The following is a 72,089-nucleotide window of genomic DNA, read 5'->3' as shown; positions in this document are numbered from 1 at the left end:
CCTACTACTGGAGGTGTCAGAAGTGAACATGGGAAACAAGTGTACAATAGCCTCCCCTTTGATATCCACAAATATGCCATACCCTGGACTAAACCATCCAGCATTAACAAACAAGGCTCCTCATTAGTAGATGTCCGACATACCCCTGATGAATGTTATGGAGATAGGTAATATGCCATGTGAGTCACCTCTGTGTAACTGACAGGAGCAAGTACAATCACATTGCATGTGTCCCAAGGGGCAGGGTAGCATAAGGCTATGCTGCCATAGGCCCAGGGCCAATAGCATAGTACCTACCTATGACACAATGCACACACACATGTACTCAGTGCAATACCAACTATGTGAGGTGGAATGAGTGTGACACTGACTGTGTACAAGGTCTGTAATGGTGTGATTGCTCAGCATGACTTTGTGTCTGTCATGGAAGTTTGTGTCCTTGGTGTGAGGCCAGAGAAAGCTGTGTCAGTTATTGGGATACTAACATACTAGATTGCCATATGTTGGGCAGTAGTTCCCTGTGTACGACTGCGGTGTAGGTAGGGGTATGGCAGTAAAGACTAGGGTGGATTACCAGTGAAACTGTAGATGTGAATTGCATGCATTGCATGGGATGACAGTATTCTCCATCCAGTAGCTTGATACATACCCCCAGTGTGAGGTTGTGCAGTGTACCTCAAACAGTGTGCCGAGTGCTGGTGTATACTAGTTTGTTGTATGAAGTGTGGCAGGCACTGTCACACAGTTGTAGGCTGAGCACTGATATGTGGTAATGTACATGTGTATCCCCTGATAGACAGACAGATGCTATATATGGCAGTTCAGTGATATTAGTACAGTAAAGTATTACGTGTGCCATATGACTTGCTCACATATTTATCTTTTCCTTCCAGGGCGATGGTGCATCACCGCAACCCATGTTATTCAGCTGCAGAGGATGAGGAGATACACCAGAGCCTGGTGCCAGATTTCAATACACTGTTTTCCAGGACCAGCCAGAACTAGCAGGAGAGGGCTGCACTGTGGAAAGCCCTTGTCCGTTGGGTAAATGACATAGGCATGTATAGCTGGACATATGAGCAGGTACGCCATCACTGCAGTGATTTAATTAGAAATGTCTGTCTTCGTGCATCTGATATCCACAGACAACAGCTTGCCACAGGTGGTGGGGTACCTATCCACCCCCCTCACCAGAGTGGAGGAGCTACTCCTAAGTGTTGTGGCTCCAGGCCAACAACAACAACATCCACAGACGTGTGTAATGATGGAGGCTGGAGCCACCCAGCATGTGGACATGGAGTGTGCAGGTAACATGCCATATCTGTAGTTGACTGTTCTCTGCACTGGTAGCTTATGCATGTGTGAGATGTGTACTGTGTGTGTAGCTGTTATCCTGCCTATTCTTGTGCAAGATTGATATTCTGAATATCATCACTACACCTGTGAAAGCCAACTGTTGTACTACTGTACTGTAGCATACTGACAGTATCAATGGCACAGTTGTAGCCACTGACAATAACTCTCTTATTTGTGCAGGTCCCTCTGGAGTAACAGAAATGCAGCCAATCCATGCTGGTGAGTGTGTAATAACAATACTATTAATAGTAATAATAATATTAATACTAATAATACCCTCAAACAGTATTGTGTATGTGTTGGATTGCAGGTGTGTGTGTGTTTGTATCCGCTGTACTGAGGAGTGTGCATGTGTGCATGTGTGCCTTTGTGCATGTGTGCATGTGTGCCCGTGTGTATGTGTGCCTGTGTGCATGTGTGCCCATGTGCATGTGTGCCCGTGTGCCCGTGTGCATGTGTGCATGTGCGCATGTTTGCACGTGTGCATGTGTGCACGTGTGCATGTGTGCATGTGTGCCCGTGTGCATGTGTGCCTTTGTGCATGTGTGCATGTGTGCATGTGTGCACGTGTGCATCTGTGCCCGTGTGCATGTGTGCCCATGTGCATGTGTGGTAACATTGTGTACACATTGTAAACTGTGTTTTTTGTCTTCCTCTCACAGGTTCTGGTGTTGCTCTGTTGGCGTGCAGCAGGGAACCTGAAGCCACTGCTGGTGATAGTGATAATGATGATGCATCTGTAATGGCACAGGAAGGTGTGACAGGGTCTGTTGTTGGTCAGCCAATCGACAGTACACAGTAGTCAACCCCATCAATGTGCACAGTCATCCTGCCGATACATCCATTGTCACCAATGTCCTTAGCTGAGGGACAGCATACAGTGGGCATTGACCAGGGTAATGTGGTATCAGTGGCACATGCATCCCCTCACAGTAGCCATGACCAGAGTCCTGACATGATACCACACAGGCAGATGTCCAGGGGTTCTCGTGGGAGCATCCATGGTCGTACTGCCCCTGTCAGACGTGCCCACAGAGGTCTTTCAACCTTAGCTATGTTCTGGGCTGTAATGCAGGCACAGGCACGTATGGAACGGTACACCAGACAGGGTCTGCGGGAGCTTAGAGCACATCGCACTGCTATGAATGACACTATGCGTGACATTGCGGCTGCCATCCATACTGTCAGCGAGGTCATTGATAGACGTTGGAGGACACATTAGATCTGTTCCACAACTACATGTCCATGAGCCAGGGCAATGCAGGATGGTTGAGGCGTCGACGTGGACTTATGCCAGCAACATCAGCAGCTGGCAGTCGTCGCGGACAACAACAAACCCACGGCCACTCCCATAGTGCCAGTACCAGCCCCAGCAATGCTGGGTCTGTGCTGTCATCAGACCATCCTAGAAGACCACGTGCACGTGGCTCTGGACAGTCCCAGCGGGGTATGTGTCCAGTCAGCAACCCACTGCTTCTGATGACAGTACCCAGTCTGGCTTAGTACCTGATACTGTCTGTAGCACCCCTGCCAGGCACAGGTACCGTGTCCGTGGCCAGAGACAGTGATCTGTATGACCTGGCTGGTACAGTCTGTGGCTGTCCACAAACACCCGTATATGGCAGCCATGTGGTGGAACTGTGTGCATGCATGCACACATGCATAATGCTAACACCTAGGGCTAACACATATACACACACACACACACCGCATCAACATTGCCCCATGTTGTACTGTTGTCCCTCACTAACACACACACACACACACACACACACACACACACACACACACACACACACACACACACATACATGTCGATTGGATGTGTCAGTGGCAGACTCTGGCAAACCAAGTACACACCCTGTGCATATGATGAAACTGTGCCACCTCCTGCAATCTGTAACATTGATGCAGGAACAGGATAGCATGGTGCTGATGCACAGGGTGACTACATAGCACTGCAGTAATATTATCATGTTGTTAACAGTACAGTGTAATGATATCATTGTGGGTATATCCCAGCATGCCTGATGCATTAACACTATGATTGTCATTGTAGTTTTATACACCAGTGTTAATTCCAAAAGTGTAATGTCTGCACATGTGCCACATGGCAGTTGTGTGTACCTGTGCCTGCATGTGTTGTGGACTGGACAGTACATGAGTGATGTTTGCAGCACACAGTTGCAGGTGTACATTTGTGAACAAGGTGGAGTTGCATTCTCTGCATGTAGATGCATAGTGCACACATGGCAAGGGTGACATGCACCATGTGACACAGTAGTCATACATTGTAGTTCATATTGGTGGCCACATTGTGTTGTACTACACATATGTCTCACCTGGGGTCACATGTATGTATGACATGGTTTGACAGTATGCTGTGGGTCATACGGTTTACCAATGTCAGTGGTTTGCATTCTGGTGGTAAGGCTCAAAACGCAAACCCACCTATATAGGTATCACAAGGGATAAGAAACTAGAAGTAATGATACTCAATGCCAGACATCTAAACCGCAAGATGCATGCAGTCCAAACTCTACGCAGCATGGAGAATGTTGATATCTGTGCAGTAACAGAAACCTGGTTCAAGGCTCCCAAGAGCACCCTAGCACTACCAGGTTACACCTTATACCATGCTTTACAGCCCCAAAACATGGAACTAACTATGAAAGGGGGTGAGTATCAATAATTGTCAAGGATACCCACACCCCCAGGTTGGTGCCACAGCATGAAGCATCACAGACTATCCACGTGCAGCTAACAGTGGGTAAAACTGCCTTCCAGTTCATAGCCTGCTACAGACCACCCTCCTAAACCCAGGAACCCCACTCGGCCTACTTAAGAACTTAAGAACACATGAATATTTGAAGGTCTCTCCAAACAACATTATATTGGGCAACTTCATCTACCCACACATAGACTGGGAGCATTACTGTAGCTCCAACACCCTAGGCTAAAGGTTCCTAGAATTCATAAACTCAAATGCTATGGAACAACTTGTTACCACTCCCACAAGAGGGGAAAACATACTGCACCTGATCATCACCAACATGGGGACTCTATGCTCCAGACCAGAAGTGTATCCCTCACTGGCAAGATCAGACCATAGAGTAATCTCACTGTGTATTCACATACCAACCCCAGCCCCTGCCCAGAAAACCACAGTGAAAAAGTTGTCTAAAGCAAATTCCACACACCTCAAAACCGAGACAGAGATGGAATCCTTCAAAGCCCCCGGGCCTGTGGAAAATACAGCCCACACTGCTGAATCCTTTATAAACGCATTCTATGAACACCTTCAGGAATGCACAGATCATGCAATTCCAAATATAACCAAGACCCAATCCTCCAAAGACAGGCATCCTTTCTGGTGGACCCCAGCCACATAACAGAAAACAATAGAAGGAGGTAGCTACTACATGATCGAGCAATATCCCACAAAGGGAAGGCATCTCTGATCAGTATTTGGAACAAAATATGGGCACTCATAAAATTGTCTAAGGCCAGCTTCAAGAGAATAATTGCACAAGACACTAAGGATAATCACAAGGCTTTCTTTATCTATGTTAGGAATCTGGGTGGGAATTCCCAGATATGCTCAGAAGTAGTCCTAAATGACAAAGAATACATGTAAGCCACATACATTGCCAACATCATTGCTGACAGGTTCAGCACAAACGTCTCACTTCTGTGTCACTGTTACACAAAGGCAGAGTATACTAACCTGGAAAAAGGCCATAGCAAAATTCATTTAAAATGGGTGGTGAAAGCCAAACACAGTCTGGCTAGGCTTATAACTGCCCTAGGGCAGATAACATAGTATGAACCTATTACATGATGTACCCTCAACTGATACACAGATGTAGGAAACCCAGTGTCAGTGATATCCCTGCAATACTACACTATACCATGTAGCCATTCTTAATGAGCCCCACACATCCCTGGGAAGAATACTGTTTGCCATATAGCAGTCTCACGTACATCCCAACACACTAGGGATATGTTCATCCATGACTGGAAATGCATACAGTGGCCTACAATGCATTCTGCACATGACACACATGACAACCACAAGGGTATCATACAGACAGATACCTGTTGTCCAAGCCATGCTCTATTACTGTAACACAACTGTAACTTTGTCATCAGCATGTACTTAACATAGTATTCCAATAGTACCATGTAGGTGGCAGCACCCATCATGTAGAACGGGTAATGGTGTGTACATATGGACAAGTGTTTTCTTGTCTATCCTGTGATATTCACATTTCCAAAGGTATTGTGCAGTCCCTTGGTGTATTGCCTAAGCAAGAAGGTGTTTTTATGTGTATCAGCAACAGTTGCCATACACCTACACTGGATGTCCATTACTCACAGATTTTGCTGTGTTATAACATGTGCGACATATATTCCAGACATGAACCCTTACCCACATTAATATATCACAGCTTTCGTGACTGTGTGTCACCCAGTTGGCCTAGGACACAGATCACTGCAGTAGCCTGCATTGTCATCAACATACATGTATGGCGTACGGTCTGGGAATCTGCAGCACATGCTGGCAATGGTAACAACTGTATTCATATGAGGCAGGCTTCACACATAGGAACTATTGCAGGTCACAGGTACATATCTGTATGTGGCACACACATACCTGATGTGTGCATTGCAATTACTGTTATAATTATATGTCATACAATGATAAAAGCAAAACCCACCACACATTGACAAACTGTGTGGCAAACACACACATGGCTTTTGTAAGATTCAAACCCCTACCTAACTATGTTATGACACTTGAGAGAGACGCATTAGCGCAGCGCATTATTTGCATCACTGAGTGGCTTCTCTTCTCCTGCTGTACTTATAGGGTGCTGACATCATCAGTCTTTACAAAGAGGAATGTACAACATGTAGTGTGTTATTCCAGTTGTCAAAAGGGACATTCCTTTCAAAGGGAATTGCACAACCCTGTCCCACCCAACACACACACACCTGAGCGTTTGCAAGATTCAAATCCCTACCTAGCCATGTTATGACATGAGATAGATGCATTAGCGCAGCGCTATTCACATTACTGGGTGGTTTTGCTTCTCCTGCTGTATTTATAGGGTGCTGACATCATCAGTCTTTACAAAGAGGAATGTACATCATGTAGTGTGTTATTCCAGTTGTCAAAAGGGACATTTCTTTCAAAGAGAATTGCACACGTGCATGCACCCTGCCCTCCCCAACACACACAAACTGAACATTTGCAGGATTCAAACCCCTACCTAGCTATGGTTACAATACTTGCGAAAGACAAATTAGCGCAGCGTGCTATTCGCATTACTGGGTGGCTTCTCTTCTCCTGCTGTACTTATAGGGTGCTGACATCATCAGTCTTTACAAAGAGGAATGTACATCATGTAGTGTGTTATTCCAGTTGTCAAAAGGGACGTTTCTTTCAAAGAGAATTGCACACATGCATAACACCCTGCCCCCCCAACACACACTGAGCATTTGCAGGATTCAAACCCCTACTATACTATGTTATGATACTTGAGATAGACACATTAGCGCAGCATGCTATTCACATTAAGGGGTGGTTCATCTTCTCCTGCTGTACTTATAGGGTGCTGACATCAGTTTTTACAAAGAGGTATGTACATCTATTACTATCCCTCAGTATGGGGGCTCACAATATATATGCATTAATAGATGCCTAGTTCAGGGTCACATATGCACATCAACACTGCCTGGTTATGTTTTATACCATGCTTCGTGAACACAGGACTTGTAACACACAACACAACCAGGGGTTGTATCCATATACATCATAGATACACACACCTCTGGGTTGTTACCACTGCAATAAGCATGACAGGCCATACATATACAACTACCATTGTGAAAAACTGCCTTTTGGTTTGGTGTGTAGTTCAGACCTCCCCCCCCCCATATCCAGGAACCACACTTGGCTTCCCTGGGAACAGTGTAGGATATGAAGGTGTTCACATACTCCATTACAGTGGTTAACTTCAGGTACAGGAATATTGACTGGGGGAACTACTCAGGCCTCAACAACATCACCCTACAGCCACTACAATTTGTGAATCCATGTGCTATGGCAGAACCAGTCACCACAGCCACAAGGGGGAATACATATTGGATCTGTTCATCACCAACATGGGGACTCTATGTTCCACACCAGAGGTAGACCACCATTGTTAAGATCTGACCATAACCAACTTTCCCTGGATGTCCATATCCCATCCCCACCCCCAGGCAAGGAAATCACTGCTAACAAGGTATTTCTCAAAAGCAGACTTTGCACTTGTGAAGACTGGGGTGGAATACTTCAAAGGACCTGTGCTGGAGGATTATACAGCCCAGTCTGCAGAATCCTTTACAAATGCATTCTATGAGCACCTGCAGGTTTTCATTGATCATGCTATCCCAAATAAAACCAAGACTCCTCCACAACAGGAGACCTGTCTGGTTGACACCAGCCATATATAAGCTGTACAACAGAAGGAGGGAGCTAATACATAACAGAGCAATATCCCACAGAGGGAGGACATCTCTGAACAGTATTGGCAAGACACTTCAATCCCTCAAAATCATCACTTGCAAGTTTTGACAGTGAAATTGCCCAGACACTACAGATAAGGCTCCCCTCAGTCTGGAATTTAATCCCAGTTAATGTTAGACATAGCCCCTCACCAACCCTCTTCCAGCAAACTCCAGCCACATGGATGTGACATTGCAAATTCAACCCCTGGGATCTCCACTGTGTCCCTGCTTGATGGAGGCACAGCAAACTAGCCTTAAACGATGCCTTCTGTGACCTACTTTACAGAGGCACAGTAGGCTACTGTACTGGGGAGGCAGAAGCCAAATACATTCTGCCTAGGCTTATGTATTCCCTAGGGCAAACAGCCTAGTATCGACCTCTGCACCCATATGTTTATGTTTGGGATGCACAATATTTGTTGCTGATAAACTGTTTGCAGGTCTTTATTGCCATAGATTTCCCTGTTTCTATGAACAACTTGTGTATCTGTGGAAGATGTTTGATCATGACAGGGTTCCAGTATATTACATATGTCTCTGTTGTCATTTAACTGTATGCACTGGGCAGATTGCTGCATTGTGGGAGGTTCCTGGCTTAACACATAAACATTTTCTCTGAGGAAGCTGTAGCTTTGACTACAGCAAAAACGCTACTTTTTACTGCCAATAAATTTTGCGTTAAGACTTTCTTGGCTTCACTCTTTATGGGGGTGTATAGTACAACTTTACTAAGGAAAGCGAATGTTTAAGAAAAGAACTGTTTGACCTGATGGGCGTTTTGGGCTTGCTACTTTTTTCTGTTTATTTCACCTGTTTCTTGTTGTTTTAACACATACAAATGCCAGATATGTGTGGCCGACTGCTATACTGAGACATGGCCTAAGTGTGTGAGCATGCCCAGTTCAGGCTTTCCATGGTTTGTTGCCTGGCATGTGTCTCATTTATCAAAGTGTGTGAGCATGCCCGGTGTGACCTTTCTATATGTTGAGATCTGAGGTCCACTACATTTGTGGTCGTGTGTGAACTTGAACAATATTTGACATTTATAGTGTGTGTGTTGGAAGTCATGTTGTGTTCTTACTGCCCAACTGCTTTGTGTCTGAACCCAACAGGGATTATGCTGTGCCTGCAGGGTTACCAGGGGACAGTTTGCATACACTTGTCAACATTCTTTCACCCTGACCAGACGCTGTCATAGTGTAGTGGTTCAGTTCTTTCACTCTGGTGCACAGTGTCCTGGGTTTGAGTCCCATCACTGCTTTAAATATTCATAATGAGCACACCAGACTAAGGTATGACCATGTTGCATTTTGTTCAGCTATGGCCTACTTAAACCAGGCTTGTCCAACATTAATAGTGTATTCCGCAACTTGGGTGGACATTGACAAACACTAGGCTATGTGCCCTAGGGCATTTCTAATCCTAGTCAGAGTGTGTTTGTCCTTCAACACACATTTTAACTGGAGTTTGCCATGCCATTTTTCAAGGTTAGTATACTGTGCCTCTGTCTAACTGTGGCATAAAAGTGATACCCAGGGTAAACCTACAATCTCCCATCCACTCATCAAGATTCCTCTTGAAGAGAGTCAATGAGGGACTCTCTGGCTAACCTGAATTGTGAATTTACTCAAGAGTGGAGGGAGCTTCTGGGTTATGGATCAATCACTACAGCATGTCCTATTTATTTCAGTGCTGAGGTTCAGGTCTCTCATGTGCATAGCTCAATGTGATTCAGATTTTACAAGGTGCAGCATGTGCATTGATTCCAGATTGGACATGGCTTTATACATCAGGCACAGATCGCCTCTGGGCAGGCAGTATGCCACTCTGTGGAGCTGCAGTTTGTTTAATCAGGCAGCACATGGCATCTGTTAGAACCCTATGATCCTCCTGGTGAGGTACTTTTGGGGTCTTTCCAGTTGCTGGAGGTGTCTGCTAAGGTACATCCCACAAGGTGCATTGTACTCAATTGTGAGCCTGATGAAAGATGACTGAAGAGGCACGATGACCTCCCCTGATCTAGATGTGAATACCTTCATGATTAGGTGGGTATATGAAATGTTTTTATAACCACTACGGCCACATGGTTGTCAAATGCGAGATTTCGATCAACTTGTGTCTCCAGGTCTCTTATTACTTCTTCTGTACTTAATGGGTTACCACCTATGTGGTAATTGGTGGGCACTTACTGTTTTTCCAAAGGGGATGACTATACACTTTTTTGCATTTAGCTTGATGGCATAGCTGTGGCACCAGTTGTCTGTTTCTATGAGGCCCTTTTGTAGAATGCTTGTGTCAGCTGGAGGGTCAGATATGGTGCCCAGTTTGTAGTCATCTGCAAACTTGTTCAGACACAGTCCTTCCATGCTGGCCTGTACCTCCGAGAAATATATACCAAACAAGGGGGGTCCCAGGACCGAGCCTTGTGGGATGCCAGTTGTAGCTGGTTTGGACTCTGACATGGCTCCTGCATTTCTGACCATGTCAGTTCTGTCCTTGAGCCGGTTTGCAACCCATCTAGTGACATAGGGGTTTATATTTAAGCTGGTGAGCTTATCTATAATGACCAAGTGGGGTATTGTATGGAAGGCTTTTGCAAGGTCCAGGTAGGCTGTGTGGACCACCTTCCCCTCGTCAATGGCCTTGGTGACAGTTTCAAATGACTCAACCAGGTTTAAGGGGCAGGATCTGCCCTGAAAAAAGCCACACTGGGTAGGGTCCAGTGTCTATAGGTCCCCAATATATTTATTTCTGAGGTCCATGATGATCCTTTCCATAGCTTTGCAGACCAAGCTAGTCAGGATTCTGGGGTGATAGTTTGCAGTATCCATTCAGGCACCACCTTTGTGGAGAGGGACCACTGTTGCTGTACACTGCTCTTTGGGTACATATCCTGTGGTAAGGCTGAGATTGAGCAGTAGTTTTATTTGGTGTTCAATTCTTCTTGGACTTCATGTTGGATGCAGCCCGGGACACCATGTGGTCCCATTGATGCTGTGTGTTTTGCTTTGGAGACGCTGGCTGTTACCTGAGCATCTGCAATGTCAGGGGGCCAGCACTCTGCTGGGATAGATATTTGGCCTTTTGGTGTGGGGGGGAGTTTGCACTGAACCTGTCAGGTCGGATGTTGGCAATGTCTGTGGGTTTGGTGTATTGTTTGTCATTTTGGACTAATTCTGAGCATATCTGGGAATTCCCACCCAGGTTCCTACCATCAGTAAAGAAAGACTTGTGATTATCCTTAGTGTCCTGTACAATTTTTATCTCGTAGCTGGCCTTAGAGGATTTTATGTGTGGCCATAGTTTTTTGTCATAATACTGATCAGTGATGCCTTCCCTTTTTGGGTTTTGCTCTATCATGTAGTAGCTTCCTCCTTCTCTTGCATGGTTTGTTAATGGCTGGGGTCCACCAGACAGGATGCCTGCCTTTGGAGGATTGGGTCTTGGTTTTATTTGGGATTGCATAATCCATGCATTCCTGAAGGTGTTCATAAAATACATTTATAAAGGGTTCTGAGGTCTGGGCCATATTTTCCACAGGCACAAGGGCTTTAATGGATTCCACCTCAGTTTGGAGGAGTGCATAATTTTTTTTACACATGTTTTTCACTGTGGTTTTCTGGCCAGGGACTGGGATCAGGATGTGAATATCCAATGAGATTACTCTATGGTCTAATCTTACCAGTGAGGGATACACTTCTCGTCTTGGCCATAGAGTCCCCATGTTGGTGATTATCAGGTCCGGTATGTTTACCCCTCTTGTGGGAGTGGTGACAAGTTGTTCCATAGCATTTCGGTTTATGAAATCTAGGAACCTTTGGCCTAGGGTGTTGGAGCTAGAATAATGCTCCCAGTCTATGTTTGGGTAGTTGCATTCACCCAATATAATGTTGTTTGGAGAGACCTTCATATGTTCATGTGTTCTCAAGTAGGCCAAGTGGGGTTCCTGATTTTAAGAGGGTGGTCTGTAGCAGCCTATGAACTGGGCGGCAGTTTTAGCCACTGTTACTTGCACATGGATAGTATGTGCTGCTTCATGCTGTGGCACCAACCTGGGGGTGTGGGCATCCTTGACAATTATTGATACTCACCCTCCTTTTGTAGTTTGTTCCATGTTTTGGGGCTGTAAAGCATGGTATGAGGTGTAACCTGGTAGTGCTAGGGTGCTCTTGGGAGCCTTGAACCAGGTTTCTGTTACTGCACAGATATCAACATTCTCCATGCTGAGGAGAGTTTGGACTGCATGCATCATCTTGCAGTTTAGACTTCTGGCATTGGGTAGCATTACTTCTAGTTTCGTATCCCTTGTGATACCTATGGAGGTGGGTTTGTGTTTTGAGCCTTACCTATTTAAGGCACTATGGGGGTGACAACAGCCTTTGCCAGTATCCAAAAGGCCAGGGGCGATAGGTGCAAGCCATCTCTAGCGGAGCATCGTGTCTTGCTCAGCATGCCATCTCAGGCTGACAGGCATTGGATCCCCTCTGACTAACAACAATACTTAAGCCAATTGTTGTAATTGATCATCTTGTCTTCATATTGTGGCATCATGCTTGGTGAGGGTAGGATGTTATTCAGGGTCATCACTTAGGCAATCATGCCTCAGGTGGTGCTGCAGGGTTGCCTATGTTGGATGCACATACTACACTCCCTGTACATGTTTGAAAGCAGGTTGTGTCAACTTAGTCATCCCTTTTACTATATTTGTGAGTCAGAGAGAGGTATAATTTCCAGGGTTCCTACTGAGCCAGTGTATGTGCTATGCGTTGCCTCTTTGCCAAAGCCAAGGCATACTAGGCATGCCTCCTTCTGCCTACTGGGGCAGGCTCAGGTTGTTCCTCCTCTGAGTCATGCTCTGCCTGTGATGGCCTTGGCAATGGTGGGGGGCTGTTTGGGCCGGGCCTATGCTGGTCCTGCTGCAGCTGTTTTCACAGAATCATATTATGTAGCATAGCACTTACCATGACACTTTGGGTACATGTAGTTGGTGAATACTGCAAGGCTCCACCAGATGTGTCCAGGCACCGGAACCGTGACTTGAGCAACCCAAACACACGCTCTATTACATTAGGTGTTTGTGCGTGTGCCTCATTATGGTTTTCCTGTTCAGGTGTGTGTGTCTTTCTGATGGGTGTCATCAGCCATGGCTCGAGTGCATAGCCAGCATCCCCCAGTAGGTGACCATGTGGGATGTCCCCATTGGCAAATGTCTGGTACAGCTGCGTCAGATGCCAGATATGGGAATCATGGTAGCTTCCAGGGCAGCCAGCACACACATTCATTATTATGCCCTGGGCATCACACACAACCTGGCAGTTGATGGAGGGGAAGCCCTTGTGGTTAATGTAGGCCCTTCCCCGCTCACCGGCTGGTGCTTTGATGCGTATATGCGTGCAGTCTATTGCACTCACTACCTCAGGGTATTCTGCTATTTGCTGGAAGAGACGCATATTGCTGGCCAATACCTCACGGGAATTGAGGAAATATTAATGATCACCGACATGTGCTGACATGGCATCCAGGAACTGGTGCAGTACCCTGGATGCTGATTCCCATGATATCCCCATCATATCACCAGTTGGTCTCTGGAAGGTACCTGTTGCTAGTATTCTTAGGCCAACACATACCTTGGTTTCCACTGGGATGGGTTCCCCTCTGTTGGTTCTGTGTGTGAGGCGTGGCCTGCACAGCTCAACAATTTGCTGCAGGAGGTCTCTGTCCACTCTAAAGCGCTCCACTATCTCCAGCTCATGTAACCCCTGGTAGATGACCCTGGGCCTGTACACTCTTCTCCGTTTCCTCACTGTGGGTTGTCCGGCAGCATTTGCATTGTCACCACCCTCAGCATGTTGCATATGTCACCTTATAACAGCTATGGCAGCCCCTAGCATTTTTTGTCTGAGTGAAGCTTTTTCAGTTTTCACTTCTAGTAGCTTACTCCAGTGTTGCAGTGTCTCTTGAGAGACACATACTGCACTGTTGTTTGCAAAGTTTTCAGTGCTGGGCTGGGCTACTGTTCTGCCTGTGTAATTGCCTGATTCTGATTGTTTTCACCTGTTATCTCTGCTAGTATTCCCTGGTAGCTTCCTACAATTTGTTGTGCTTCCTTTTTCCTGTCTGTTTCCTCAGGGGAGGAGTGACGCGCATACAAGGGCAAACACGTGCACAGCAGCTAACACGCGTGCACACATGCTTAGATGGACTACAACTCGCTTATTCGGGTTAAAAATGCGCGCACACCAGTGCAAACGTGCTTACAAGTCTTTAAACAGGCTTCTACATGCTTACTCTGGCTTAAACGCGCGCACTCACATTTACACGCGCGCACTCCATCTTACTCGGGCTTCCCAGCATGCACACATGCGCATGCACGCTCAGCACGAAACTCTGGTGTTATCCACAGCGTACACCTTCCATTTCTTGGCTTTCCCTTGTCTACCTGTTGACACACCTCTTTCCATGATGTCTAACTGACAGCTTTCACATGCCACTCTGCTCCAATGAGCTTCACTTCTTTCATACATACCCCCCCTGTGATGTCACCTATCTCCTACTCTGTTACTCCCCTTATCCTAATCCTACACTCCAGGGAATGTGCTCATTTGCTATGTAAAAGTGCGATTCAGTATCCTAACACTTATTTACATAGGATTGCATACTAATGCTTAGTTACATGTCTTACACTGAGCTTCCCCCCTTAGCAACCCCTATTCGGTGGCCATGTTGTTTTCAGCCTGCTATTCCCTTACATTGTAAATTGATGGTTTTCATAAAACCCACTTAAATTTTTATTTTTCTGTTTTTTTGCAGCGCAGCCCGTTTGCGCGGTGTTGCGCTAAATTTAAACATTGGCAATCGCCGAAAAAAAATAAACGGTTTTATTTTAATTTTGCATGTGGGTAAGTTGCCAGTGGCCACATATTTGGCCATTGGCATGCTTCCTGGAACATATGCAACCTTTATTTGGAGCTGACAAGGCTCCATTGTGCTATTTGCAGAACGGTACTCAGTTGTCAACTGAGTACATTTCTGCAGCTAACACGGCTCCTACACGGACAGGTTTGTGCTTCCTGGATCGCAAATTTACCTCATTTGCATGCCTTTCGGCTGCAAGTGAGGTAATTTAAATATCCAAACTCTGTCCGTGTAAGAGCCATTTTAGGAGCTCTCTTACACGCCCCTACAGGCTGTTCATGGATCGCTCGTCGGACACGATGGCTGCATGGAGTCTTACTCTACTCTTAGACTCAGTGCAAGCCATCATGAATCCGGCCCATTGTCCTTTTCGATTCTTAGCTAAAGCGTCTTCTGTGTGGAGACATGCGTGAATGGGCGTACCTTTGTTGAAGGTTGTGCCTCAGGGCTGACAACTCAGTATGTAAAAATCTACTGCCAATCATTAGCGGACTGGAGTTCCGCTGTGGCAACCCCTAACTGGGAAAAGCCAAAAGATACAACAACTTATAATAATTACAAATGAAATTGTTGGTACCATGTGTACATAACTAGAGGGAGACACACTCCCATTCAGGAAGTCACAAGCAGTTGTCATAAGAATTAATCTGAAGTATGCATAAGACTCCAAGTAATTGCCCACAAGTTGGAATCGATTAATGGCAACACCCCCATAAGGTTTTCGTGGCCTCTTTTGGAAGCAGATTGCCAAGCTCTTCTCCTGCACAGATACTCCTGCTGCCCAGTTGTTACTCAGTCAGGTTTCAAACTTAGTCCTACCAGTTTGTAATGTTGCACTTTAACATCTGTGTTATCAGGTCAGGACAAAGTATGTACAAGCACTTCCCAAATGACTCATTATACACATAAGCGCTTCTTATATACAAGTTTTACTTCAATAAAAACTTTACTGCAATATTTTAATAGTGTATGAAATGGCATGTAAACATGATATGTGGATTTATTGTGCTTTTTCTCTTTTGTCTCTCTCTACCCCTTTTTTCTGTTTTTCTTATTTTGATTATGCATTCCTTCTCCTTTATTGTTTTGTTTATCTGCCATTTCTTTACCTTTTTTTTACAGGTTCAATTCCTAAGGACCACGCTGTACAAGATTACCCACTGCCTGTCTGGGGATGTCCTTGCAGGTTTGGTGTAGAGACATCAGTCCAGCAGGTACCCCAGCACATGGCAGCCTGGCAAACCTTATCAAAAGAGGTCTTTAGAACTTGGTAGAGGACATACTGCTGGAGGTAGTGGACAGAAATATTCATCCAGTTGAATCCTCTCTTCAGCATATGAAAGGCACACTCTCCCATTCAGTGTCAACTGGAGCAACAACACAGGCCCCTACCCCTTTAACATCAGGATCCTCCGCTGCAACATCATCTGACAGTAGATGCGTTTGAGGCTGTGTGGACTGGTACTCCTGCTGGCACTTACTCAGTCCTCTTTCCTTTATCCTTTTTCCTACACCCTCTTACCTATTTCCCCACCCAGACTACCCTCTCATATTAAAAAAAAAATTGAAAAAGTAAGGGGTGTATCCCCCAGCAAAAACATGGTGCCTATCCTCTTCCACCACCCCAGCACAAACCTTCTTGATGTTTCATTGTGTGTTCCTCTCTATGTTTGTTTTCTCTTTTTCATTCTTTCCTATCTTCCCCTTTCTATTCTTTAATGAAACTATGAGTGTCCACAAAAGGACATCCCTATACAAAACATTAGAAACCCCATTAAAAAAAAATAAGTTTTAAGCAATATGCGATCAACAGCTTTCCTTAAATATTTTAAGCGTGACTATACTTAGCCACACTCTCCTGTGATATTCGGAAAAAAAATAATACGAATCCTCAGCTTTGGCAAAGTAATTCATGACTTCATAATGCTGAAAATTACACAAGTTATTATTTTGCAAGAAGTGTGTATGTTTTCAAAAATGCATTGCAAATTACTTTTGATGACCTTATTTGCCTATCCATGTAGCATTGCTATTTGCATATAACCATAAGACATTTGTGAGGCCCCGGAATATGAATACAAGTGTTTATATATACAATATAAGCATTCCAGAGAATGCAAGCTATGTGAGCAACTATATATATATATATATATATATATATATATATATATATATATATATATATAGATATATATATATAAAAAATGTGTGCCCCCAGCTCAAATTACTTCTTCATCACTGGCCTTAAGACTCCATAAGTAATACATTGGTACAGTATGTTAAAACATATTTATTAAATGGGAAGCCTTTAAAGCAGTTCACAAATAAAGAAGAACATTTTTGAAGATGACAGAAAAGACATGTTGGCAAGTAGTATAGTTAGTCGTTACATGAAAGGCTTTCCTCAGAAATGTCTCACAGTTTTGTCATGACTCTTTGCGTTTCTTCCTTTCCTGTTCCTTCGAGAACCCATTATTCATTATCTATTAACTACTTGTTTGGACTTAAAAATCATACGCTATAACTTATTTATTTTAATATGAGATCTGTTATTCTAAGTCATGTTTACCAAGTAACTGATAATTCTGCCAAGGTGAATGTCAAAAGATTTACTTCTAGCAAATTCTACTCAGAATCTCATTAAAAGCATGGTCATCAGTAATGATCTTCTGTGACCTTTCCATATATTTCCTTGCCAACAAAAGGACTTCTGTAAAGGAAATTTGAAGATGGCTACACACTGATGAACAGGTTAACTAGAGCTCTCACTACAGCATGAAAAAGCCAATCAAAGCTTATCAAACACTATCAGTTTGGAAAAAATAGTTACTGGCTAGTAAATGCACTACCTGGATGCCAGCAAAGAAGAAATTTGTAGAAAGCAAGAAAACCTACGAGAAAAAAAAAAAAAGAAAAAAAAAAAACACTGGTTGAGAAGATTCTTGTAGCTGTTAAATGAAAGTGTCAGATTTTGTGTAGAAAATTGTTCCTAGTAATTCAGATGAAAAAAGTAAATCACACGCACTCAGGCATGTTTAAAATAAATGAACCTCTGATATTTTAAGTTAAATAACAAAAGGCTGAAAAGATATAAGAAGCTTTAGCTATTCATATGAACTGATAAAACTGCAAAGAAACAGAGGTTGAAATGAAGAAATGGCTGTCTAAGCATGAAGCGTTTCAAGAAGAGCAGTTTCAAAAAATAAAGTTAGAAAACTGAGTGTACACAGAAAAAACCTGAGATTTTTTTGGTGTATCATAGAAACTAGAAAAGACCGAAGTAGTTTTATGAAAATACAAAATAAAAATGGTACTGATGTTCCACAACAGGGGACACATTGAGTGTGGGCTCAAATATGTCAATAAGAAAGCAGCAAATACCTGTATTAGGAACAATTATATCATACCAGAAGAAATATCAGTTCTTGACAAAACTGTGGCTGAGGGATAAAGTATTCAAACCTGGGGATAGCAGAGTGGTTGTGGAAAAAGATTATTCACTGTACACCAGGCAAAGGAGAAACACGCTTATACCAGTTATTAGGGAATGTCATGACACGTTTATCCCAATAATTAGGGAATGTCATGACACGTTTATCCCAGTAATTAGGGAATGTCATGACACGTTTATCCCAATAATTAGGGAATGTCATGAGGCAAGAATGAGATTCAAACTCCTGTATCCAGCTGTCTTTAGAATATTTTACCTAGAAGGTGAAATAAAATTTGGATGCAGAAGAAGCTGAAGATGTAAAAAAATGTCACAGAGAGTATGGAGCAAGCTTTCCATTTGTCTGACAAAGCTGACAGGGAGACTCTTCAAGTGAAACATTTTTCAATTATTCCAGAGGTAAATGCTTGACTGAAAAAAAAATTCACAGAAGCTCAATAGAAGAATTAGGAGTACCTCAGACCTGAACCAGAGACCGGAGTTGGGAGGAGGAGGAGATCAGGAAGCTGACCATCCATCTATCAATCTATCTATCTATCTATCTATCTATCTATCTATCTATCTATCTATCTATCTATCTATCTATCTATCTACGTGTGTGTGTGTGTGTGTGTGTGTGTGTGTGTGTGTGTGTGTCTGTGTGATTGTGTTTGCGTGTATACAGCTATATCGATACATATTAATATCTATATGTATATATAGCTACATATTTATATATCTATATATGTACATTTAAAGTGGAAGAGTAAAAACAGGTGTACTCACCCTTTACATGGAAAGGAATCCCAGCATCTGATGGCATTGCTCTCCATTTTCCAAAATGTTCTTATAACCTATGGAAGAATAAAAAGACAGATATTAGTGCAATCCCGTCCAAACTGCCAGGGTTCCAATATTGGTAAAAAATATACTTACAATTCATCTATAGATGGTGTGGAGGGTGTGTCACTTTTGTGGTGCAGGCACTGGTCTCCAGTCCTTGGAACACCAATGACCACCATCACTACCCTGGCAAAATGGTATCAGGCATCCACCTTCTAATGGAGGAACTAATTGAAATACTCCAGCAACTGTTGATGCCTACATAGCAGGTAGGTTCAGAAATGTTTTTTTTTTTTAAGAACAACGGTGTTAAGTTTGTACCTACTGATAGGTATTCTTGTAATACAGAAGGAGGGATATATATATTTAAATGCCCATATGACTTATTTTATGTAGGGAAACCAAGAGTACATTCAAACTTAGACTGCAGGGACATGTAAGAGATATTAAAAAAAAACTTAATTGTGACAATCCAGTTTCTGTTCATTTCAGGTTATGTCATGGAGGTGATCTTTCTGGTTTGCAAGCATTCTGGAACAAATATACTCAAAATATTGTGGTTATATAGCATTTAAAAATAAGCTGCTATATAAAGAGTCTATTTTTATTTTAAAGTATGGCACTTTAATTCCTCGGGGTCTTAATACTGAATATATTTGGAGGCATCTGATTTAATTATCTTTAAATTAGATTATTTTATTCGTGTGTGTGTGTGTGTGTGTGTGTGTGTGTGTGTGTGTGTGTGTGTGTGTGTGTGTGTGTGTGTGTGTATATATATATATATATATATATATATATATATATATATATATATAGTTCATGTTTGTAAGTTTATACTTCTTGAAGACTGCAAATGTGAGGCACTAGAGTTTTATATGTGTTCTTTTTTTATTTTTATTAAATTTGGAATAGCAGCCTTTTGTTTTTTTTTTTTACTTAAAGGCTTTAGTCTCTTGGATGTACTTCTGAGGCATCTTGCTATTATCAGTGTGTTCAAAAGCAATCGCCATTTTCAGGTCTCCATCCAGAAAATCATGGCTGCTATCTCATGGTCACTCCTGTTTCTTTTTGCTAGATTTTCACACAACATATAGGAAGTCAGATGAGCATTGGGACGACAACAGGTCACATCAGTTTTTAAGTTTTGCAATACAGGATAGAGCTGTGAAGCATTGCAACTACAGTGGAGTTGGGTGGAATATGACAGTACATGTGTTCTAAGGTGACTCTAATTTTCACAAGTTGAGGCTCGAAGCTTTTCAAATGGCAGAGCATGTGCAATTTTCCTCCCAAATGTGCAGGCAGATGCACAGCTCTGTTTAGAACTTTTTGTAAGAGTGTGCTAATTGGAGCAACATAAAGATGAACCAGTCCAGAGATATTCACAAATCAAACCCTCATTTGTATAATGTTCATGCCTAAAGGCCTGAATCTGCATGATATAAGTTCACATGCAGCTCCATCGCAGTATGGAATAACTCTGTTAGCTGCAATCAGAAAATGAGCTAAAGGTGAGTTTAACAAGGAATACTGTGGAACATTCGCTTCAATCTTGAAGAAGGTATGTGTACCTTCTTTCACAGAACTGCTTGCAAAAGTAGGTTACCTCAATGGTCATGGACTACTTGATTGATGGATTTATGGCAGTAGCTAGGAAAACTTTGCATAAAGGGATGGAATAGTCACATAGTCTAGCAAACCGTTGTGCACAAAGAGTATCAAGATTAATGAGAAACACCCAACAGCAACTGTCCAATGCAGGTTTTAATGACAGTAAGCTTTTAATGGGATCAGATTACTCACAACTTTACAGTTGTATAGAATATGAGGGTACCACATGCTGGTAGATATAATTTGAGGGAGAACCTCTCTCAGTATATTCACCTGCAAATTGTAAGCCTGCATATGTTTCAGGTTTGTTTTTTGAAGGGGGTCCAATTGTGCAAGTCTGACAGTGTTGGAAGGGTATGGGTGGATCCTTACATATTTATTTATTTATTTATTTATTTCAGTTTGATTACCGGGGAGGTCCACTGGGCTTGTGGGCCCGTTTTCAATGGAGGCCCGGAAAGGAAAGCTCCACAGAAACAACAATTTTAATTACAAAAAAGAGTTCAGACATAGATAACATTACAATTTACAGGTGGCTACAAAATAGTCTACAATACCAATATCAGATAGCTACATTAGCAAAAGTATTAACAGTTTCAGTTAAGTTCAGCAGGAAAAGATTGGCACATTGTATAAAAAGCAAAGAACTAAAATTAAAAACTTTAACATTTAGAAGCTTATGCAATTAGTATTTTAGAAGAGGTGAGGAAGGTAAGAAGGTTTGCCTGGGTAGCTTAAGCATATAGTGCAAAAATGCTTTAGTAGCTTATACATTTAGTATTTTTAGGAGAGGTTAGAAGAGGATTAGGAAGGTATAGAGGTTAGCCTGGAGAGAAGGGGGAGGATATTTGGACTGGTGTAGGTTGAAGAGTGCAGTTGCATATCCTATTTAGATAAAGGTGAGAATAAAATTGGGTTTTGAAGTTGTCTCGGTTGTTGCAGGTTCTTAGAGATGTGGGTAGGGCATTCCATTTTTTAGCTAGGGTAAAGAATAAAAGAAGATGTCCTGCTGGGCGCTTGGGTTTTTGTACTGTGATCAGGTTTTGGTGAGAAGATCTAAGGGATCTGAGGGGGGTATAGGGTAGGGTTGAAAGATATTGGAAAGAGCAGGACAGTTAGTAGGATGGAACACTTAATTTGTGGGCTGTGGTGTGCTGGAGAAAGTTAAGATGATTGGGGAGTTCAAGCCAGTTTAGAGAGTGAAGGGAGGGGCAGTGATGAGAGGAGGATTTGGATTTAGTGGCAAATTTGGAGATTTTGTTGTAGCATTGTTCCAATTTGGAGGTAAGAGTAGATGATAGATTAGTGAGCAGAGGAGCGCCATATAGCAGAGAGGGAAGGAGGTAAGTAGAGGCAAGGGTTAGCCTAGTGGAAGGGGACAGAAAGTGATTATTTCTGCACAGTAAGCCAAGTTTTATATGTTTTTTTTTGATGTTTAGCTGAATATGAGTATTGAATTTGAGCTGGTCATCAACTGTAACACCAAAAAGTTTAGTGGAGGTTACTATTTCAATTGTGGAGTTATTAAGGCTGGTTATTCAGAAAGAGTTTTTATCAAGAGATGAGGATTTGGAGGGGGAGAAGAGCAGGATCTTAGTTTTGTTGGTATTTAGGAAGAGGTGATTTTGGAACATCCAGTTTTCAGTGGTTGAAAATGCTGTTTGGGTTAGAGCTTGGAGCTCTGTTAGGTTAGGGGCTTGGCAGATCAGAGTGGAATCATCAGAGTATTGCACAATTGTGGTATTGGGGGTGGCTTTATGAAAGTTGTTAATAAAGATATTGAATAGTAATGGACCAAAAATGGAACCTTGAGGTACTCCAGTAGGGGTAGGAAGGAAGGTAGATGTTGCTTGGCCCCATTTCACAGCTTGGGACCTGTTTGAAAGGTAGCTAGAAAACCAGCAAATAGCTTTTAGGCTAAGGATGAGGTCAGAGAGATGGTTAGAAGGAGGGAGTGGGAGATGGTGTCAAAAGCTTTGGATAGGCCTAGTAGAACAGATGATACTAAGTTACCGGAGTCACATGCAGAGTTCACAGAATGAAGGAAGGAGAGAAGGGCGGTGTTAGTACTGTGTCCTGGGTGGAAGCCATGCTGGGTAGGAGAGAGTAGTTGGTGTTCAGTAAGGAAAGGCATGAGCTGTAGGTGAATACATTTTTCTAGGATTTTGGATATAGGGGAGAGGATGGCAATGGGATGGAAATTGGAGACATTACAATTTTTGCCCCCTTTGTGAAGTGGAAGGATGAAAGCAGAATGCCAGAGTTTAGGTACATAGGATTCGTGTAGAGACCTGTTTATTAGAATGCTGATGGGTATAGCAATGGAGTCAGAAGCTATCTTTAGGAAGGAGGATGGGATGTTATCAGGGGCATTGGAGCAAGGCTTTAGTTTATAGAGCAGTTTCTTTATTAGGTCGGTGGGTACTGGTTTGAGTTTGAAAGTGGGTGGGGGTGAAAAGGGAAAGGAAGATTGATTAGGGGGAGGATTGATGTTGGTGAAAGTCTTGGTTAGTTCGGCGATAGAAGAGGTGAAGAAGGAATTGAATAGTGAGGCAATTTCTGGGTCAGATTTGCTGGTGTCAGGACAGGGATTGTTTATTTTACCCGGTCTAAGGAGGGAGTTAATGGAGTTCCAGAACTGTTTGGGATTTCTTGTGTGGTTTTCTTGTAGTTTGATGTAGTAAGATTTTTTATCAGTAATGACTAGTTTTTTGGCAAGGTTTCTTAGTTGTTTAAACTTAAGGAACATCTCAGGCTGTTTGTGTTTAAGGTAGGCTTTCCCGGATTTATCCCTTTGCAGCATAATCTTTTTTGTCTCATTGGTGAGCCAAGGGATGGTTTTAGTTTTGATTCTTTTTCTTCTTATTGGAGCTTGGGAGTTAAGGACAGTTAAGAATGTGGAGTTGAAATAGTCAACAGATTCGTCTAGAGGCAGAGTTTTTAGGGGGTTCCAGTTAGTTAGCTTAAGGGAGTTTGAGAAATAATTTTGATTAAAGTTAGTTAGGTTATGAGTTTGAATAAAGTGGTGAGAGAGCGGGGAGGAGGGAGTGGCTGGAATGGAGAAGGCAGGGAGGTGGTATCCTAATGGGTCAGGATTGACACCAGATTTTAAAACTTTGTTAGGATGCGATACTAGTATCCAGTCAAGTATGGTGCCAGGGGGGGTTAGTTTTGTTAGGTCTAGTAATGGAGTTAGTATGTTGAGTGAAGTTGACTAGGTTGATAGTTATGGAGGGATTAGGGTTACTTATTTTTCCCCAGTCAATGTTTACATCTCCCAAAATAAAGGTTTCTAGTTTAATGCTAGATGAGGACCATGACAGGATGTCTTCCAAAGTATTGGTATTATTACCAGGAAGAATGTAGAGGGAAATAATACAGATGCGTTTGTGGTTGTTTATTTTTAGTATGCCAATAACTAGTTCTGCATTATTAAAAGAGGGGATGGCATTAGGGTATGGGGTCATAGTTAGGAGGTTAGAGTAGATTAAAGCAACTCTACCTCCTCTTCTATTAGTGGGGACAGATCGAAGAGAATGAAATCCTGGAGGTAAGAATTCAGAGTCATTAATGTGAGGTTTTAGCCAGGTTTCAGAGATGGCTGCTATGTCTGGGGAGTTATCGGTGAGCCAGGCATGGAAGAGTGTTAATTTATTTTTTAAACTTTGTGCGTTGATTGTGAGGAACTTGAGGTTTTTATGAGTAGTTTTATTGTTGGTGCAAGGCTGATTTGTGGGAGAGAAATTTGGACCTGTATTGGGGTGTATGTCACTAGCTAAATGAAAGCAAGTATAATTGGAGATATGTTTATTAGATTTGTGTTTTGATAGATGATATTGGTAGTGAGTTGGTTTAAGTTTGTAGTTGTTGTTAGAGATTGGAAAAAGTTTTAATTTTAAGAGAAGGAGAGGGTGGGAGGGAACTAAAGATGCTGAGATGTTGTGGAAGTGGGATGTGTGGTGGTGCTGGGGAGTCAAAGACGAAGAGGGCACATGGGAGTTAGTATAGGAAGTTAAATTGTATAGTGATAGTAGAAGCAAGATGAAGGGAGAGAAGAGAAGGACTTTGGAAGGAAGGCTGAGCATGGTAATGGGAGACAGTTAATGTTAAAAGAGAAGGTGATATGAGATTTTGTGTTGGGGTTTGGTATAGAGAAGTAGGTAGGGTGGAGAAAGTGAGAGGGTGGAAGGTGTATACTGATTGGCTGGAGAAGAGGGAAGGCCTAATAGTAGGTGTATCCTGATTGGTTGGGGAGGGGGTGTGACTATTGGGCTAAGGATAAATGTAGAACTACTGGGGGAGCGGGTGAGAATTGGGGGCTGGATAGGGGAGCAGAATGAGCCCACAGGGTGAATGGAGTGGGAAGAGCCAAGAAGGCGGGAAAGCCCAAAAACAATCAGTGACCTGAGGCAGGAGAAGGAGAACCACTGCAGGTGTGCAGGTATATGGATTACAAACCTCTTTTGTACTAAAAACTCTTAGTTTCTTAATTTATTGGGGAAAACTTTCTAGTAAAACAAGTATATGTGTATGGAGAGATCAAAGTACAGCTTTCTTGGTGAGGGGCAGAGACACTTTCTAAAACAGGTATATGTGTGTGGAGAGATAGAATTATAGCTTTTTAGGTGAGGGGCTGAAACACTTTCTAGGTAGAGTTAGTTAGTGGAGAGTAAGGGGGAAGTTATAGCTGGGCTTAATTATTAGGAGTATGCTGCCACCTAGTGGAAAAAGGAGGGAGGTGTACTGTGAGGAGATGAGAGGTTTGGTATATAGAAGTTAGATAGAGGTAATTATGGGGAGTAGACTGTAAGCCAAGGATGGAGTTGGGGGGGGGCCTGTGCAGTGACCACTGGTAGGCTGCTTTCACACATACCAAGGTAGAATGCTGCTCAAGTAAAGTAGATGCTAGACAAACATATGTAAGACAGAGTACATACACTGAGTCTCTTTAGGGAGATAGGGTCCCAGTAAACTTAATATAGATCAAACAGACTGTCCACTGCCATCTTCTCTTTGAAAGGAAGGAATATTCTGTTTGGTAGTGAAGAAGGGGAAAAAACACCTTGGGGAACGGCTGAAAAGAAGAGTGAGAAAAAAAGCAAATAGTTAGAAAAATGGGGTAGGGGGGAAACAGGGAAGAAGGAGAGAGCAGAAAGTAGTGGATGCAGAGTAGAGGAGAGAGTTTATAGTGCGGAGTAAAGTGGTAGAGAGGAAGGATGAAAAGTAAGGTATTAACACCCTTAAAGGGGTATGAAGACAAGGTGGTGTATACTGAGGTAATAAGTGGGCTGGGCAGTTTATACTGCCATAGTGACATGATGTTTTTCATCCCCACAGTAATATTCCTGCCAAGGAAAAGTGAAGAAAAAGCAGGGTATCTACATATAGAAAGGTCATAAAAGCAAGTTTTTCAGTGAGAAAAACGAGGTGCAATTTCAGGCTGTCCATCTCCCTTGCTGGTGGCTTTTCAGGCAAGATGCTGAAAACTGATTCTACTGAGACTTTGCATGGCAGGACCTTGTGATGGGCATTAATGTTGTCATTGGTCAGGATTGCAGTCATGTGCAGGTGTGCTGCAGGGCTGCCAATATTACCAGTGATGCAGAAAAAATTGTTGTCTGCCTTTCATAGGAAGGTGAGGTGATGGGAGAGGGACAGTCTGTCGAGACAACTCTTATGGAAACAGTGGAGTTTCTGGCCTCTGTCAGAAGGACAACTTCCTCATAGTCCCATGGTGTTGCGCTGGACAACAGAAATGAGTTGCAGTATACCCCTAGAATATCCATAAGAGATTCCCCAGGTGGGTATTACCATAACTGTTTTAACTTATGATTTATTTCCATTGTCTCTCTACCATCTTACTAATAGTGCCTATTTGGGTTACTATAGGGACATCAAGGGTAAAACCACCAAGGCCACCTGGCTGAGGTAAGGTATTTTACAGAGTACTGTTGATATGCACTGCAGTATTACATCTGCAATGAGAAGATGTTAGAGGTGGTGGGCAGTGGTGCCTGGTGGCTTCAAATCAAAGGGGGTCTGCAGGAAACAGCTGAATGGGTGGGGCCAATTGGAAGGGGTGTGGTCAACCAGAAAGGGGTGGGGCTATGCTAAAAACCGCAAAAACCGGGACGCGTTAATTAAATACACTGCCCTTGGTGCCAAACATAATGAGAGTCCAATCAAGACAAAATGAAGTGTAGAAGAAAAAAAATATTTCAATGCATTGGCTACATGACAGCTTACTTAAAGGAAAACTCCACCTTAGAACTCAAAAAACATATTTTTGTATTTTTGTTTTTGAGCTATTTTAATACTTTAAAATCACTCCAAGTGTTTCTTTTACAATTTTAATGTGTTTCTCTCAAAATGGGGGATGATGGGGCCTGCCTTGGTAACGTGATCTTATTTTCTTGCTTTCCTTCCTTCTTCCCAGAATACATTTCAAGTCCTCTTTATATGACTCATGTCAGACATAAGGAAGTGGTGCAGTTTTCTCATGCCATTAAAATATGATGGCAGGACTGTGAAGCACTATCATCTAAACACACCTTCTGTAAAAGAGCTGCTTCTCTGTTTACCTGACTGAGCCTCATTTATCCTTCTGCCAGAGCTTGTTCTATGCTATAAATAGCTGTTAGCTACTTGCAGCAAAAGAAAGCAGACAAAAACAGTTTTTTGTAAGGAGTCTTTTGTAGTCCTAACAAACTTGATAAACCCTCCCCCATACTCTCATGCTGAGGTGTGAAAACTCTCACTGTAGTAAATAATGCTTGCTGTACATTTACAAGTGACAAGTAGTAGGACTCTAAACTTAGTCTGTCTGCTACTTCAATGCCTTCAGTGGGAGGATTTTTCTCTCTCATGAATGATACAGACTTAAAATGTGCTTTACTAGTTCCTCAATTATTTCTGTCATGTTCCCCGTCCTTTTTTCTATTTCATATTTATTTATACTTTGGTAACCAGGAAAGTGAACTGGTCCCAGGATCCTTTTCAGCCACAACATAAGCTACACTGGCAAAGATAATAACAATTATTAAATGCACTTATCAATAAAAGAGAAAAATACTGACAGAAAGACATTGACCAAGATTTCATGTGGAACACATAGCCAGTGTGCGATAGTGACCAAGTAAATTATTGTGCAACGTTTACTAGAATGTATACATTAATACTGCTTAACTATACTATGTTTATTATAAATAATTAATTGTAGGCACACATATTCATTGTATGCACACACACACACACACACACATATATATAGTGTGTGTGTGTGTGTGTGTGTGTGTGTGTGTGTGTGTGCATGTGCGCAATTGTGTGTGTGTGTGTGTGTGTGTGTGTGTGTGTGTGTGTGTGTGTGTGTGTGTGTGTGTGTGTGTGTGTGTATTTGTCTCTGTATATGTGTATGTATATAAAGTTCATGTGTACAAAAGCCTGTGTGTGTATGCATTTAAACACAGTTAAGTACTTCTGATTTCCTTTTCTTAGTGTTCTTAATGCAAGGGCACATGTATAGGTTCATAGGTAGGTACTAGGCTATCGGCCCTGGGGCCTATACAAGCCCAGCCAAAAAGGTACCCTGGCTTTTGCCACCCAAGAAAATTATTTTCCTGTGCCACTGTTGAGCAGAGCCACAGAGGTGATCCCCAGGGTGAATTTCCTATTTCCCATCCAATCATCAAGATTTTTCTTGAAGAGTGCTGATGAGGAGCTTTGTTTGATAGAGATAGGTAGTTTATTCCAGAGTATGGGAAGTCTCTCAGCTAAAGCGTCTTCTGTGTGGGAGACTTGCGTGAATGGTCGTACCTTCATTGAAGGTTGTACGTCAGGGCTGGCAACTCGGTGCATAAAAATCTACTGCCAATCATTAGCGGACCTGAGTTCCGCTGTGGCGACCCCTAACCGGGAAAAGCCAAAAGATACAACATGGGAAGTCTCTGGGACAGGAATCTATCCCTCTGGCATGTTGTGTTTATTGTGGTGACAAGGTTTAGGTCCCTAGAGCGTGTAGCTCGGAGGAATTTGGATTTCTTTAAGTTGAGCATGTCCAACAGCTCTGGGTTTGACATAGCTGTGTATGTTAGGCAGAGATCACCTCTGAGTAGGTGATATGCAATGGAGTAACGCTGGAGTTTTTTGAGACGGTCTGCGTAAGGCATCTGTTTGAGGCCGGTAATCCTCTTTGTGAGGTATTTCTGTGGCCTTTCCAGTTCTTGCAGATGTCTTGTGAGGTACATACCAAAAGGGGCGTTGTACTCTATAATGGGTCTAATGAGTGATGAGTAGAGGGGAACAATGACCTCTTTTTTTCTGGATGAGAAACCTTTTGTGATGAGGTGTGCCACGTAAAAGGATTTCCTGGTTACTGTGGCGATGTGATTATCAAAGGAGAGACTACTGTCCACCTGTGCCCCAAGGTCTCTTATCACACATTTGGTGGTAAGTATACTACCGCCTATGTTGTAGTTCATGGGTGCAGAGTTTTTACCAAAAGGGATGACAATGCACTTTTTGGCACTGAGCTTGAGGCTGTGGCTTTGACACCAGGCATCTGTCTCAGTGAGGCCCTTTTGTAGGATGTCCACATTGTTAGGAGTTTCGTTTATGGCTCCTAGTTTGCAGTCATCTGCGAACTTCGTTAGCCAAAGACCTTCTGTGTTAGCCTGTATTTCAGAGAAGTACATACCAAACAATTAAAGTTAAAGTAAATGCAAGGACTGACTCAAAGTCAGTGGGAATCTCTTAACAATGCATCTGCATGTACCAGATATGCATCCCCCTCTGGAAGGATGTCACACAAAGCATAAAAGGCCTTTTTTATGAACAGTATCAGTGCACCTAATTGATAGGGTTGTCACCGGTCTCTGTTTCTGCAGTTCTGGCCTGTGTGTGTGTGTGTGTGTGGGGGGGTTGAAAATGGTAAATGCATTTATACTTTACAAGAAAAAATATTTACTGACTTTTCTCTAAATGGGACAGAAATTGTTGCTACTACTCTTACGTTATCTTAACACAAGCTATTATAAATAACATATAAAGCTTATAATTTCAATACTGTGTTGCTGCTTATGTAACTTTGTAAGAAGAGTTGACAACTGCCTTTAAACTCCTGACTGATCTAATTGCTTTGTTTTGCTATGAAAGGAGAGTGTTAAGTTTTCCTCCCCTCTGCAATAAAAGCAGTGGAAACAATTCCACAGTTTTCTGTCTTTTTTATATCAGCTGCTGTGCTCCTAACATTAGCAGGATTAATTACCCATCTAAGACTGACAGCAGTACCTGACATGGAAAACTACAGATTTAACTGTGTCTATGATATTTCATGCAGGTGTAGATGAATTTCTTTGCAAAGTATGTGAGAAGTTGAGTTTTAAAAAAAAGTAGGTGGGCTTTCACTTCCTTTGTCTCCAATGCAAGAAAATAAATGTTTTAACAACTATAAGCATGTTTCTGGTACATACACAATGCTTGAACCATATTGTAGGGAGAACAGAAACCTAACAATTGAGTTAAACTGTATGAGAAGGTGGAGTTTTCCTTTAATATCTAGATGGAAATGAAAAGGTTGTGAGACATGAAAAAATAAGTTACTTTTGAAATACATTACTGGGACGCCAGTCAAAATCAAGTATAAAAAACAAGCAGCACTCAACTCACACCACTTCTCTCTGCACTGCAGTTATATTCTAATTATAATTTATATTCAGCTTTATAAAAGTACCAAGTAAAATGCTGAAAGTAGCAATCTCTGTGATACTCCCACTTGTAAAAATGGTTCTTATCCAAAAGGACCTGCTGCCTGACAACTATATACTTGTTTCATGGGGAAAACATGATCAAAGTACAAAATGAACAGCAAACAAGAAACAAGCTCAAGATAAATTGCTTAAAGGATTACTGCACAGGCTATGGACCACACGTGATAGATTGGCATTCTGTTTGTTTACAGGTAAAGCCTGCAAGGATGACTGCAAGTCTCCAGGAAATATAATGAGCTTCTGAAAATACTGTAATCTTGTCCTTTATTACAATCACTGTCATATGCATTTCAGAACCTAAGGTTTATACACTATCTAGTTATGTAAATATTCTCTGTGTGGCAACAACCAAAAGGCTTTCAATGTTGGTAATTATTTAACAGTATGCTTATTAAAGCTTATTTGCATCTTACAGTCTCAGACAAGCTTATCTGATGGACATTAAAGCATTGCTAGTTAAACACAGAGCAGCAGGCACTGCAACAACATGCATTTTCTGAATAAGAAGAAGCATAAATCAACAGTATAAAAATATGACAGAAAACCAGAACATTCTGCAAAATGAAGGACAGATGAAAAGCCACTGCAGTACTTGTGTCTACCTTGGATGGGGGGATACTCTACATACCTAACACTGCATAACTGCTCCTTGCTTTGCTTGGACATATTCAGAGTCACTACGTGTGGGAGTGGGGTGCAACAAGTATGTCACAATTTGAAATGTCTCTGACTGACAGTGATGACCCTGACACATTTGTCATACCTCTCAGCCTCAGAGCAAGAAATATGGACAAAGCCATAAATAGAAGTGGGACAAAGGCCCAAAAATTAAGACAATTTTTAAATATTGCTCTTATAAACTTAGAAAGATAATTAGGTATTGCATTAGTATGAATTTTCTGAAGGGTATGAAATCTGAATCTCAAATGTCATTATTTTCTAACTACAGTCTTTAATGATTTGCCACTAATTTGCCAGAAAAACGCAATTTTATGAAAAACGGGCCAAAATTTGATGAAAAAATATAAAATAGCCACACAATACAGCTGGGGAACGTGTCAAAGAAGGGACACCTTTTTAATATTAGTACTGTTAACTTGAGCAGCTAGCAAAACAAGAGATTGCTGAAATTAAAAGTAATCTATAACTCTGATCATTACAATTATTTATTAACTGTAAACCCTCCACATTTTCTTCAAAATTTACCATTTTGCAGAGGGATTATTAGGGGGAAGCAACATTTTGAGCCAAAATCAGGGACAGTTGAGAGGTTTGGCTATACCTAATTCTATAAAGTGATTCATTTGTATGTACCTCAATGTAGGAAATTTGGACAAGGCCAAATATATACAAACAGTTCTAAAAATTCATCTTGTATAAACTTAGACAGTTGACAGGATAACAGGTCTTGCATGCATTTTTCTGATATGAAGTCTGAAACTCAATGTCTGTCCTTATTTAGTGACTTCATTCCTAAATGATTTGTCAGAAAATAACAAATGTTATGAGGAACAAACCAAAAATAAGAAGTAAAAATCTATTCATTCTGCAAAACTCTGGACAGTTGAGAGGTATAGTTCAGCCAGGGCTGTCTGAGTTTGCCGCCCCCCCCTCACAAAATCATGGTCAAATGGGTCCTTCCCCTTGCAGCTATTCCAATGTCCCATTACTTAGGTATTTCATCCCATTTACCATAAACACTGTAATGTGCCTACTGCCCTACTTCTACGATGATTTGGATTTCATTAAAAGTTTTATTTTACATTTTACAGTACAAACACTAATACACATCTGCTAAACAAAGCAATGGAGTCTCACAATAAAAATAGACTTAGCATTAAAACTTCTCTGCCCCTGAAACTCACATTCATTGAAACAGCATTGAAACCCACATTCAAAGAAAATACATCTGCCCAGTGGCAGATAAAGATTAACTTTGGGCTGTTTTCAAATCATAGGCCCCTTGCGCAGGACACATATATGTGTTCTTTGCTACACCTTCCTGATTGTATTAAATTAGATTCCTTGTATAATACACTACAGTTGTTAGAAGGCATTTTAAATGCATTGTTTTGAACATTTTTCCAGTAAACAATTAAACAAAATGCATGCACCAATAATGACAAAACTGCCCAATTTAGAATATTTCCATCATAAAAGTCTACTCAAACATCTACAATCCATCAGTATCAGTAAATATGCACAATTTCTGCAGAAGTAAAAGTCATCTAAATAATTCCACATTAAAAAGATCTGTAACTAATGAAGAGGTTGCTGCTAGCACACAACTTTATATTTCATTGTTTTATCTACAAATAAAGTGCTTGTTGCCCTTGAGGAATAAATTGCCTATGTTACATAAAAAAATGATATGCTAGTAATATTGCAATAGGGAATTGATGGCAAAATGTAAACAGGTTCATCGTTACTAGGTATTTCTGCCACAGATGACATTCTCAGGACTGCAGCATCCACCCCTTTAAAAGTACAACACAGTATCAGCAATGCATCTATATACTGTGGGAATAGAACCCACAGCCTTCTGCATCAAACACAAGTGCACTACCTGCTGTGCTATTAACAATGCAAGCAGACTTAGCATAAGCAGCACTAAACTTCTCTTCAAGCTCTCAGCTCCTTGTAAAATCCACTCGGCACTCAAGTGTATCTCTCAACTTTGAAGGACAAGAAATCTGGAAAAGCCAAAATTTATTGGGGGGGAAACAAAAGCCCAAAAACTAGGGACACATTTTAAACATTGTTTGTATAACCTTGGAAAGTTGCTAGAATAAAATGCTGTATTACCGCCATGCGTTTTACTACCAAGTCTTGAACCCAGGTCCCAGTGACTACAGTCAGAGCAACATATAGCCCCCAAACATATTCAGTGAATTCAGTTGTCACCATAGTTCTCAACCTGTTAGCACAAAACCCTGGACAAATCCAACAATGATCTTATAAACAGAATATTGCTAGAATAAAAGGTTTTGTGTTACCATGTACTTTCTGAAGAATATGAAGTCTGAAATTCAAATGCCTGTCATTATGTTCCAGAAAACTACAGATTTTATGAGGAACAGAACAGCAATATGTAGCAAAAATAAAATGCTGTGTTACCTCCATGCATTTCACTGCCACGTCATGAACCCAGGACCATGTGCACTACATTCAGAGCAACATGCCACTATGCTAAATCAACTGTTTCTTGAAAGACAGCTAGACTCAAACTTAAATGGTTATCATTTAGTGAATTTAGTTATCACCATAGCTCTTAATCTCCTAGCACAAAACACCTAGACAAAGCCAATAATGGTGGAATATAGCCTCCCAAACATATTCATCAAATTCAGTTCTCACCATAGCTCTCAACCTGTTAGCACAAAAAACCTGGACAAAGCCAACAATGATCTTATAAACAGAAAATTGCTAGAATGAAAGGTTTTGTGTTACCATGTACTTTCTGAAGAATATGAAGTCTGAAATTCAAATGCCTGTCATTATTTTCCAGAAAGCTCTTGCTACCTACTCCCATGGTCCAGGGTCTGAGTCTGGCTATCACCAGGTATATTTGGGGGCATTTTACACACACACACACCACCTGAGCTTAATTCCCTACCTTCAGCATCACACACACCCTACCTGAGCTTAATTCCCTTCCTGCAGCAGCTCCATTCCACTTACATCTTACCAAAATGTGTGTTTCAAAAGCCCCATGAGATGGCAGCAAAGTCGTTGTCCCCGTGAGAGCAGGCTCCAGCCTGCAGATAACACAGTCCGATCCCTTTCCAGTCTATACAGTTGTAGCTGCACAGACTTCTGGGATCTCTGTACAGAGAATTGCTGTCTTCCAATCTGGACTAGTTCACCAGCAGTCCAGATTCCTGTGTACATGTGTGATGTTCTGGGAATGGCGATCATGCATGCGCAGAAGTCCGGGACTCGCATTTGTTTTTGTATTTCTTTTCTTTTTTTTCATTTTGTTTTTTTTGTTTTTTTTGTTTTACGTTTGTTTTATTTTCTGCCTAACTGCTACCCAAGTTAGCTCATGGATACAGCATTTGTGTATGTGGTCACCCAAGAGAAGCACACCACACAGGGATGACAGATTACTGCAGACATTCTCAAGCAGAGCAATTTGATACTCCTATGGGCCTCCCATCAATGTCTGCCACAATGTGATACCCACGGTGGGAGTCTCATCAATGTCTGCCACAGACAGTGTAAGTAGGGGAGTGAACAAATGGGTGTGTATAGTGGCACTTGGAAGCACAGGTACAACCATCCTTCTAAATTAGCCATGTCAGGGTGTATTACCCAATGTGTGTGCAGGGCCATTGTGGAGATAAATACTAGTATCACCATAGCCACTTCTGATCTCATATGTAAAATGCAGGATGGGAGGGATAATCTCCAGGAGTACATGCCACCTATGTGTGACAGCTTTAATAGACTCAGTGACATACTGGCACATACGATGTCCTTGCATTCTCATGCCATGGGGCGGGTGCAGGCAACACAGCCAATCCATCATTACCTCTAATAATGGAGGCCATTGGGGCTGATCACACAACACTAAGATTTCCACAGCAACATCATTCTTGGAGCTGACTACTGTAAGGACAGGGATCCTCAGGATTGTGCCTGTCATGGTAGTAGTACATCTGGTAACAGACAGCATTCACAGTCTTGTAGCACTTCTCCATCTAGCCACAGTTATGGCACTAACCATAGAACTTCTGGTAGAGGCAAGTCTCATGGGGTGGGTGGGGTGCACACAGGATGCTTAATCATCTACTATGCATATCTGGGACTTGCCCGGTATATTTAGCCTCAGTGCTGAAACTATGCTAAGGCTGTGTCCCAACATACATCACTGCCCACACATGGTACCTCACCTACCCAGATAACCAGTGACAGTGGCACATCACATCTTTTGCAATAGTCTCCTCCAGTCCTGCCAAATATACATAGTGCACTCATAATTTTTCACTTTCCACAGTACTCACACATTTCCCTTTGAAAGAAATTGCACAGCTAAGCTCACTCCCCTCCCTTCCTGTGCAGAATTGATGCCCGTGCCCTGCCTTTTTGTATTTTAATACTTGGGTTGCCTATGTCTGATGCACAGTATGACCAGCATACACATATGTTTAGCATAGCACAGTCTGGAGTTGGGTTTGTATGTGTCAATTTTCCTGTAGTGTATAATGCTGTACTGTGGGCAGAAGATGTATACAAACCTCTGCTTCCTTGCTAGTGCCATAGCATACTTCTCCATCCAACTAGCATGTTCATCCTTTCCTGCTGGCTCCTCCATTGACCCATCATCAGGCTTAGCCTCCACTTCCTGGTGTGCTGGGAGCTTTTCTTCCTACAATTGCATTTCTACTATAACAGTGTATTAAGTATGACATTGCCTAGCATTGTTCACATCAAAATGATTTTAGCACATGTGCCAGGGTCATACTGCAAGGCATGATAACTACCTGAGTGACCTGAAGACAAATTGTAAATGATGCCTGGCACATTACAGAACACCTGGGAATTAATAGAGCAATACCATTTATGTTTCACATAACCTTTCCCCAGGTCCCCAGATAGGGCCTTTATTTCAATGTAGATGCAGTCTGTGGCCCTCAGAACCTCAGAACACTGAGCTGTATTATAGAAGTCCTGCATGGTTTTTACTCTTTCCTCTTTCATTTGGTGAAACCACATATGTACCCCACAACAAGCTACAGCATAGTATTTAGAAAGTTATGAAATATTCTTGAGGCACATGTCTAAGAAACCTCCAGTGTGTCCCCATTTGACTGCTGATAGGTCCCTGTACCTAATAAATGCAAAGCCACACATACCTTTATATCCACTGCGATAGGTAATTTACAACTTCCACAGGCATACAGATGAGACTGTCCCATCTCTTCCAGGTCCTGCATGTTGTCCCTGTCCAAATGGGATCAGTCCACAATGTCATTGTCATGCAGACTATGAAATATTAAACACAGTTATATGATACAGCTCCTCTGAGGATGGCAATGTGTACCACCATGGACAGTAACTGGGATAATAGCCTTTTGCATATATCTGTCTATCTGTATATATATATATATATATATATATATATATATATATATATATATATATATATATATATATATATATATATATATATATATATATAGTTCCACTTCTAACCATCGAAATTTCAAAACATCGAAGTTCTGATCATCGAGACCAGAACATCGAATTTTGAAACATTGAAGGTTACAAGTGTAACCAAAATTAAAAAAAAAAAAAGAAAAAGAAATTGTAAAAATTGTATGCAGGGGGGCTTCGCCCCCCCCTACACACTCACTTTAATATTCCAACTCCGAGACCACGCTACAGTGGAGTAAAGGGAAATCTCTCATTTAGCACTATATGCAGAAGCACTAAACTGGAGATTTTTCATACCCTATCTGTAGTGCCTTCACACAGATGGCACATAGACACACACAGTATGCAGGGCACCTTGGTTCCCTGCAAAAACACAAACATTCTCCCACCTACACTTACCTTTTTCTTCCCCTTCAAACCTTCAATGTTTTAAAACTCGATGTTCTGATCTTGATGATCAGAACTTTGATGTTTTAACCGTTCGATGGTTTGAAGGGGAATCATATATACAGATATACATATATATATATATATATAGAGAGAGAGAGAGAGAGAGAGAGTGAAAGAGAGAGAGCTATTAATGCTGTGGCAGCCTCTAATATATTTTATAATTTTAAACATACCTTGTTTGTTTTTTTTTAGGTGTGTTTAATACTCTTTGGAATGTTAAGACCGCCCTTGCACAAACTAAGAAACGTTGGGCAGGATTCACGAAGCCTCCATGTAAGAGTTACAAGGCTTACACGGAGGCTGCAGTTAAATGGTGTGATGTCAGCATGTCATGCATATGCATGATGGCATGCTGAATCACACCTAAGGCTTACACGGTCCATGGAAGACAGTAGGGGGTGTATCCGTAGGCTGAGCCCTGCAAAAGGACACACCCCCAGAAGAGTAAAAGTCCTTAAAGTAAACCCCCATGACAGAGTCCATGGAGATGTGAATAAACACAACACAACACATGCCCCCACAGACTATGAACATAAAATATATAAATGAACATGTTATATATTTTTTTTAAATTGTAAAGATGTTTGCCCGTGAGTGCGCTCATTTGTGCGGGCGTGCCCGATGCTTAGCCACAGTTAGCAGTCAGTGGAAAAGCATATAAGAACTAAATATGCAAAGTAAGCCAAAAAGCAATAGCATAGCGGTAGAGACGTTGGCTGAAAACCAGGCAGTCATGGTTCGAGCCCCCATCAATTTTTATTTTTAGTGAAATAAGCATGAAACAAGTCCCTGACATATGTACATATATAAAATTAAATTTTATGTAAAATGTAATGAAATGGGCCATTTATTTTGAAGAAATGTGAGATAACAAAATAATAAAAAATGCCAGATGTGCCTATAACTGAGCTACAGTTTAACAAGTTGAGTGCATCTGCCCATAGGTGAGCAGTGGTTCAACAGGTGCAAAATGAATGCCCGTAGGTGAGCAGTGGGATAACAGGTGCAAAATGAGTGCTTGTAGGTGAGCAGTGGTATAACACACTGAAACTGTGTGCCCCTAGCAGAGCTGAGCGTAAGATGCGTGCTGACAGCCAAATGAAGTGTAAACCAGTGTAACCCGTTTGCGCGGAGCTGCGCACTGCACCAACAAGCTAACCTACGGGCAATGTTGAGCAAGCTGTGACAAAACTGCATTTACACAGACACACCTCATAGCCAGTGTAGACAGTCATAAAATATAAAAAGCAGTGGCCAGGTTCGAACCCAGGATACCATGCACCGTAGTCAGTGTACTGAACCACTAAGCCATGACAGCTGTACTGAGAAATGCAGTAATAGCAAATATATAGGAATGAATAGAAAGAGGAGCATGACAAAGCAGGTTTTGTGAAGCTGATACAATTCCGAAATGGCCAGTTACAGATAAGTGTGGGAAAAATGGCATATATAAGCCCCATAGGCGGGAATACACAGCATAACCGATTGTAGAACTAAATTGCAGCCAGAATGTCAGGAGTAGGTGAGGGTAGTTGCTTTCGAGCACAGAGGTGGGGCATTGAGGATTCCAAATATATGGTTTGGCTCCTTATCCACAATCATGAGGCCCAACTCATGCAGGGCCAGGTCCTGTGGGGAGCATATAGGGCTGAGGCATGGGACCGGTTGGCTCATGATCTTACCAGTGCCACAGGGATTCCAAGGACTGGTGAGCAGGTCTGTCACCACCATGCGGACCTGAAGAGACGGAAGCAGGACCAACTGAACCTTTGGATCCAGGAGGCTCGGCAAATGCCCAACGCCCCACTACTGAGTAAGTTACATCTAATTATGTATGTAAGAAATTAACCTAGCTGATATTATGGAGATGTGTATTCCAATATTACTTTATTTATATTACAGCTGCAGGTGTCTGTTCTGAGAAACGCAGAGCCTATGGCGATAGGCTGGTGTGGTTGCGCCACCAGGCAGGTCAGTAATCCTCTCCCTGTAACTGTAAATAAATATAAAAGTATGACAGTTAGCAAAAGAGTGCAGTTTAGTCACTAAGTAATAAAATGTGCAAGTAACAGTGTAAGAGTGTTTGCAAGTATTGCTTGATTACAAAAGTGCGTTGCAGTCTGTAATCCAAACAGAAAAATGAAAATGTCTGAAATAAAGTCTGAAATAAAGATGTCCCACCTGTAATATAATAGTACACAACCTGCAGCAGGCTGAAAAGTACAGCTGCAGAAGATGAGCAAAACACATGTGTGAAATATATCCCTGTTGAAATACTGAAACATGACAGAAGTGAGACTGTTGGAAAGGATTGTAATAACTACAGGTAAAACATGTCAATAAAGCCTAGAAGTAAGTACCATCCTGGATTGTAAAAATAAAACAAGTGAGAGAGTGTGAGAAAGAGTTATGAATCCACCAATAAAGTAGTAATAACTCATGAATAAAGTATACTGCAGTCAGTACAGACTGAATTGAATGTGACAAGCAGAACCAAACTGCGAAATGTGTTCAAAATGTTCCTGCAGCTGGAATGTGTATCCCAAAATCTGGATATGTTGCTCTCAGTCTGCAATATGCAGATAGTATGATTGTCTGAAATACCAAACATCCACAGTTGTCTATAGCTATATAAAGCAAATGTAGCAGGATGATGTAGCTGAACAGAGCCAGACATGAATGTGTATGAATAAAAATGAAAATGTATATTGATGTAGCAGTAACATTCCTATCACCAACTTGAAGTAGTTATCACATAGGAAACTGTAGGTAGAACTGTAGTGTGTATATATCTGCAGCTATTAGAAATGTACAGCATATGTATTGGTATTTGAAGGTGTTAATTATATTTTCTTCACCCTACCCTATAACCACATATAAACCATTCCACGAGAAATTGGTATGTGCAATCACAATTAACACCCCTGGACATTTGTCCTGTTGGGTCATACATATTTGCATGTACGTTGATGCATCTGCCCTGTTCATACATCCAAACCTGATGGCCTTTTGCCATCAATCAACCATGCATGTTGTTGGAATGTGTATTGCTGTTCAAATTATGCATGTGTTATGCTCGCTGTTCAATGATGTGAATATCTGGGTGTTTGGTTAATGGGAATACTAATGCATGCTGTTACAACTAATTGTGAATGGTATTGTATGTTACTAACCCAAACTGTCATGACATAATGCAAAACATAGGACGACAGGGAAGGCGGGTTCCAGCGGACCCACCTCTCCCACCTCAGATGGCGAGTGCACCTGGCAGTAGTGCCCAGTCCGGACCCTCCTCCAGTGGCCCTGTGCCACCTGTGGGTGGAAGCGCTGCAGGGGATGGGGCTCATCCCCCCTCTGCAAGTGTGGCCAGAGGAGAACCACCACTCACCCTCCGTAGCGTCCAGACTGTGGTGCGTAGGGAGATCCAAGAAGCTGTTCTTGGGCCCCTACGCCAGATTGAGGCACAGGTGGCACAACTAACAGGCATGCCTGCTGCCTGGCCTACACAGCCCCCAGCATAGCCCCGTCCTGGTCAGTGAAGGCACAGTGGCAACTGCCCATGGGTGGGGATATCAGTTCCACTGTTGCCATCTGTGGGCTCATGGGCTCTGGATATCCAAACATCCGTCCCTGTCAATTGTGTAACCCCCCCACACGTGTCATACACTGCCCCTGTATGCGTCTTGTTTGTCTTGTCTGTTGACCTACCCAACCTACCTCCCCAGCTATACCGACTTCCTTTACCTGACATACAACTCTCACCTGAAAAAAAAAAAAAAAAAAGGGCACTTTGTACCCACAAAAAAATTACACCCCATAAATAGCTGCCCATTTTGTACACATGTCTGCTGGACATGGAAACTGTCAATTACAATTGGCTGTACAACAAGTATTATTGTTGTCCTTAGACCTCTCTCAGGGGTGGAAGGTTTCAAATATCACACCAAATTACAAACATATGCACAGCTGTTGCTGATGAAGAAATGGGCAGCTATGGGCCTTACCTACATCCCTCCTGCAAATCCCAAGCTTGTTTCCCTACTGTCTTACCCTCTTTGTGACCCCTTTTTCACCACTTTCCTGTCTCCCCATTTTCATTTATTTCAAAGAAAATAGCGTGGGTGTGCGCAAGATTAAGCGCTTTTAAGCAGTTGTAAGCGGGTGTGCGCGGAGCTGAACGCCAGTGTGCATGCGTGAGCTCTGCACAAACCAGCGCTAACCCAGTTACAACTGCTTAAAAGTGCCTTAGTCACTCTGAATGACAGGTCCTGTAGTCTTTTCAAAAGCAAAATAAAATCCCACTGTCAGTCCCGAACCCAGGACCTTGGAAACACTAGTCTGCATGGCTTACCACTAAGCCATGACTGTTATATAAGAACATTGTGCTACAATAAATATATCATGTAATAGTAGGAATGAATGTAAAGGGAATATAGGATGTGTAGTACACAAAGCATGTCATGTATATTTACTGTCAAATCTAGTGGATTTCTATAATAGTAGTGTGCAAACAGAAACAGCCATGCTAGTTGGTAGCTAGTAGGTAATAATGTCACTGTAGCACCTTGCAAGCCACACACATAATCACAGCAGGATAATCACTGCCCATACCCCACAACCTCTTACAGGAACACATCCGGACCAAGTAGTAAAATATGTGGAGCAAAGGGCCAAAAACAGGGACACATTCCAAATAATGTTACAACAAACTTAGACAGTTCAGAGAGTAACAGGTTCTGCATTTTGTTGGATGTTTGGAAGGGTATGAAGTCTGAAACTTAAATATTTGTCACTATATTCTGACTTGAGCCCAGAGTGATTTACCAGAAAGAGCTGTTCATGGGATATTGACCAAAATATGAGGCAGAAATGTGGACAACCTGCAAATATCTGTACACTTGAGAGGTCTGTCACTGCCATATTTGAATAGTTAAGATCCTAGACATAGCAACAGTGACTGAGTTACAGGGATGCCCCACAGACTCCATGTGAAATGTACAAACAGTAGGCAGAAAGGTGTTACAACACATGCAATGGTAACTATAAAGTCCTGAAAGTATGCACCACTTGCAAGGCAGAAATAGTGTAGTAATACATATGCTCATGCTATCCCACAGTCACAACTGCAGAATACCAGACAATTTAATGGGTGTAACTCACTGATATGTACCATTCCATGAGGCAGATAACAGATGCACCTGAGAGTCTCTGGGGCCTGCTCAGCAGCATACTCAAATACCCTAATAGATGTCAAGGCCCACACCATGGCCAGACCACACTGCATGCAGTAACACCCTAGCAGATATAGCAAGCATTCCAAGGTGTGAATGTACATGGAAAATAGGAAAGCCACAGCAACACACTACAGTCAAGACACCTACCAGGCATACAAGTATTGATTGTAAAGGGCAAATATTGAAGCCATAGCAACAAAGTGCAAGAGCCACTGCTATACACCAGTTACACCACATGTCCCACAGGAAAGCGCACACACCCACATTAACAGAAGTAGTAGTCTTAGGTGTCAGTGTACATGCACACTTAGTACAGGAAACTGGATAAATGAATGGAGAAATGTTAATCTACAACACAGCCGGAAATATGAGAGAGATACTAACCTTTACACTCACAGAACAGTGTCCACAGCATACCAGCATGGTCCCTGCCCTTAAATTCTGAAATGGCTATGCCTATCTGACATACCTTTTTATAGCACTGTCTTGAAATCCCAGTGAGAACTGCAATCAGTACACAACTGGCTGCATGCAATTAGCAAATGCTGGCTAACAATTGGTGCAGAGGCCATCACATGGACATATGCAGATACCTACAAAAGCATGCTGTACTCCCAGTCCACACATGCAATACATTGATTGCACCCTGTGGAGGTAGGGAGAGACAGAGAGAGAGAGAGAGAGAGAGAGAGAGAGAGAGAGACAGAGAAAAAAAAATAAATATACACAAAAAAAACTGGTCAGCAACAACCACCTGAAAGCTGACAACTGGCAAGTGGAGCAGCAGGACACAAAACCATACAGCAACACAAGCAGCTGTGACAAACACAGGTAATGTAAAGTAATACTATAAAAGTCTACATACTGTGAACCCTCCATATGTGTCATTGGTCTGTATCCATATGTATATGAAGATGTGCAAAGGGCAGGAGACATACAGCAACTATCAGTGAAGGCTGTACATACATTTGTATGTGAGAGCATCTATGTGTACATATCAGTGTAGGTTGAATGTAGGTTGTAGTGCAATGTACAAAGTAGGTTTCACAGTTATGTATATTTAGCAGTATGTTAGTGTGTGTATACAGTTTTGTAAACAAACATGTTGATATACCTATCTATCATATGGATACGTATGTATGTCAATATATGTATGTATGTATATATATATATATATATATATATATATATATATATATATATATATATATATATATATAGATAGATAGATAGATAGATATAGATATATATATATAATATGCATATATGTATACATACATAGAGAGAGATGTAGGAATACATAGACAGATGTAGATAGAATATGTGCAAACATATATATGTAATACACACATACAAATATAGATATATGTAGATACATATACATAGACAGACAGATCGGACTATCTACAAGTATGATTGTATATGACGATCTCACACTCCCCCTGTCCCACCCCCTCTGTCACTTTCATCCCCTCTCTGACACCCCCCCTCCATATCTATAGCAATATATGTACATCAATATATATATGTGTATATGTATACAGACATATATATATATATATATATATATATATATATATATATATATATATATATATACACACATATATATATATATATATCTATATATATATGTATATATATATATATATATATATATATATATATAGAGAGAGAGAGAGAGAGAGAGATTTATATATATTCTGAGTGAGGCACATGTGTACAGATGTATTGCAACAGGTGCCTGGTGACAAAGGCATGGAGTGAACACCAGTGTCAAAACTGGAGTACCATACCCCATTTCAAATCACCTACACCAGTAACCACCAGATATGTGATTGGCTGCCCACCACTGCATGTGTCAGGGGTGAACAGAGTCAAAAATGTGTACAATAGTCCCCCCAATGATATTCACAGTGGCACACTATTCCTGGAATACCTGCACATGGTATGTGTCACCAGACATGGTATGTCAGCTACGGACATGTAGGTCAGTGTACCCCTCCACACCACATAATGGCTGCCACGGTATGTACCTCACATGACAGCTACAGATATGGAGAAGGACACAGTGACATGTACAACACTGTGACAATGCACTCAAACACATTACCAATGCACAGTGACTGACAACACCACAGAGTACACACATACTACCCACATAGAGGTTACAACTCCTGGATTTACATACTTAAGTCACACCCACGACAGATGTCCAACAACCATAGTAACACCTCACACCATCCACAACCTAAATGACTGCTGTGTGACGTCCGTGACACTGCAATAGAGAGCACATGGTGGAGGTACAGGTTCCTACCCACAGATAAGACATTCCCTGCAATATACCACACAGCGTTAAGAAGCAAGACTCCCCATGAGTACATGTCACACATACCCCTGCTGAATGTTAGTCAGATAGGTAATATGCCATATGAGTCACCCTGTGTAACTGTTTGACAGCAGCAGGTACCATCTCATCACATGTGTCACAATGGTCAAGGTAGCAGAGCAGTATGCTGCTGTAGTCCCAGGGGCAATAGCATATTGTATTGTATTGTATTGTAGTGTATTGTATCGTGTTGTATTGTAGTGGTATGTAGACATGCCTCCTTTGTGTAGTGGAACCACTGCTGCTGTGCGCCAGTGTACAGGTACATATCCTGTAGTCAGGCTAGTGTTACATAGCACTTCTAAATGTGAGTTTACCTCCTCTTGGAGTTCATGTAGCATGCAACCGGGGATACCATCAGGTCCCATTCATGTTGTGTATCGTGCTTTCCTGAAGGCGGCTCTCACCTGGACATCTGTGATGACAGGGAGGTTACAGTCAGCTGGGATAACTATGTCTTATTTTGGGGGAGAGGGAGGGGAGAAACCTGCACTGAACCTGTCTGCAACAATGTTGCCAATATCTGTGGGTTCAGGGAATTATTTGTTGTTGTGTACTAACTATGAGCATAGTGGAGGGTTTCTGACCAGGTTGCTAACATAACTGAAGAAGACCTCATGGTTATCTATAGTGTTCCTGTTGATTTCCCTGTCAAAATTGCCCATGGATGTTTGTATCTGAGAAAATAGCTCCTTACTAGTGCTGATCAGACATGCCTTCCCTTTATGGAATTATGCTCTGTCTTGCAGTAGCTTCCATCTTTTGTTATACAATCTGTCTATGGCTGGGGTCCACCAGACAGGATGCTGTCCCTTTGTGGAGAGTGTCTTGGTCTTAAATGGGATTGCATGATCCATGCATTCTTGGAGATGTCCGTAGAAATAATTTGTGAAGGGGTCAGCATTGTGGGTTGTGTCTTCCACTGGCCCAGTGGGCTGAAAGAATACCATGCCACTGTTACAAATTGTAACATTTGCATTTGAAATGTTATTCACTATAGTCGTTTGTGCTGGTGGTGGAGGTGGGATATGTATATCCAGGGCAATTTGTTTGTGGTCAGCTCACAGTAGTTGTTGATGTACCCCATACAGTACCTCGATACAAACCCTCAGAGTGAGGAGGTGCTTTGGACCTGAATCAGTGTTCTGACTGCTGGGGTTTGGTAGTATGTCATATGGAGTGTGCCAGGTACTGTTGCACAGTTGTTGGGTGAGCACTGATACCTTGCCATTTACATGTGTATCCACCAATAGACAGACAGATGCTATATATGTGAGATATGTTGTATCACAACAGTCGAGTAGCATGTGTAGTATGTGTGCCAAATTCTGCTGACATATTTAGCTGATATCCTGTTATTTCCTTTTACAGGACTATGGCTCACCAGCGCAATCCAGCTTACTCAGCAGCTGAGGATGAGGAGATACACCAGAGCCTGATGTGGGATTATGCAATACTCTTTTCCCACACCAGCCAGAATCAGCAAGAGAGGGCTGCACTGTGGTAAGACCTGATCCGTCGGGTAAATGACATAGGCACACATAATAGGACATATAAGCAGGTACGACATCACTGCAGTGATTTAATCAGAAATGTCCATCAGCGTGCGTCGGATATCCACAGGCAACAGGTTGCCACAGGTGGTGGGGTGGCTACACATGCCCCACTCACCAGACTGGAAGGACTACTCATAAGTGTTGTGGCTCCAGCCCGCCAACAACAACAGTAGCAGCAGACATGCATTATGATGGAGGCTGGAGCCATGCAGCAGCAAGACTACGAGCGTGCAGGTAATATGCCATATGTATAGTTGACTGTTGTGTACACTGGTAGTTAATGCATGTGTGAGGTGTGTCCTTGGTTTGTAGCTGTCATCATAGTATTTAATGTGCAAGTGTGATATTCTCAATATCAGCAGCTGACCTGTGAAAGGTGACTGTAGTACTACTGACCTGTATCATACTCAGTAACAATGGCACAGTTGTGCCCACTGACATTAGTTTCCTCACTTCTGCAGGTCCCTCTGGTGTAACAGCAATGCAGCCTATCCATGCTGGTGAGTGTGTATTAACAATACCTTTAATAGTCTTGATAGTAATAGTAATATTAGGCTCACTGAGTAGTGCTCTGTGTATGCATGCAGGTGTGTCTGTGTCTGTGTGTTGATATCTCACATACTGAGTAGTGTGCAACTGTGTGCAACTGTGTGCATGTGTGCAACTGTGTGCATGTGTGCATGTGTGCACCTGTACATGTGTGCATGTGTGCACCTGTGCACCTGTGCATGTGTGTATGTGTGCATGTGTGCACCTGTGCATGTGTGCATGTGTGCATGAGTGCATGTGTGCATGTGTGCATGTGTGCACCTGTGCACCTGTGCATGTGTGCATGTGTGCATGTGTGGACCTGTGCATGTGTGGATGTGTGCATCACTGGTAATATTGTGTAGACATTGTAAACTGTGTTTCCTGTTTCCTTCCCACAGGTTCTGGTGCTGCTCTGGTGTCATGCAGCAGGGAACCTGAATCAGGTGCCATGGGTACTGATAATGATGACATCTGTGTAATGGCACAGGAAGGTATGCCAGGGTCCATCATTGGTCAGCCAATTGACAGTACACAGCTGTCAACCCCATCAATGTGCACAGTTATCCTGCCAATACACCCTTTGTCACCAATGTCCCTAGTTGATGGACAGGATACAGTGGGCATTGACCAGGGTAATGTGGTATCTGTGGCACATGCATCCCCACACAGCAGCCATGGGCATGGCCCTGAGATGGTACCACACAGACAGATGTCCAGGGGTTCTCGTGGGAGCATCCATGGGCGTACTGCCCCTGTCAGACATGCCAAAGAGGTTTTACAACCTCAGTTATGTTTCGGGCTGTCATGCAGGCACAGTCACATATGGAACAGTACACCAGACAGGGTCTGAGGGAGCTGACAGCATGTCGCACAGCCATGACTGACAGTATGCGTGACATTGCGGCTGCCATCTGTAATTTCACTGATGTCATAGACAGACGTTGTGGGGACATATTAGACCGGTTCCACAACTACATGTCCATGAGCCAGGGTGATGGTGGATGGTTGAGGCATCGATGTGGGCATATGCCAGCAACAGCAGCAGCTGGCAGTCATTGCGGATGACAACAGGGCCGCGGCTGCCCCCATAGTACCAGCAGCAGCCCCAGCAATGCTGGGTCTGTGCTGTCATCAGACCGCCCCAGGAGACCACGTGCACATGGCTCTGGCCAGGCCTGACAGGGATCTGTGTCCAGTCAATGAACACCTGCTTCTGATGACAGTACCCAGTCTGGGTTGGTACCGGATACGGTCCGTAGCACCCCTGCAAGGCACAGGTACCGTGTCCGTGGCCAGAGACACTGATCTGTATGACCTGGGAGGTACAGTCTGTGGCTGTCCACAAACACCAGTATATGGCAGCCATGAGGTGGAACTGTGTGCATCCATACACACATGCGAATTGACAACACCTAGGGCTACCGCATACACACACACACTGCATCAACATTTCCCCACCTTGTACTGCTGTCCCTTACCAACACACATACACATACATGTCAATTGTTGGTATTGATGGCTGACTCAGGCATACCAAGTTCACACCCTGTGCATATGATGAAACTGTGCCACCTCCTGCAATCTGTAACATCAGTGCAGGTACAGGTTAACATGTTGCTGATGCACAGGGTGACTACATAGACGTGTAGTAATAGTATCATGTTGTTAACAGTACTGTGTGCTGATATAATTGTGAGTATATCCCAGCATGCCTGATGCAGTAAGGGTATGATTGTCATGTAGTGTTGTTTACACCCATTGTAAGTACCATAGTGTATCATCTGCACATGTTGGCATACTGGTGGTAAGGATGTCAACAGAAGGCTACATACGTAGGTAGCACAAGGGATAAGGTAATGAAAGTATTGATACGCAATGATGGACATGTAAACTGCATGTGGCATGTTGCCCACACTGGACTCTGCAATGCGGATGTATGAGGATGTTGATATGTGTGCAGTACTACACGACTGGTACAGGGCACACAGGAGCACCCTAGCACTGCAAGCTCACATCTCATACCATGCTAGACAGCCCCAACACACAAAACTAACTGTCACAGGAGGGAGAGTCCCCATACATGTCAGGGATACTGTGGTGGCAGGCCAGGTAGCATACATCCTACTAAGTATGGAACCACTGAGTGAAGGCTCAGTGTCTGTTATTTGACATGTGTATTACAGCAGGTATAAGCACCTGGGTTTCAATCCAGTTATTGTACATCTTGACGGTACATGGTCTGTACACTTGTGTGCGCTGAGACTGGACCCTAGCCATCTGACCTGTGGATTTCCATGTACATGTGTATAGTGCCTGCATATGTGCACTGTTACTTAGTGGAAGTGGTACAGCTTGTTTGTTGTACAATGGACTACATGCAGCCCTGCTTACTGTAGCTTTGTTTGCATGCATGTTTGCTTGCAGTTACCCTGGAACACGGATCCCACCTGCAATGCAGAGTTACAGAGCTTCTGTGGACTCCTAGTGACATCTGCATAGCTTACTATATGTATGTCCATTTCTCACTTGACAGAATGTCACTGTTTGTCCTGTTCACATGTATGTTGCCTGTGACACATTGCATATGACTTACCTGGCATTTGTCCACGTGAGCAGTCATATATGCCAGTGCTAACTAATCACAGACACTACACCCAAATAAAACCAAGACCCAATCCTCCAAAGGCAGACGACCTGTCTGGTGGACCCCAGCCATAAACAAACTATACAATAGAAGGAGGAAGCTACTAAATGATAGAGCAAATTCCCAAAAAGGGAAGGCATCACTGATCAGTATTAGCAAACAACTACGGGCACTCATAAAATTGTCTAAGGCCAGCTTCGAGAGGAAATTGCACAGGACACTAAGGATAATCACAGGTCTTTCTTTAGTTATGTTAGGAACCTGGGTGGTAATTCCCAGATATGCTCAGAATTAGTCCCAAATGACAAAAGAAACACTGAACCCACAGACATTGCCAACATCCTTGCTGACAGGTTAAGCGCAAATGTCACCCCCCTCCACACCAAAAGGGCAAATATCTATCCCAGCAGAGTGCTGCCCCCCATGACATCTCAGATGCTCAGGTAAGAGCCGCCCTCTCCAAAGCAAAAAACACAGCATCAATGGGACCAGACAGTGTCCCGGGCTGTGTACTACATGAACTCCAAGAAGAGCTAAACCCAAACATAATGCTACTGTTCGATCTCAGCCTTACTACAGGATATGTGCCCAAAGAGTGGCGTACAGCAACAGTGGTCCCTCTCCATAAAGGTGTTGCCCCAACGGATCCTGGAAACTATCACCCCATAGGTCTGACTATCTTGGTCTGCAAAGCTATGGAAAGGATCATCATGGACCTCATAAATAAAGATATTAGGGACCTACAGACACAGGGTCCTACCCAGTTCGGCTTTGTTAAGGGCAGATCCTGCCTCTTAAACCTGGTTGATTTCTTTGAAACAGTCACCAAGGCCATTGATGAGGGGAAGGTGGTCCACATAGCCTACCTGGACCTCGCAAAAGCCTTCGATACAATACCCCACTCGGCCATTATGGAGAAGCTCACCAGCTTAAATATCAACCCCTATGTCACTAGATGGATTGCAAACTGGCTCAAGGACAGAACCCACATGGTTAGAATTGCTGGAGCCATGTCAGACTCCAAAACAGTTACAAGTGGTGTCCCACAAGGCTTAGTCCTGGGACCTCTCTTGTTCGGTATATATTTCTCGGAGGTACAGGCCAACACGGAAGGACTGTGGCTGACCATGTTCGCAGATGACTGCAAACTGGCCGCCATAATCGACTCTCCAGCCAACACAAGCATCCTCCAAAAGGGCCTCATAGAAACAGACAACTGGTGCCAGAGCCATGGCCTCAAGCTAAATGCTAAACAGTGTATAGTCATCCCCTTTGGCAAAAACAAAGTGCCTACAAATTACCACATAGGTGGTAATCCATTATGTACAGAATAAGTAATTAGGGACCTGGGGACCCAAGTTGATAGCAATCTCTCATTTGACAACCACGTGGCCACAGTGGTTGGAAATTCATTTTATATAGCCCACCTCATCATGAAGGGATTCACATCTAGATCAGGGGAGGTCATAGTGCCTCTTTACTCATCCCTCAGCAGGCCCATAATTGAGTACAATGCCCCTGTTGGGATGTACCTTACCAGACACCTGCAGCAACTGGAAAGACCTCAAAAGTACCTCATCAAGAGGATCAAAGGGCTCAAACAGATGCCATATGCTGCCCAGTTAAAGAAACTCCAGCTCTACTCAGTGGCATACCGCCTGTTCAGAGGTGATCTGTGCCTAATGTATAAAGCCATGTCCAACCCGGAATTAATGGACATACTGCACCTCAGAATATCCAAATCCCATTGAGCTACATGCTTGAGAGACTTGAACATCAGCACTGAAATAAATAGGACATGCTGGAGGGACAGATTTATAACCCAGGGGCTCCCTTCACTCTGGAATATAATCTCAGTCCAGGTTAGGCAGAGTCCCTCATTGACTCTCTTCAAGAGGAATCTTGATGAGTGGATGGGAGATTGTAGGTTTACACTGGGTATCACGTCTGTGTCACTGTTAGACAGAGGCACAGTATACTAACCTTGGAAAAGGGCATGACAAATTAATTTAAAATGGGTGGCGAAAGCCAAACACATTCTAGCGAGGCTTATATATGCCCTAGGGCAGATAGCCTAGTATGAACCTATGAACCTATGAACCTGTACCTTGTTCCCCATTGGCCCTATGTGCTATTAATCACCATGGCATTTACAATACTATGGTAGCATGTGCAAAGGTCACTTGTCAGTCACCTCTATGGTACAGTTGTGGTAAATGTGGGTCATGTGGCAATGTCACAGCTGCCACATGTACACAGTCAACCCTCTCCCCTACACATGGATGTACAACACATGTATGAGATGCAACCACATAGCCAAACTGGGGACTAAGCACTCCGAACCCAGTACTGGCATAACCTGTCAGGTGGCATGAAATACTACTGTGACTACAAATCCAGTCTGATGTAGACCTACACTGACAGCAATCCAAACATGTGAACACACTGGGCCATTCGTGGAGCCTCAGAATAGCATCCTGCCTGAGCAGCAGACACCTCTGCAGCTGGCACACAGGCATATGTTAAGCCAGAACACAGCACATGCAACACATAGCACACAAATCCTGTGTGCCAAACAGTCACAGCCTGTACGGCTAGACAACACACCTGCTACAGTTGTGTTAGGTACCGTTATTGTCCGGTACAGTGAGGTCATGCTCACCAGGCTGGACAAGGTGAAGGTCACAGTGATATGCCCATGGGGCACTATGGTTCACCACATCACACAAGCATACAGGTCAGTCAGAGGCATGGGCACATATGACTCAGTCATTGTCCATGCCACTATGGCTGACCTGTGATGTACCTCCCTGGACTACATGATAGGGAACATGGAAGGGCTCTCTGAGCATGTGGCACAGGCTGGTATGACCCATGGGAACTATTGAAGGTCACAGGTACATATGTGTATTTGGCACACATATACATCATCTGTGTCCATTGCCATTACTGGTTTAATCAATGCCATGCATTATTGTGAACAACAACCCACACACATGGGCATTCTGTGTGACAAAAACACATGTGGCATGTGTGGAATTCAAAGCCATAACTAACTGTGCTATGACAGTAGTGAGAGATGCAGTAGCAGAGCGTGCTATTTGCATTACTGGGAGATTTGGCCTCTTCCGCTGTACTTGTAGGGTGCTCACATCATCTCTGTGTAGAGATTGGTATATGCAGCAGCTGGTGTGTTGTACTGGTTGGCAAAAAGGTCAGTTCTCTCACACATGTAATTGCACACACACACACACACACACACACACACACACACACACACACACACACACACACACTTGCAGGATTCAAACCCCTACCTAACTATGTTATGACACTCAAAATGGATGCATTAGGGGAGTGTGATATTTGCATAACTGGGAGGTTTCTCTTCTCCTGCTGTACTTATAGGGTGCTGACATCATCAGTGTTTAGAAAGAGGAATGTGCAACCTGTAGTGTGTTCTCCTAGTTGCCAAAAGGGACATTTTTTTCATACAGAACTGCACACACACTGAGCGGCTGCACACACACTGAGCATTTGCAGGTTTCAAACCCCTACCTAACTAAGTTATGACACTTGAGAAGGACGCATTAGCAGAGTGTGCTATTTGCATTACTGGGAGGTTTCTCTTCTCCTGCTGTACTCATAGGGTGCTGACATCATCAGTGTTTAGAAAGAGGAATGTGCATCTTGTAGTGTGTTCTCCTAGTTGCCAAAAGGGACATTTCTTTCATACTGAATTGCACACACACTAACCCCCCTCCACACACACTGAGCATTTGCAAGATTCAAACCCTTCCCTAGTTATGTTATGACACTTGAGAGGGACGCATTAGTAGAGCACGCTATTTGCATTACTGGGAGGTTTCCCTTCTCCTGCTGTACTGCTGACATCATCAGTGTTTAGAAAGGGGAATGTGCATCCTGTACTGTGTTTTCCCAGTTGCCAAAAGGGACATTTCCCTCACACAGACGTGCACACACACCAACCCCACTCACCCACACGCTGAGCATTTGCAGTATTCAAACCCCTACCTAACTATATTATGACACTTGAGGGAGACGCATGAGCAGAGCGCACTACCCAAATTACTGGGCATCTGGTCTGCACCTGCAGTATTTATAGGGTGCTGACATCATTATTTCTACAGAGGTATGTACATCTAGTACTACCTGTCAGGTGGGGGATAGCTTATATATGCATTTGCAGCCACCTACTTCAGGGTCAGTTATGCACATCGCAGTGGCAGGTTATGTTCTATACCATGCTTCATGACCACAGGACCTGTAACACACAACACAACCAGTTTGGACCACCCCTCCCACATCCAGGAGACACACTTTGCTTCCCTGGGAACAGTGCCAAGATATACAGGTGTTCACATACACCATTCCAGTTGTTAACGTCAGGTACAGGTATGTTGTGTGTGGGAACTACTCAGGCCTCTACAACATTACCCTACAGCCACTACAATTTGTGAGTCCATGTGCTATGGCAGGACCACTCACCACAGCCACAAGGGGAATACATATTGCACCTGACCATCTACAACATGGGTACTCACTGTTCCACACCAGAGATAGACCACCATTGTTGATATATGGCCATACCCACCTTTCCCTGGACATCCATATCCCATCCCCACCCCCAGGCAAGGTTGTCACTGCAAACAAAGTGCATTTATCAAAAGCAGACTTTACACTTGTGAAGACTGGGGTGGAAGACTTCAAAGGACCCATGCTGGGGGAGTATACAGGCCACTCTGCATACTCCTTGACAATTGCATTCTATGAGCATGTGGAAGGTTTGCACTGATCATACTATCCCAAATATACCCATGCCTGCTCCACAACAGGACACCTGTCAAGTGTACACCAGCCATATATGAGCTGTCCAACAGACAGAGCGAGCTAATACATTGCAGAGCAGTAGCCCACAGAGGGAGGACATCTCTGAACAGTACTGGCACGACACTTCAATCCCTCATAATCATCACGACAAAGTGTTGACAGTGATATTGTCCAGACAATGCAGATAAGGCTCCCCTCAGTCTGTTATTGATGCCCACGTACTGTTAGATGTCCTCAGCAACCCTCTTCCAGCACACACAAACAACATGAATGTAGCTTAGCAAATTAAACCCCTGGGATCTCTACTGTGTACCTGCTTGACAGAGGCACAGCACACTAGCCTCACACGGTGCCTTATGTGACCTACTTTACAGTGGCACAGTAGCCTACTGTACTGGGGAGGCAGACGCCAAGCACACTCTGGCTAAGCTGTCATTCCCTAGGGCAAACAGCCTAGTGTGGACCTCTACACCCATATGTTTAATTGTCAGATGCACAATATTTGTTATTGTTAGACTGTTTGCAGGTCTTTATTGCCATAGTATTCCCTGTTTCTATGAACAACTTGCGTATCTGTGGAAGATGTTTGAATATGGGAGGGATCCTCTATATCACGTATGTCTCTGTAGTCATTTAACTGTGTGCACTGGGCAGATTGCTGTGATGTGGTTGGTTCCTGGAATTACACGTACAAATACCAGATATGTGTGGCCAAATGCTAAACTGAGATTTGGCCTAAGTGTGTGAGCATGCCCAGTTCAGGCTTCCCATGGCATGTTGTCTGACATATGTCTCATTTCTCAAAGTGTGCGGGCATGCCCAGTGTGAGATTTCCATATGTTGAACTCTGCAGCCCACCACATTTGTGGATGAGTGTGAACTTCAACAAAATATCTCACGTTTATGGTTGTGTGTTGTGTGTCATGTTGTGTAGTTACTGTCCAACTGCTTTGTGTCTGAACACAACAGGGATTATACTCTGCCTGCAGGGTTTGCATGGGATACTTTGCATACAGTTGTCAACATCCTTTTATACTGACCTAACACTGTAGTACCGTATAGTGTACTGGTTCAGTACTTTCACTGCGGTGGACAGTATCTTGGCCTTTAGTCCTATCACTGCTTTACATTTACATAGTGAGTACAACAGCCTGGTTAGGGGCCAGTTTTGCACATCTGACCATGTTGCATTATGTTCAGATATGAACTACTTAAACCAGGCTTGTCCAACATTGGTAGTGTATTCCACAACATAGGTGTACATTGGCAAACACTAGTGATGTGCCCTAGGCCATTTATAATGCTAGTCGGATCGTGTGTTTGTCCTTCGACACACATTGTAGGTGGAGTTTGCCATGACATATGTCATGGTTAGTATACTGTGCCTCCATCTACCCATTACATAACAGTGATACCCAGGGTAAACCTACCATCTCCCATCCACTCATCAAGATTCCTCTTGAGGAGAGTCGATGAATGACTTTCTGGCTAACCTGTACTGGGAGTTTACTCATGAGTGGGGGTGGCTTCTGTGTTATGGATCATTCAGTACAGCTTGTCCTATGTATGTCAGTGCTGGGGTTCAGGTCTCTCATGTGCATAGTTCACTGCCATTCAGATTGTACAAGGTGCAGCATGTTCATTGATTCCAGCTTGGACATGGCTTTATACATCAGGCACAGCTTGCCTCTGGGTGGGCAGTATGGCAGTGTGTGGAGCTGCAGTTTGTTTAATCAGGCAACACATGGCATCTGTTCAAGCTCGTTGATACTCCTGGTGAGGTACTTTTGGGGACTTTACAGTTGATGGAAGTGTCTGCTGAGGTACATCCCACAGGGGCTATTGTAGCCAATTGTAACGCTGATGAAGGATGACTGCAGAGCCACAATGACCTCCACTTATCTAGATCTGACAACCTTCATGGTAGGTGGGTATATGATATGTTTCTGTAACCACTACAGCCACATGTTTGTCCAATGCAGGATATCTATCATCTTGTGTCCCCAGGTCTCTCATTACATGATAAGTACTTAATGGGTTAACACATATGTGGTAATTGGTGGGCTCTTACTGTATATCCACAGGGGTTGACTATACACTTTTCTGCAATTAGCTTGCTGACATGGCTATGGCACCAGTTGTCTCTTTCTATGTGGCCCTTTTGTGGGATGCTGGTGTCAGCTGGAGGGTCAGATATGGTGGCCAGTTTGTAGTCCTCTGCAAACACATTCAGACACAGTCCTTCCATGTTGGCCTGTACCTATGGGACATATATACCAAATGAGGGAGGTCCCAGGACCAAGCCTTGTGGGATGCCAGTTATATCTGGTTTGTAGTCTGACATGGCTGCAGCATGTCTGATCATGTCAGTTCTGTCCTTGGTCTGGTTTGCAACCCCTCTACTGACATAGGGGTTTATATTTAAGCTGTTGAGCCTATCTATAATGAACACGTTGGGTATTGCATGGAAGCCTTTGCAAGGTCCAGCTATGCTGTGTAGACCACATTGCCCTCATCAATTACCTTAACGACTGTTTCAAATGAGTCAAACATGTTTAAGGGGCAGCATCTGTACTTAAGAAAGCCACACTGGGTAGGGTCCGGTGTCAGTAGGTCCCCAATATCTTTATGTCTGTGGTACATGCTGATCCTTTCCATAGCTGTGCAGACCAAGCTTGTCAGGATTCTGGGGTGGTAGTTTGCAGTATCCATTCAGGCAACACCTTTGTTGGGAAGAACCACTGTTGTTGTACACTGCTCTTTGGGTACATATCCTGTGGTAAAGCTGACATTGAGCAGTAGTGTGATTTGGCATTCCATTCTTCTTGGAGTCCATGTTGGACTCAGCCCAGGACACCATCTCATACCATTGCTGTTGTGTGTTTTGCTTTGTAGATGCTGGCTGTTACCTCAGCATCTGCAATGTCAGGGGGCCAGCAGTCTGCTGGGATAGATATTTTGCATTCTTGGGGTGGGGTTTGCACTGCACCTGTCAGGTTGTATGTTGGCAATATGTGTGTGTGTTTGGTATGTTGTTTGTAATATTTGAGTGATTCAGAGCAAATCCATGAATTCCCAACAAGGTTCCTACCATCAGTTGAGAAAGCATTGTGATTATCCTTAGTGTCCTGTACAATTTGTATCTTCATAGGTTCATAGGTTCATACTAGGCTATCCACCCTAGGGCATTTATAAGCCTAGCCAGAGTGTGTGTGGCTTTCGCCACCCCTTGCTATGTGGATATTATGGCCATTTATGATTTACTTTACTGTGCCTCTGTCTTGGACGTGACATAGTGAAGACCCCCAGTGTACATCTACGATTATCCATCCACTTGGCGAGATTCCTGTTGAAGAGTGTCAGTGAGGGGCTCTGCCTAACATGGAGTGGGATTCTGTTCCAGGGTGTAGGGAGCCTCTGGGTTATGTATCTGTCCCTCCAGCACATCCTATTTCATTATGTGTTGAGGATGACATCTCTCACTCTCAAAGCTCCAATGGCTTTGGTTTTTCTGGGGTGGAGCATGTCCATTACTCCTGTGTTGGACATGGCCTTGTACAACAGGCATACAATGCCTCTGTGTAGGCAGTATGTGACTGCATTCAGCTGGCGTGTCTACAGCCAGGCAGCATATGACATATATTTGAGACCCTTTATCCTCTTGGTGAGGTACCTTTGAGGTCTTTCTAACTGCTGCAGGTGTCAGGTAAGGTACATCCCAAATGAGGCATTGTACTAGATTATGGGTCTGATAAGAGAACAGTACAGGGGCACAATGACCTCTGTTGAAGTAGATGTGAATCCTTTCATGATACGGTGTCCAATATAGACAGTCTTCCTAGCCAGATTGGCAATGTGAGTGTCACATAATAGGTTACTGTCCACATGTGTCCCTAGGTCCCTGATTACTCCTTCCATACATAATGGTTTACCACCTATGTGGTAATTTGTGAGTACCTTGTTTGGTATTTGGTGGGACATTCATACTGTCCAGTGTCTTCAGGACGGCTGGGTGGGGTTCCTGTGTGTGAGAGTGTGGTCTGTAGCATGCTACAGACTGTACAGCAGGTGCACATGGGTGGTCTCCAATGCTTCGTGAATTGTCAGTTACCTGGACATATGGGTGTCTGTGCTGAATATGGATACTCCCCCTCCTTTTATGTTTTGGTCCAGGTTTTGGGGCCATAACGCATGATATGAGGTATAACCTGGTAGTGCTGGTGTGCTGTCAGGAGGCTTGCAGCAGGTTTCTGTCACTGCACAGACATTGATGTTCTCCATACTGGGTAGGGCCTCAGGAGCATGCATATTGCGGTTTACACGTCTGGCATTGGTCAGTATTACCATTATGTTTCTTACCACTTATGTTTTCTAGGGTGATGGGTTAGTCTTTTCAGCCTTGCCTATGTATAGGCTCTATGGAGGTGGCAAAAGCCTTATCCATTATTCAGATGCCCAGGGGTAACAGGTGCAAGCCATCCCTGGAACAGCAGCATGGCTTGTCAAGCATGACATCCCAAGCAGACAGACATTAGATCCTCTTGGAATGACAGCAGTAATTGTGCCACTTGTTAAAGCTGATCATTCTGTGTTTGTACTGTGGCATCATTCTTGGTGAGGGTAGGATGCTGCAAACGGTCAGTGTCATACCGGCCTGGAGTACATACTCGGAGAGATCATCTATGTCTCTTTTCATGTAGTCCAGGGAGGTACATCTCAGGTCATTCACGGCAGCATGGACAATGACTGCATCATATTTCTACTTGCTTTGGGGTAACCTGCGTACTTGTGTTATGTGGCATATTCTAGCAGCCTACAGGCAGCTTACTGTACCCTTTCCCTTGTTGAGTCTGGTGAGCGGGACAGCAGTGTGTCTGACTATGGAGTCACCTATTACAACTGTATCAGGCATGTTGTTTCTCCTTCTGGCCTGTGACTGTTTGGCACACCAGCTTTGTGTACTGTGTGTTGCATGTGCTATGTTTGGAGGTTGTGGTTCCTTGGGGGTCTGCTTTGGAGGCCTCTGTTGGTGTGGTGTGTTTGTAATTAGGGCCTCTGGGAATGTTTTTCTGTGTTTATGTCTTTGGTTTGCAGCTGTGATAGGTCTATGTGGGACTGGGTTTGTGGTGTGTGTGGCTACCTTCTCCTACTGACTAGTTTTGGCAGTACTGAGCAACTTTTGCTTTACACATGTTTTTCACTGTGGTTTTCTGGCCAGGGACTGTGGTCAGGATGTGTATATCCGGTGTGATTACTCTATGGTCTGGTCTTACCAGTGAGGGATACACGTCTCATCTTCCCATCCAGTACCCATGTTGCTGATTATCACATCTAGTATGCTTGCCCCTCTTGTGGGAGTGATACGTTGTTCCTGGGCAATTTGGTTTATGGATTCTAGGAACTTTTCTCCTACAGTGTTGGAGCTAGTATAATGCTCCCTGTCTGTGTCTGGGTATTTTCAGTCAACCAATATAATGTGGTTTGAGGGGCTTGATATATTCATGTATTCCAACATAGGCCAGGTGCAGTTCCTGGTGTTAGGATGGTAGTCTGTAGCAGGCTATAAACTGGGAAGCAGTTTTAGCCACTGTTACTTGACCATGGCTAGTCCATGCTGCTTCTTGCTGTGGTACCAACATGGGGGTGTGGTTATCCTTGACAATTATTGCTAGTCACCCTCCTTTTGTAGCTTGTTCCATGTTTTGAGGCTGTACAGCACAGTATGAGGTGTAACATGGTAGTGTTAGGGTGCTGTTGTGAGTCTTGACCCAGTTTTCTGTTACAGGACAGATATCAACATTCTCCATACTGGGTGAGTTTACACTGCATGCATCTTGCTGTTTAGACTTCTGGCATTGGGTAGCATTACATCTAGGTTATTATCCCTTGTGATACCTATGGAGGTGGGTTTGTGTTTTGAGCCTTACCTATTCAGGGCATGCTGTGGGTAATGACAGCCTTTGCCAGTATCCATAAGGCCTGGACTGATAGGTGCACGCCACCCCTAGCAGGTGGAGCATCATGTCATGCTCAGCATGTCATCCCAGGCTGGCACACATTGGATCCCCTTTGACTAACTGCAAGACTTCAGCCAATTATTGCAATTGATCATCCCATCGTCATATTGTGGCATCATGCTTGGTGAGGGTAGGATATTAGTCAGGGTCCTCAAGTGTGCATATACTACATGGTGTTACTTTACTTAACACATGGCATTCATGCCTCAGGTGGTGCTGCAGGGCTGCCTCTGTCGGATGTACATATTACACTCCCTGTACATGCTTGAGAGCAGGTTATGTCATTTTAGGCATTCATGTTATTATATGAGTGAGTCAGAAAGTGGTATCATTCCCAGGGTTCCTACTGAGCCAGTGTATGTGCTATGCGTTGCCTCTTTGCCAAAGCCAGGGCATACTGGGCATGCCTCCTTCTGCCTACTGGGGTAGGCTCAGGTTGTTCCTCCTCCAAGTCACGCTCTGCCTGTGATGGCCTTGGCAATGGTGGGGGGCTGTTTGGCCCGGCCCTGTGCTGGTCCTGCTGCAGCTGTTTTCGCAAGATCATATTATGTAGCATAGCACATACCATGACAATTTGGGTACATGTAGTTGGTGAGTACTGCAAGGCTCCACCAGATGTGTCCAGACACCAGAACCGTGACTTAAGCAGGCCAAACACATGCTCTATTACATTACGTGTTTGTGCGTGTGCCTCATTATGGCATTCCTGTTCAGGTGTGTGTGCATTTCTGATGAGTGTCATCAGCCACGGCTCCAGTGCATCACCTGCATTCCCCACTAGGTGTCCATGTGGGATGTCCCCATTGGCAAATGTCTGGTACAGCTGCATCAAATGCCAGATATGGGAATCATGGTAGTTCACAGGACAGCCAGCAAACACATTCATTATTATGCCCTGGGCATCACACACGATCTGGCAGTTGATGGAGGGGAATCCCTTGCGGTTAATTAGGCCCTACCCCACTCACCGGCTGGTGCTATGATGCATATGTGCGTGCAGTCTATTGCACCCACTACCTCAGGGTATTCCGCTATTTGCTGGAAAAGACGCATATTGCTGGCCAATACCTCACGGGCATTGGGGAAATATACATGATCACCGGCATGTGCTGACATGGCATCCAGCAACTGGTGCAGTACCCTGGAGGCTGATGCCTGTGATATCCCCATCATATCACCAGTTGGTCTCTGGAAGGTACCTGTTGCTAGTATTCTTATGACAACACATACCTTGGTTTCCACTGGGATGGGTTCCCCTCTGTTGGTTCTGTGTGTGAGGCGTTGCCTGCACAGCTCAACAATTTGCTGCAGGAGGTCTCTGTCCACTCTATAGTGCTCTACTATCTCCAGCTCATGTAACCCATGGTAGGTGACCCTGGGCCTGTACACTCTTCTCCGTCTCCTCACTGTGGGTTGTCTGGCACCATCTGCATTGTCACCACCCTCAGCAAGTAGCCTATGTCTCCTTATGACAGCTATGGCAGCCCCTAGCATTTCTGCTCTGAGTTCAGCTTTTTCAGTTTTCACTTCTAATAGCTTACTCCTGTCTTGCAGTGTCTCTTGAGAGAAACATCCTGCACTGCTGTTTGCAGAGTTTTAACTGCTGGGCTGAGCTACTATTCTGCCTATGTAATTGCCTGCTTCTAATTGTTTTCACCTGCTAGCTCCAGCAGTATTCCCTGCTAGCTTCCTACTAATTCTGTTGCTTCCTTTTTCCTTTCTGTTTCCTCAGGGGGGAGCAACCCGCATACCAGCAGAAACACGCTCACAGTGGCTTACACGCACACACACATGCTTACACGGTTCAGAATCTGCTTATTCGGGTTAAAACACGCGACACTAGTGCAAACAGTCTTACAAGTCTGCCAACAGGCTCCCACATGCTCAGTCTGCCTTACACGTGCGCACACTGTCCTACTCGCACTTCATGGCGCGCACACGTGCGCATGCACGTCCAGCAACAAACTTTGGTGTAAGCAACAGTGTACACCTTCCATTTCTTAACTTTCCCATGCTTATGTTGTGGAACTCCTCTTTCCATGATATGTGTCTGACATCTGTCATGTAACACTGACCTCCAATGAACTGCATTTCTTTCTACCATCCCCCCCTGTGATGTCACCTATCTCCTACTCTATTCCTCCCCCTTATGTATCTCTTACACTACTCAGAATGTGCTAATTTGCTATGTGACAGTGGAATTCAGTATCCTAACACTCATTTACATCAGATTGCCTACTAATGCTTAGTTACATGTCTTAGACTCAGCTTCCCCCCTTAGCAACCATTAAACAGTGGCCATGTTGTTTTTGGTCTGCTGGTCCCTGCATTGTAAATCCATGTATTGCATAAAACCCACATTTGTGGGTTTATAACCTTCATTTTTATGTTTTATACAGCAGCCCGTTTGGCTTGAGGCTGCCATGCGTTTAAACATTGGCGATGTGAAAAATATTTATTTTTCATATTTGCATCGGGGTACCTTTCCAATGGCCACATATTTGGCCATTGGCATGCTGCCTGACACATATGCACCCTTTATTTGGAACTGACATGGCTCCATTATGGTTTTTGCAGAAATGTACTCAGTTGTCAACTGAGTACATTTCTGCAGCTAACACGGCTCTTACACGGGCTGCTTTGGGCTTCGTGGATCACTAATCTACCTCATTTGCATGCCTTTGGGCTGCAAGTGAGGTTATTAGCATATCCACGCCCACTCAGTGTAAGATACGTTTTAGCTGGTCTCTTACATGGACTTTAGGGCTGTTCCTGGATCGCGAAGGCTGCATGGAGTCTTACACTACTCTTAGACTCCGTGCAAGCCTTTGTGAATCCTGCCCATTGACTTTTCTGGAGATATACAAATCTCAAGTTGTGCTTGCATTTTTGAGCATGTCTTTCTGTCTGTCTTATATCAGACAAACTTCTACACCTCAAATCAAATTAGTAGATACAGCTTATATGTAAAAATGATTAGTTAAAGCATGTTTTTTTAGTGATGCAACTTTGAAAAACAAGCTAAACTTGTTAGCTAAAAGAATTGAAATGCACTGAACCTGAACCAGATGCCACTAATTTTGTTTTCATCCAGGTGAGATGAAGTTATTCCTTTAACTTCAGGAGTGCTCCAATGTCATCCTTGAAATCCAGTGTATGTGCTTTTCAGGTTTGATGCATTTGTTAATAACCTTGAAAGAAACTAAACACTATGTAAAGGCAAATTGAAGTATTCAGTTTTCTTATGCCATTCTTTAGGCTATCATGTACGGTGAGTTTTCCCCTGTGTTTATCAGCACTTTAGTTCCTTTTAGCTAATAATTACGCCTCTTAGTGTTTCCATATTGTACTCTGCAAGAAATGAAAAACCTTTTAAAGAAAGTCAGGGTCACTTCATGAAATGCATAAACTGAATAACAATACTTGTTTAAATTGTGTTCTGTAAACTAAAACTTCAAGCTATGAAAGAATACCTTGAAATGAAATGAATATTTATGACATTTGACATTTTCATATTTTCTATGCTTTTAAATGCAGTGATAGTTTTCAGCAAATTTAAAATCCAACGTGTGCTTTGCATACTAATGAACAATTTCTTATTTCTCTTTTAGGAATTTCTTAAATCTTTTGAAATAAGTATGATTAACACTGATCTCTGCAGAGGAAGAAAAGAACATGACCTGCGGTGGTGTGAATACTATGGATATTACTCCAGATAACTTAAAAAGTCATACAGCTGTGAACTTCATCATTGTCCGTGAGCCGTTTCATAGCTTTGATGCCATTTTTATATAAAGCTATCTGCAGCAATGATTTCCAATTTCCAACTTAAATTACAACAGTCTGAAAATAATACTGGATTATATGAATCTCAGAAATAATACTTCATGTCAGGAGAAATGTATATACTTATCTCTTGTTTAAAATGCAAGGAGTTCAGGAATCTGTAAATGTGTTTTTAATAACATCTTCATTATTTTATGCATATAATTTAAAAACAGTTATACCTTTTGTCATGCCAGTGCTCCCTTGATAAAGTAAAGTTATATCAAGATGATATTAAAAATAGCATAATGAAAGTCTTGTCTAGGTGTCTGATGAATTCAAATACAAGCAGTTTATATTGTTACTGATGACATTCTCTTCAGCTAATATCGCACTTTAAATAATTCAATAGAAATTTAAATGGATGCCTTAAAATAAGATAAATAATACTGGAGAGTAGTGCTGACTTAATGGTTCAGTTATATAGTGTTCAGGCTATGTTCAAAGAGGCCTAGATTTAAGTAGTAGCCTGAGGCAGAAATGACTATCGAATGAGAGATGGGAATGAACAATTGACAGCCAGTTTGGCCAGTATAGTTGGGAAAAGGTTTGTCCATTCTAACTACAGCTGCATATTTGGAAAAGATATGGAAGTATCACCAGTATTTGTAGGAAGTATTGGCACAGGTCCACCCAAAGATCTTTCAGCATTTCAGCTGAGAATTGTGGGCTGTGTGAAAAAAATATTACCAGCCTCTGGGTCAGTACTGCAATTTATTAAACAGTGCCTGTCAGCACAAATAGACATGATACAGGTGCACTGGAAAATATATTAGGCTCCAGCAAGATAGAGGCTGCCCTTGCTGGTTCCCACCACTCCTTCATGGTGGAAAAGAACAAATTAACCTCTCAAAGATGACAATTAATGGTGTTAGTAGAGTTGGAATAATCAGAGCACAACATTATAATGCAAAAAATGTACTTCTACTGCACTGCTAGATATCAATACAACATGGTTGCAATCAGAGTACTAAAACTAAATAAAAGAAAAAGACACAAAATAATGCACAATTGTCTATACCTAAACAGACTAAGTCTATCATAAAAAATAACTGTGAAAGAAATAACTGCTTATAAAGCCATATATTTACCTGGAGGCGGAGTCTCTGTCTACTACACCATTTTTCATATACTAACTCAAACGTCTCACAGCCTATGTATAAGTGAAAACCTTTCAACAATGCATACTTAAACTTGAAAGGTTAACTATATTGCTGGTCAGTAGACTGTGACACACAAAATATCTGTCAATGAAAATGAATAGTTAAGAAACTGTAGTGTAACCATATATGCATATACTTAGAAAGGCAGGAAGTCAAGAAAAAGAATGAAATAAGGTATTTCTTTGCAGAGTGTATCATGTTAGTGACCATACAAGAAATTGGCTATATTAATAAAACACATACTGCTGCACTAGAAACCCATGTAAGAAACTCCAAAATAAAATTCAATAGACACTAACAAATGCTTGTATTCATGCAGTTTTAAATGAAGATATCAGCATTTTAAAATCTATTAAAAGTGAGGTTCATTACAGAAAGTGAAGGGTTCTTTAGACAAGTATTGAGACTCATTACATAAAAACAAATGATCCACTGTTCATTGGCTCTAATCATTTTTGGTGATATATTTTGGTTTATTTCTGATATCATGTGATTATCTGGGCAAGGGGTGGTGCAGTGGTGCAGCAGTTAACATTCTCTCACAGCAAGAGGTTCTCCTGTTCGATTCTCAGCTGGGGTACCTTCTCTGAGGAGTCTGCATGTCTTCCCTACGTTTGCATGGATTTTTTCCAGGTGCTCCAGTTTCCTTCCACTTGCTGGAGACATGCATCTGGAGCATTTCTCCTTGGGTGTCTGTTGAAAATGGGCTCTGTCCCAGTTGGACTTTCCTGGTAAACAAATGTTGAATAAATAAATAGATAAATGAATAAAGGTTATTTAACCTGCTAAATGAGCATTTAGATGTTCTGTCAATGAGCTCTTTGTAATTTAGTGTGACAATCGTGTTCAATAAAATATGACATTTTACTTCTGTTACTATATGTGTTGTTCCATTGGATTTTATTCAGCTTGAAAAGATTGAAATGATATGGGCCCAAGTTTGCAACAGTTGTACATTATATTCCTCAAAGTAAAAGCTGATTCATAAATTTAGCAATCCAGAATAATCTTGGGCCAGGAATAATCATATTCTAACCTCATCTGTTATCTACAACACCAGCAAAATGGAATTAAATGTGAAAGGACAATTTTTAACAACTCTGAAACATCATGTTTGGATAAAATGGCCTGTAGCAGTAACAGTGTTGATGTGCTGTGACTTCATAGGTAAAGTAGCAACATGAAAATGTTTGATATGTGGAAGTGGCCATCTTAAGTTTTCTAAGTACCATAAAAACAGAGAATTGGGTGAATTAACAACCCTGTAGACTTGCAGCCAAAGTATGCTTTACAATTCAGAGATGGCTTAAAGGAAATATGTATCTTTGGTAGAAGACAGAAAAATTGTACTTTGTATAGTTGCCAGTTGGGCACAGTTTCTTTTGCAGTTTTACATTTGAATGGGTTGGGAGACATGACAGAGATCAACATGGGACAGCTATTTGTCCTGTGGGAAAAATACAAGGACTGCCTCAGTATTTCAGAGACTTGACAATGGTAGACTTTGAGACCAAAAACTGTAGGAATCACGGTATGGAATTATTCAGCATACCTTATTATCACACTGCAAAGACATATGATTTGTCAGGACATGGCCATTACACTGAATACATGAACACTGCAGTTAGACTTCCATTGCCTTTTTCATAGCAGTCCATTTACTTTATCAGAATAATTGATTCTTTGAGTATGTGTTCCACTGGTGTTCTACTGTCTCATATAATTGCCACATACTGAAAGTTGTTAAATTAGCTTATCTTTATTCCCAAGCATGTCTGAATAATAATATTTGCATGCAACCAACTCTGCATCTATCCATATGCCTATTTCCTGTTCTTTTATAAATTTTTGAATTTCCTTGTTATACTGCAATGCTGAAAATTCACCCTCTCCAGAATGCTGAGTATCCCCTTCCCCTCTGAATTCCACAAGTTGATATAATGAAGTCTTGCTTCCAGTTATCGATTTACTCATCCCAAATGTATCCACACTTACTTTTGAGGGGGATTCCTACATTCCCATTTAACTTTAATTTCACTACTGAATGTTATCCGTTGACTTGTAATACAACATAGTGTATAAGTAGGAACATGAATCGGTCCCCACCCGTTCATATTAATAGGTGATAAATGACACTGTCATTTCATTCAAGCACAAAAAGTTCTGTCCTCATATTCTTCTAACATTATGTGTACTTTCATCACTCTTGGACAGTTATATGAGCAGAAATATATCGTATGAAGTATAGAATAAAAGGAGCAATCATGGTACTGATTACCCTTAATTAGCCTGTTAAAGAATTTACCTTTGTTTTACCATTTGCTAGTGTATTCTGCATTTCATGCATATGCTTTCCAAGTTTTATTTAATGTTCCTTCTACCATGGTGTCCACTTAATAGATGGAATACTCGTGTTCATGTATGTTCATACATATTTTTCTGCCTTTAATTTCTCCCATCCTTACTAAAAGTGTTTCTTTTTATTACAAATTAAAATGTTCTTGAATATATCTAGTATCCTTGGTATAACCACATATTTTCTTTTTTTAGCCATCAATATATACTCATCTGCAAATTACCCAAACAAGGCTATCCCTGACTTTTGGTTAGATACTGTATTGGTAGCGGTACTGATGCTGGGCTTAGGAAACTTACATAATAGTTAATAGCGTATCCTTTGAATGATCATTTAAAGAAGCATTAACATAAAGGAGTGAAATGGAACATAAAAGCACTGAATCTATACCCTCAAAGAAGAAAACGAGCTGTAAAAGAAACAGTATTAAGGCACCCAAATCAAAGACGAGGGACAGTTTACAGAGTAATTATGGTATGGGGTCCCACAGTTAGGGAAATTAATAAGGGTGAAGTCAGTTGGGAGATTTTACATAGAAGGTGTCTTTGCCAAAGTTTGTAAAATGAACCAAAATTAGACACTATATATGCAGTAAAAAAAAATAATAACTGCAGGAGGTTAATGCAACCTTATCAAAGAACTTTGACATCTACAGTGCAACAACAGACAGACTGCCTAGGCAAAGTGTAATATGTAATGTGTTTTTATTTAAATGGGGCAGTTATTATAACTTTTCTGCTCTTTTGTACTGGTTCTGGGGTAGGGTGGTATATGTTAGTTGTGTCATTCTTTTACCTGTATCTGTTGTTTTAGTTTTTGTATGCAATCTCAAGAAGGAGCTGATGCATGGAATTTCATTTAGGCTACATGTATGTGATCCTAAATGACAATAAAGTTTACTTTGTATCTTTGAATCTTTTATATCTTTGAATCTTTTAAAATCTTAGTTACTAGGACAGACTGATAGCCCTGACTATAATCAATTTGTTTTTGTCTCCTCTGTGAAGGCCACTGATTGTTTTAGTTGGAATATCAGATTTCTCAAACAGTGATACGGCTAAACAAATACATGCCACTAGGGGGCATTATATGCAGTAATGGGTCGGATGAGATAAGACTTAAGTTATGAATGATATTGTGCAGATAAAGGCAAGGATTGATGCCCAGGAAGTTTACTTTGGCTGTGAAGAACAGTGACTAATTAACTATGATGAAAGGTTGAGAAGAAACAGTTTATACCTCAGTAGCATTCCTGAAAGGATGGAAGGAGCAGAGTGTGAAAGGCATATGAAGGGACTTATTACTAAATGGACTGGGCTATCACAACATTAAATAAAAACTGGCTCCCTATTGAAATATCTGCTCTTAACTCTGAGTGCTGAGATACCAAAAAACAAACAAGAAAAAGAGACTAAAACACAGGAGAAAAGTGAATATCACGCATTCTTCTTAAAACCTTTTTTTTTGCAGGTGGGCAAGCCTTTCTGGCCATTTTCAATTTAGCATATATAAGTCTGTTTTTTGGCCATTCAATCTCCATGGAACTTGTGGAAGCAGGTTTCAACATTTCAAATGATTACCATAAAAACTGATTGGGCACATCAAATGCCATGAAGGACTTTGTGGAGATGGAGAGGTATGCTGTAGAAGTGAGAGACAAACACAAGAAAGAACCCGGCAGAGTTTCATACATTCATAAAAATGTGCAAAGAAAGAAAGGTGAAAATTAAATTGTACTATTTGTCTAAGTTTAAAATATGTTTAGCTAAAAGGTTCACTAACCTTTTGCAGCATTTAGATAGCAAAGAAATCATACTAGAAGACTCAAACAGATGAAGGGGAAACAACATCCACGTAAGTATGACAGTATCAGGGCAGCAGTCTACATAACTGGTTTCCGCCTAAATAAGGATATTGCTACAAGACTTCTTTCACTTGTTCAAAAAGGGAGAGGTTTTATAAGAACAATAAAAGCTTATGATGGAAAAAAGAACTAAGGTGCATGGAAACTTGTAATAAATGATGTAGATCTACTTGCCTGTTTGCCGATTCTCCTTCTTAATTGGAGAATGACTTGAAGAAGGTAAAACAAGTGAATCATTTTGTGGGTGTGTGTAAAGTTAACCCTCCCTTTTACTATTATTCCACTCTTTTTGTTTGCCGCTATGTCCATAATTAAGTACTAGGTAATCAAACAGCATATTATTACAACCCTTGTCAATAATCCATATTCTAAAGTTTCATCCACCCTCAAGAAGAGCAATACAAAACCGATGGAGGGAGAATTTAAGGTTGTTCATGCAGTTATGAAACTGCCAACAATGCTATTCTGCTTGCTATTGAAGTCTATTCTGGAGGGGAGGGAAACGTGCCATATTTGTTGATGAAGGTTTAATTCCTTTAGCTAGGTATTTGATCGACCATTTATTAGATCTTTCGTGGCTCAAATGACTAGACTCAGATCCCCACAGTGGAGTGTATAAGAAACTGAGTACAGTGGGGGCTGTTAGTCTGTCCTGATAACTAAGATTTTTGTACCCACTGATCTTTTTAATTGGGAACCTCTGAGATTTCTCATGCAGTGAAATGTCTAAACAAACACATGCCAATAGGGGCATTATATTCAACACTACACATACTGTCACTCTCAGTGGAGCTGCAAACATTAAGCCCCCAAGACAAGAAAAGAAACAGATACTCTTGTCATAAGGCATCCATTGAAAGATATACTGAACAAGGAGAAAATAGCTGTTAGTTCCTTATCTGGTGCCAGGATCTGCTAAAAAATGCATGCATTCAAGTCATTACACCAGGGGTACCAATATATTTCCATTACAATCCATGTCAGTATAAATGACCTAAGATGTACCTCCCTGGATTATATGAACGATGCCACAACATGAGAAAAAAATTATTGATTTCAACAACTAACTGTCTTCTGGGTGTCATTCTACAAGAATCCGATTTTTGTCAACGTGGGAAGACATGGTTAATAGACCATATTGTTTTGCAAAGACTGGTCTGCACCTTTTCCCTCTAGTTTTTTGAATACTAATGGGAACTTTATTCACCCCATATTGCCTTTTTAGGCAATGCTAAATTGATAAACCTACTAACACACAAAAATCAACTTAGCTGAACCTCAAGGTGTTACTGCTCAATGTCAGGAGCCTAAATAAAATACTACACTCCCTCCAAGCCCATCTCACATTTGAGAATATAGATATATGTACAGTTACTGAGCCATAGTTTAAGGTGACAGAGGGAGAGGGTACCCCAGCAGTGCAAGCTTTCAGTTCCTTCCACACTTTTAGACCAGTAGCTGCTCCGACAATGGCTAAATATGGAATTGTCTCAATATATATCAATAACAAGCATAGCTCTGGGGGGCCAAACAGGATGATGTGCTGGAGTTTCTCTTTGTGTAGATCACCTCAGGTGAAATCATGTACCATATCCTAACCAGCTGTAGGTCACCCTTCATGTCCCAGGAAGCTCTCAATGTATATTTGGGTCTGCTGGAGACACATATCATCCAACCTAACACTCATAACATGGGAGACTTTAATTTTCCTTCTAAAAACTATAAATCCTACATAGCCTCAACGCTACTGACACAGAGATTCCTGGACTTTGTAAATACAACCACCCTTGACCAAATAGTGAATACTCCCACTTAAGGCTCCAACATACTGGACCTTCTACAAATATGGGAGAATACTGCACCCCTCCCCAATGTCTTGTCTTCCTTGGCAAGGTCAAACCATAAAGCTCTCTCCTTGAAAATCAAAATGAACTCCATAATCCCATTAAAACCAGTAGCAGTTAGGAACTATTCCAAGGCAAATTACTTTTTATTAAGTGATGGTTTGTCAAAATGCTTTGTCCCTCCAAACCCCAAGAACACAACAGCCTGTGCTGAATTTCTCTCCAGAACTCTGTACAGCCATGTCAATGGCTGCATAGAGGCTGCTGTACCAAACAGAGGTAAGCCCAGGACTAGCACCAGAAATAAACCACCCTGGTGGCATCCTAAATTAAACAGGATATACAACAAAAGGAAAAATAATGTAGCAAAACTCAGGAAGGGTAATGCCCATAAAGATAAAAACTCTCTCATCAAACCAAACAGGCAAATAAGAGAGCTAATTTGGTCGAGCAAAACTAACTTTGAGGTTAAGATAACCTCCCAGGTGTAAGATAACCATAAAGTATTCTTCAGCTATGTCAGAAAACTCAAGGACAGCACACAGCAATGTGCTGAGCTAGTGGTTAATGGTGCCACATTCACTGATCCTGGTGATATAGTGAACCTATTAGCGAACAAATTCAGTTTCAACTTTACCCCCTTACCCCCAACCATCTCCTAAAAATTACTTTCAAACATAACTCTCTCCAGCTATAACTATGGAGCATGTACTGGCTGCACTTGTT

Source organism: Protopterus annectens, chromosome 17.part0 (assembly GCF_019279795.1).
Source record: "Protopterus annectens isolate FY-2018-M chromosome 17.part0, PAN1.0, whole genome shotgun sequence".
In the NCBI taxonomy this organism is placed as follows: domain Eukaryota; kingdom Metazoa; phylum Chordata; order Ceratodontiformes; family Protopteridae; genus Protopterus; species Protopterus annectens.
This window is presented reverse-complemented; position numbering follows the sequence as displayed.